Below are 72089 nucleotides of genomic sequence, written 5' to 3'. Positions count from 1 at the left end.
CTCAGCAGCGCAATTAGGTCTCCTCGTGAATTTTATATGCTGAAATAAAGGACTCAAGCCTGCCGTGAAAGGTCGAAAAAAAGTTTATTTTGGTTTCATTCATCAAAATTACGTAACAAAATGGTGTGAGCCGAATGGGCGCTTCGCCGTTCAGTTCTGAAAACAAGAAGTGTAAATGACGGCTGCTTCAACGATCAGTTCTAAAAACAAAAAAAGTAAACTAATACAGTTGCCTTCTGCCTGTGAGTTGCGCTTGACGAACGAGCTGCTTAAGAGAGGTGTTTGAGAGCCGGTTTCGCTTCGATGTCTGTCATTAAAAGAGATGCCGTGGAAAACACGCTTTCCACGTCAGCTGACGTCACATTTACAACGGAAACTGCCCTTGCGAGTCGGGAAAGCAAGGGAAAGTGGCTAGCGTTCGCTTTCCGTTAGGTCGGAACCGTTTAGGAACAAAGATTGCAGCCTGCAGGCGCAGGCGTGACCGCAGTTCCTATCACATGGGCTCTCCTGTTTCGGGTGCATTCTCGAACCAATATTTTAGGCCTTCGTAGACGCTGCTTCGGTCAAAGGCGTCCGAGTGTCTAGACAGGAGGGCCAGTATTGCAAAACGTCCTGGAGGAGGAGGGCGGAGAGCGAAGGGAGATGGGGCGTAAGCTGATATGCGGAATTTAGCAGTGAACACAAGCACCGTGCCAGCGTCCCGATGACGGCGAGGTGGGATGCGATCACCGACAGTTCCGGACTCAAAAAAACAACAGTGAAGCGTGGGGAGATAGCTCGCTGCCGGGGCGAAGGCGCCGCCAAGGTAAGAAATTGTTGTTGGGAGAGATAGGGGGGGATGCCACCGCGGTAGTTCCCCACGACGGATACCAACGGCTTAGAGCCGCGTTTATAGGCGGAGAATCGCGACGAACTTCGTAGCAGCGCTGTATTTAAGGATATAAATGTAGTAGAATCGCTGCTTATAAATATACCGTGCTTGTAATCAGCCAATAGATTTTAACAGTACTGAGTTATTGTTAAATTCAAGGCACCGGCTTACTAATGTTTGAGCTTGGGCTGGTGGGATCTTTTGCGGATTTTTGCATATTTTGACAAAACAGGGCGTGGAAGGCAAAGTGCGCTTTATTTTGGGAAAAATACATGTAATTCCATTCCCATTCCATTCCGGACAAAAGGAGCTTAATTCCATTCCCATTCCATTCCTTCAAGTATTGCAGCCATTCCATTCCCATTCCATTCCGGGGACGCGAAAATGTGGAATGACTCCGGATTCATTCCAATTCCGGAGTGGTAACTCCGCAACACTGCAGCCGAGTGCCCCGGTCCGCCAGCTGCACCGCTTTCTCCCGGATGCCCCGCACCAACAGGGAGTGCGAGTCGCCGTCCCGTAGACGCGCCAGGGCCACCCGGGAGTCGCACAGCAGGGCACAGTGCTCGGGCAAGGGCTCCACCTCCAGCAGCAGGTCCAGGCCCAGTCCGACACCCACCAGCTCAGCTGTGGCCGAAGATAGGCATATGGCAGCCGCGCCTGCCGGGTTGCCTCTCCCAGCACGGCGGCCGCTGCGGTCGACCCCTGCTGCTGCCGCACCGAGCCGTCCGTGTAAACAAGGGCGAGGCTTTCTAGGTCGCCCCAGACGACGGACGTCCCGTGTCAGCTGCAGTTGTCCGCAGGGGGGCGTCCGCCGCTTGCTGCGCAGACCTGGGATGTCCAGCCTCACGTCAGCTGTCAGAGCAGGAGCCGAGCCTCCAGGTCGCGCATCCACGGGGGCCACCACCTCTTCGTAGAGCGCGAGCATGCGCCCCATGCGTGAGCGGTGGTGGCCCTTCAGTCGCTGCAGCAGCGGGCCGCCCCCCTCGGCGCGCCGCAGCCGGTCAATTCGATTAAGCGCCCGCTGGTCAGCCGTCACCTCGAGGGTCCACGCCCCCGCCTCGGCCAGCGTCTTCTCGCACGGTGAGCTCTGAGGCAGGCCGAGGCAAGCGCGGACCCCCTTGCTGTGATCCCTTTCCAGCTTCCGCCAGGTCGGTTTCCACAAGCTCACCAGCGGCAGCGCATACATGAGGAGGCCCACAGCGGAGGCATTGTACAGCCGGAAATCCGTCCGCTGTGAGCAACCACTGTCCCGGGCCACCATCTTGTGCACTGCCGTGGTGGCCAGCTGCGCCCTGGCTCGGAGCTCTTTTCTGCCTGCTGAAAGTTCAGCCGGTGGTTCAGGGTGAGTCCCAGGTACCGCATCCTGGTCTTCCACTTACTTACTTACTTTAAACATTCCCTAAAAATAAGAAAAAACTAAATGAAAACGGGAACAAACATGCACCAGCTAAGCTATAGCAGGATAATGCCAATTAAAAAGTAAATGAACAGGAAGCCTAGGCTCCAAAGTCTTTTAGAAGTAAAGCCAATAATTTACAAAAGACAAAAACAAAAAAGGAGGCTCGTGCTTCGGTCAGCGGAGAACAGTACCACGCAAAACCGGCACACATCCCACTCCACAGCGAAAAGAAGTCCGGTGCCTCATACGACATCCTAAAAAAGCATCCCCAAAGCGCACCCCCCCCCCATCTCCCCTCCCCCCAAAAAGTTCCTACGCCCTTACGGAAGAGTCCTGTCCCTGTCCATGAAACACAATTCTAGAGCACATGATGGACAAATAAGGTTCCCTCTAACCACAGAGCGAAGTTCTAATCAGTCCTCCCCCACACGCACAAAGTCCCTTCCCCCACAAAAGGTTCGCATAGAAAGCAGAAAGTCCCGCACACACAGCCGCCCACACCAGGCACATCAGTCCCCCCGTCCAGTCCGACCCCACCGCCACACAAATGCCACTCCCACCTTTCGCAATAAACATTTTCAGAATACTTGACCCCTTTCCTCACCATCGATGGTCAGGCGCCGGGTCCATCCACGGGTGGCGGCGTCTGGATGCACCAGCATGGCATCTGTCTTTGTCGCCGACAGCTGTAGGCCGACACCCGCCAGCTTGGCCCGGACTGCATCCATGGCCGCCTGCAGTTGCCGCACAATGACTCGGCCCTGACCCTTGGGCCCCAGCACCCACAGGGCGATGTCGCCGGCGCACACCGAAATGTACACTCGGTGGCCTCCTCCTCTGGGCAGGCAGCCTGGCAGGGCGGCCATCACCAGGTTGAAGAGGAAGGGGCTGATGACGGAGCCCTGTGGGGTGCCCACGTCTACCGGCCGGGGGGCCGACAAGGCGTCCCCCACCTGCACCTGCGCCGTGCGGCCCGTCAGGAACGCCTCCACAAAGCCCCGCAGCTTGCCAGCAATGCCAGCTTCCTCCATGGCCAGGGAGATGGCTCGACGCTGCAGGTTGTCGAAGGCGCCCTTCACGTCCAGCAGTACCAGGGCCGCCACCTGCTTGGAGTCCCTGGCGTGTTCAAGGGCCGCCACGACGTCGTCGATGGAGTCGGTGGCTGCCCGGTGCCTCTGGAAACCCGTTAGCTGCTCGGGGATGGCCTCTTCCTCCGCTGCGATGGCATCCATCCTCCGCAGTGCCGCCCGTTGGAGCAGCTTGCAGCCGCAGGATGTGAGGGCCACAGGCCGGTACGCCGTGACTGCCACAAGGCCCTTGCCTGGCTTTGGGATGGGCCGCAAGATGGCTAGCAGCCACTCAGGTGGCAGCCGGCCCGTGTCCCATATGACGTTGTAGGCGGCCAGGAGCCGGCCGAACCCTACCTCATCCAGATTGCGCATCATCTGGTAGGTGAGCTAGGCCGTCCTCCCCTGGCGCCGACTTACGCTTGCAGCTGCGGAAAGCACTGCGGAGCTCAGTCTCCGTGACAGGGGCGTTGTTGAGGGGGTGATGCACCTCCCCCGTCCCAATAACAGCAGCAGCGGGCCTCGGTTCCGCCTGGTGTAGCGGCAGGAAGTGTGCAGTGAAGAGGTTGGCCAACTCCGCAAAGCTGGCCTGCTTGCGGCTGGCCATGGCAGCCAGGGGGTTGCGGTTTCTCTGGGGCTTCATGATGGCGTTGAACATGCCGCAGAAGCGGCGGCAGCGTGGGTCGGCCTCCGAGCTTACGCATAGCTCGGCCCAGCGCTGCCGGCTCAGGCGGTTGGCGTGATGGCGGCAAGCCGCATCCACTCGCCGGTACGCCATCCAGTCCGCCCGCTCCCCCGAGCGCTGGGCCTTCCTCTCCGCACTGTTGCGCACCGCCCGCAGCTGCAGCAGCTTCAGGTCCGGCATGGTGGCCCCCTCGGCTACTGTGCAGCTCTGCGTGGCTTGCCTGGCGCAGCAAACCAGGCCCTAGAACAGCTCCACTCGTCCTACTCGACAAGGCAGCACCGGAACCGGTCCCAGTGGGTGACGTGGTGCAGTGCGGCTCGCTTGGCTGTCCTGTCGGGTGGTGCGATGTGCAGCGGGTAATGGTTGGAGCCCCACGTGCTGGGCTCCCTCCTCCACGTGGCCTCAACCCCGGCTGACACTAGGGTGAGATCAATAGCTGTGGCTGCGCAATTGCCGCGCCGGAAAGTGCTCTCACCAGTGCTCAGCACAGACAGGTTGAGGCGCAGCATGGCGTCCCACAGATGCTCTCCGCGAGCGTCCATCCGGCCACCTTCCCACGCAGTGTGGTGTGCATTGAAGTCACCACAGAGGAGATGGCGGGCTGCGCACAGGGACACCAGCCGATCCAGGAGGCACGCGTCCCAAGGCCGTCCAGGGCGCACGTACACACTGCATACTGTAAAGTCTGCACCACCCGCACTGATCCGCAACGTCACTGCCGCGCACTCCTGCACCACTGTCATCACCGCACTGGTATCCAGCTCTGCGTGCTGCACATCGTTTCTCACAAACAGTGAGGCACGCGAGGCTCCTGGGGGGTGGGACGGGTCGCCACACACCACCTCCGAGCAGTGGGCACTGTCACATGCCGTGGGGCTGTGATAGCCGGTGTAGCCAGGCAGGCGGGTCCCCCCGAGCCGTCCCTTCCCACTCGCACATAGCTCTCCTGTAGAGCCACGACATGGGGCTCGTGCTTCAGCAGAAACGCACTCAGCTCCGCACGACGCGGTCGCAGCGAGTTAATATTCGTAATTTTAAGGGCGTATTCTACGAGAAAAAAAAAAAAAAACCGACGCTTTATCGGTCTCTCCAGTGCGTATATCTTATTTCTGCTCCTGCTATTTGAGAGCAGCTGTAGTACTTACTTGTTTCGCTTTAATTCCCGTCGTAATCGTGCTTTTTATTTGTGCATTTTAAGCCGCATTATCTGCTTGAAATGTGCATGGTCTGTGACCTGATCGTACCTTAGGCGGCGTCATGCATGACAACCTAATTCTGGCTGGCGCATTGATTCGTGGTCCACGTTGCAGGCTCCAGCCACCGAAATACATACCTCGCGTGAGTGAACTGTCAAACACAATTTTGTTTTACGATTAGACATCCTTCTAAAAAAAAGAATCAATCACAAAAATATAATTCAAAAATCTACCATCCCTTCCCAAAGAAAATTGATAAAAGCGCGAAAGCAACGTTTTTTTTTTTGCACTAAGAAAACGCACCTCATCTACGAGAGATCTCAATGTATACCGATACGTGATTTGGGAGATAAAGATATACAGTATTGTACTCCTGCTTCATGATCAATGCATGTATTGTCTTATCCAGAACCGTTCGTTTCTCGCGATTTTCAACTCACCTTTTTAATACAATAGAAGCCTGGCTTCATGCATGTAGAGTCGCCTTAGCGTGTAATTGCCATGCAATTTGTTTCGGGATACTTTTGATAGCACATGAGTTAGCGCCATGTTCTGTAATGATACTCCCTCTGTAGATGACCATGCTTCGCTGCAGAACAGGCCATGTGGGGAAGCCAGCTTACAAAAATCAAGCTTACACCGATATACTGAAAGTCGGCCTGGCTTCTTACAAGTGCGCTGCTTCAAAGGCATTTTTCAGGAGCAATTTAAGCCGTCTTGTATCAAAATATGGAGGTCCTAGGTTCGTTTAGGGGCGAAGCCCCTTAGGGGCTCGGGCTGTGGGCGTCTCCTGTCGTCGTCGTCGTATCTCGTATCATGTAGTCGCGGCACTGAAACAACGGGACACTCGTTTTCCAACGCCTCGTGCTGGAACGTAATGTGTGGTAAAAAAACAATCCGGGACACTCGTTATCCAACGCTTCGCGCTAGAATGTTTCATCTCCGTGGTCGAAAACGCGTACTAACAAAACACACCGGGACACTCGTTTTCCAACGCCTTGTGCTAGAACGCTTCGTGCTTCAAAGACACGAGACATACAGCAAAGTTGTATACCTCTACACCCCACCCAACGGTTTTATTTTCGTGGGAAAGAACGCCAAGGCGCCAAGAATACACTTATACACTGCATGCTTCGCCCCTCCCCAGGAAATGGCCCGGTATTTTTTTATATGTCTATATGAGAGCTTTTCGGTCGGTCAACCAGTCTATAGGGAAATTCATTAGTTTTTTTACAGGCCGCCAACGGTCCCACTATGGAAGTTTAACCTAAATTGATTAATTGCTCGGTGAATACGGCATCGTTGGCTGTTTAACAAGCGCTGGGGGCACTATAAAACACGAAATATTTCGAATGTTTTTTGTATTTTGTCTGCATGACCCTTTAAAGAAGTTTGTACGACAAGACATTTCGCGAATTTTTCAGCTATGGTCACAGCGTCTTGATATTAAATGTGATATAAACAAAAGGGCGTCAGGATTCATGCCATTTTTCTTGAAATAGATAAGATAAAACCAATTAAGTTTTGCATGCTGCCTACGTTCGCTCAGGGGTTCCCAGTGACGCTGTTATTTGAGTAATGTAATAGTGGAGCGGAAAATGTAATCACCTGAGACAAAGCGGGTGGCACGGTTTTGATCTCTAAAATTTCGCATAAGTAGGCAAGTTGCGGATCTAAAGCGGTGCAGGCGTATTCATGATGGATCTTACATGGGTGAAATAAAGAAGTTCTTTTACTTTAGAGGGGCCAACCCTGAAATTGCGCGAAAGAAAGATTAGCGTTCGAGCGACAGAAGAATAAACATGCACGTTTAGCCTGCCTTTTCCAGGTTAGGCTGGAGAAGTAAGAAAACGAGAGATTTAAAATCTTTAACTGTGTGGACGGGCACATTGTCGATGAAATAGGAGTACGGCATCAGGAAAAGGCTATGTGCTGGCATTTTGCTACATTCAACGTCATCTCCATTTTTCACACCAGCGCTGCATATAACGCAGATCGTTTTGAAGATGGCATGTATCATGCAAGCTTTGTAATTTCGTGATAAATGACACAATCTACAGCATACAGACTCACTTTGCAACATAGCTCAGTTACAATGCCGTTGACAAATACAAGGAAAAGCAGGGACCCAAGAACGGGCCCCTGCGGAGCACGGAAGAGACGCTCACAGTATCGGATTGGCACCCGTGCAACAAAACACGCTGTGAGCGGACTTTCTTTTTTCTTTTGTTTATTTTTGATAGGATGCCCGTTGGCACAAAAATACCCTATTTACAGGTAAATATGAGCACCCGTCTCTCGGAGGAAGGCAAGAAGGGAGTGGTGGTGGGGTCCCCAAAGCCACCTCTGGAGGTCGGGGGTCTTCCAGGATGGAGGCCTGTGCCTCTCAGGTGTCGCTTTCTGGCTGAGTTCAGTGAAGGAAACGCCCATATTAGATTATCCTCATCAGCTTGTTCGGCAGGAGCTGTGCAGAAGGGGCAGGTGTCATCGAACGGGGCATGGTAGCGTGGTGGCCACGCCAGGGTCACAGTAGGTGAAAGCGCCACTCCAACGCGGAGTATACGCAACAAAACCTCTTCCAAGCGAGCAAGTCTACTGGGGAGGTCCGTTCCACACGGTGCGATGAGGGCACGTGTGGCACGACGCAGATCGTCCTTCCGTTGGAGAAAGTTTTCTAATGAGCCAGCTGTTAACATTGGCAGCGGATGAGTAATAGACGTAGGGTGACTAGCCATATCCGCTGCAATGTGAGCAGGGAGCATCCGCCGAACTCACAAAAGCCGGAGAGGGTGGGGGTACGTGTCTAGTAGTGTGTGGATGTCCCTTGAAATAGTGCAATTGTTGGATACTCGGCGTAAATCCTGTATTGCTGCCGTTAAGTCCGTATAAAGATGCAGGGTGGAACCCACTGGGGCGCGCTGTAGGGCCGGCATTAGTGCCCGTAGGCCATCCCGGATGGCTGTGAGCTCCGCCAGTAGAGATGGCAGGGTGCGGATGGTTTGGTAGACGCAAGTTTGAGAGGCGTCTGGGTAGACGGGACACTGCAACACAGTAGATAAAAACGCCAACCTGGGCCCCGGCGTCCACAAAGGCCTCTACCGCCTCGTATACTGGGTCTCAGCTGTCGGTATAGTGTTCCTCTCGCACCTGCTTTCCCGGTCGATCGAGTGTGAAGTCGGATCAGTGGTCGATTGTCGGTAACCTTGTGATACAGACATGGCGGCCTGGTTCCAGGGCGGCTATCTGGTGAAACAGGTAGAGAACAACCCATGTATACCTAGCCAAGGCCGCTGCTTCCGCTACAAAAGTACGTTTGTGCATACAGGCTGAGCGACGTTGTTCAGCCAGTTCGTCAAGCGTGTTCAGCTGAGCCTCAACCCGGAGATATGCTTTCTGGGTCATTCTATGGAGGCAGGTGATGGTGCGCATTGCGGCTCTGTTAATAGCCTCAAGTCGGGTCCACTCCGTCTGAGTGATGTACTGGAATCGCGCCTGATAAACCAGTCGAGGCTGAAGCACTGACCTCACCAATATACGAGCCATCTTGGAGCAGGAGCCACCAGACTTCTGCGAGATGCGTCGAATCAGGTGAAGCATCTGGCCTGCTTCTTGTCGGGCAGATCGAAGCCACATGGCAGCCGACCCAGACGCAGAAATTTCCAACCCTAGCACGCGAAGAGATGTGGCAGTGCGTTCGGATTGGCCGGAGAGTTGGAGTATGATGGGAGAAATAGCCAGTTTGCGACGGCCCCAAGCACTTACCACAGTCAGAACGGCTGTTTTGTCCGCTGAAAATGTCCTTCCAGCGTATTGACACCATTTCTGCGTGTCTGTCAAGGCTTTTTTGAGGCACACGCTTTGTCGATGCAGGTCTGGGTTGACGGCCCGTACCGTTATGTCTTCTGCGTAGACCAGGAAATGCAGGTCCGGAATGGAGCCTAGATGCCAGGCAAGCGGCAACATCATAATATTAAAAAGGAGGGGCGATATAAGCGACCCCTGAGGCACTCCGCCAACTGGTGTGAAGTGGCCATATCTTGCCCCGCCAATTCGTATAGATAAAGATCTTTGAGTAAGAAAGGTCTGGATAAAAGAGCAGAACTTGTCTGGGAGAAAAAGGCTTCGGTGAGTTTTTAGGATAGCCCCGTGGCTGACGTTATCGTAGGCCTTGTGGATGTTCGTGACAAAGACTGTCCGCACTTCGTGTGAACGACTGCCTAGTGACACCATTGACGACAAATGGCCAAGACCAATCTTTGTACCCAGACGAGGTCCAAACCCAATCTGGGCCGGGTGCTGTTGCAACCGTGTCATCCTAGCGCTGACACCAGTTGTTGCGACCGGGTGGGCCGACCCGATCCGAGCTCTCTCGCCTCCGGCATACGTGTGGTAGCGTGGTGTAGAGCGAGCGGCCAGACGCTGTTGCAGCCGTGAACAAGTCCAGAAGCCGTAGGCTAACGTAACTGTTTACTACATAGCGAGAGATGAGCCGAAGCCAAAGAACAATGCCCCGACGGGCGAGGTAACAGTACAGGACTCGAGCAGAGTGACAGCAATGATTCACTGCTCAAACAGGAATGGGTTACAGCGCTTGGGCGGCTCTATTTATACCCAAAAGCGGTAACGGTCAAAACAACAATAAGCGGCAACACGCCACGAACGTCACAGACACACACAACGCTCTTTCCAGAGTTCGTGAGCAGTCGATAGCCTCGGCGCACGTTGAGTCCGAGAGAGGGGAGAGAGGAGGACTCCGCTGCGATCGCGGGCCCTCTGTGTCCTTGAAGAGCGTTGAGACGAGCCTTGCCGGCAGCCGCCGAAGTTTTGAAACGCGCCGAAAGCGAAGCGTCTGGCCCGGGCTTGTCGAGGCATGAAAACATGAATCACTGACAAGAGGGGAGCTGTTTCAAAGGCGCATGCAGTGGCTTCGCCGCACAGCCGAGGAGTGATGCGGGAATGTACGGCGGCGGGCCGATTCGTAACAGCTTCTCCGCCCGGGGTCCGAGATCCCGATGGATAAGGGTCTTCAACCGTTGTCCGGAGGGATGCTTTCGAAGAGAAGTGCTCGGCAGACGCTCGAATCCAGGCCTGGACTGTACGACACCGTGCTGGAGCTTCACCGGGCCGCTCACTGGACGAGTAGTGGCTCCCCAAGAACGTCTCTGGCTTGGTCAGGCAAGAAACAGAACAACACAGGAAGACACAACCGCATCGCCGGCAAGTGCGAAGACAAATCCACACTGAAGATCTACCAGGCTTTTAGTTGCGAAAAAATACGCGAATAACTAACTACTCTAGTTATATTTTAGCCCAGCAGTACTTTAGACAAGTGCACAAACTTGAAAGGTGACATTTCGCGTGATTGGAAATGTCTCACACAAAAAGAAATGTAATCGTAAGGGGCGAAACCTGATTCAGGAAGAACAATGAAATTGAGAGTCAGGCGTCTACAAGGCACTTCTCGCGATGAGAGCTGCGATTTGAGCTCTCGTCATTGCCCTGAGCTTTCCCCTTTTTGTACCGTACTTTAGGTGCCTCCGTTCTCTGAAAGCGACTGCTGCGACCGCGTTAAAGGACATCGGTCATTCGTCTCGACAAAGGCCGAGCGTGCGGAGGAGTGAGCGACATTTTCCAGCGTTCGAACGAGAGGCGCGCACTCCTTGGAGGCGGCGTTCCCTTGGCGCGATGCGAGCTCACGGCTTTGCCCCATGGCGTGCCCGCACTGAAACACGCGCCCCAAGTACGCGCGGAAGTTTTTGCTATCTCCTCGTTGCTCGCCTTTTTACGAACGCGTTCGCGAAGCAAGCGCCGGAACGCGTTTACGTTCTCTCCTCTAGGCTGGTCGGTTCCCGACTTCGGCTCAGCCACAGGCGACACCGGAATCTCAACTAGCCGAGCCGATGTTGGCCTATCATCGGGAGCATCAGCTGGGAGTGACAAGGGCACGACGAGATCTTTAGACACCTCGTAACTTCCAACAGACCCTATCTCGTCATCCCTCGCGTTTTCAGCAACAGCCTCAGCACGCGAAGACTGAAGCGTGTTCCCGTTCTTTCTCACTGTCAGGACTACACTACATTCAAGGTGCCCTGTCTCAAAAGACGGCTCAGCCACCCGCGACACCTGAATCTCTGCGAGCTCGGCTGGCTGTTGCTCGAATTCGGTTATCTGAGCTGGTGAAAGAACGGAATCGGCTGGCTCAGTGGCGAGATCGTGATTACTCCCAACTGAGCCGTGCAAACCATTCGCTGCCTCGGCAGCAGGCTTTGCCACAACGTCGGTCTCTTCTGAACTGCCGCCGTCCGAAGAAACAACCTCCGTTTCAGCGGACTCGTGTTGCCTCATGGTTTACGCACTCCAGCGAAACCTCGCTATCTCGCGAAATGTTCATGTTCAGACCGGTAGCCGCTCCCAAGGCCTCCCGCGAATTTGAACCATCTAAACACCCTGCCGAGATCTCCGAAACCAACGCAGACACATTTCCGCTCTCAGTTACTCGTTGATGATGATGATCGTTGTGGCCAGAAACCCTTTGTATCGGGCGGACACCGAAATGTCCAAGCCAGGTGAAAAAGTTAACAAAATACACATAAAACGAAAAAAAAAACCGGCTGAATGCCTAAAGTCATTGCACCGTCCCCACCAGCGAGAAAGCTAAAGGTAGCAGTTTTCCTGCAGTCTTGTGCATATGGTACACTGCATGCGTATGTACGTCCACTGCACTGTCACCATTCACTGCAGTTCACTCGTGCGTTCACTGCACCGTCACCACAGCCGCACCCAGCCGAACCGATCGCTGCCAGAGTTGCAGTCGCTCTTTCGTCGTGTGTACGTCCATGGCATTGTCGACGCCGTCCTCGAACCCTAGCGCCTGTTGTATAGTGGCGTTGACTCTGGCGGGTGGGCGCAGCTTGTGGCAGTGCAGCACCAGGTGCTCCATGCTTTCCTCGTGGTCGCCGCATGCCCTGCACTTTGCTGCTTGAACCTCTGGTGTGCTGTCGTAGTGCCGGCAGTACAGCAGCGTGCGCAGTGCCCCCGCACGGGCCTCGAAGAGGAGTGTGCTGCCGCTGCTGTTGTCGTAGACACGCATCCGGCCTATATCTTGCCTGTGGTTGCGGTACAGTTCCAGGGTAGACTTTTGGTGCATTGTGGTCTGCCAGTGAGCGCGTTCCTCTTCTTTCACCCTGGAGCGCACCTTCTCCGTGATCTTGTGCGGCGGGCCCACCTCGATCGGGCTTGTAGTGAAGCCGAATTTTCGACGGAGGTGGTAGAGGCGGTTGCACCACTGTGTGCGAACACCCTTGAATGCCATGTAGCGGAAAAGTCGCCGCGCCCAGCGTTCGTCGTTCATGACTCGGAGTCGCTCTTCGAATGCAATTTTGCTGGTGGCCTCGCGAGCCTCAAATGTTGACCATCCCAAGTCACCCTGTATGGCCTCCACAGCCACTCGGCCATGGCAGCCCAAGGCAAGGCGGCCCACCTCTCGCTGACCACGCTCGAGCCACCCCCGTGTTGGCGCCGACACACACACCACAGCGTTCGCAAAGGTGAGACATGGGACGTGCACCGACTTCCACAGGTCACGGACCAACAGGTATCGGTTGCACCCCCATAAGCACCGTCTGCGCAGGATACAGCTGGCGCGTCTCGACCTTTCTTTCAGTAAAGCCTCGTGTGTAGCATACTTGTCGCCAGTGGTGTTGAAAGTGATGCCAAGGTAACAATAGCTGTGCATCGGTGGAACTTCTTCCCCGCCAGGCAGCAGCACAATGCGAGCTTTGTCCTCTGGGTCGGAGAAGCACAGGACCGCTGACTTGCGCGTGTTGAAGGCCAGTCCCAGTGTTGACAGATGCTCAGCCGAGGCGGTGACAAGTCCCTGTAGCTCAGCCACACTTCCAGCGAGCAGGACAAGGTCATCGGCGAAGACCAGCCCCGGTAGTGTCCACATTTGCGGGAGTCCATCTTCAGAATAGGGCAGCGTGAAACCAAGTCCCGACGAAATAAGGGCTTTCTCTAGCCCCGCTACATACAGCATGTATAGCAGCGGGGAGAGCGGGCACCCCTGCTTCAGTCCCCGGTGTATTGCCACTGGCTCCGTGTGGACCTCTCCGAAGCATGCCACTGCCTTGTTGCTGGTGTATAAGCGCCGCAGAAGGTCAATCCATTTGGATGGCATAGCCAGGTCGCTCATGTGCTGCAGCATACGGCCGTGTGGGACATTGTCATATGCCTTAGTGACGTCGAGAAAGCATGTCACCAGGCCGCGGGATTCTTTCCGTGCAATGTCTATGCACTGGGAGAGTACAAACAGGTTGTCCTCCACCCGACGACCCCGTCTAAATCCATTTTGCAGCTCCGTCAGGTGACCACTTTGCTCCGCCCACGCGCTCATCCAGGCCTTAAGCACTTGGGCAAAAAGCCTATACAGTACGCTGGTGACTGTGAGTGGCCTGTGATCCCTGAGAAGGCTGCTGTCACCGCCTTTCTTTGGTATTAATGACACTTTTCCCAGTAGCCATGCCTCTGGGATGGGGTCGCCGTGGATTATGCCGGTGAGGATTGCTGCAAGGTGTGCTTGCGCCACTTCCCCCAGACACTTGACCAGTTCCGCAGGGATGCCATCGAGTCCGCTTGCCGTGTGAGCCCCAATGCGAGCAAGAGCACGTTTGAGAGCCAGCGGTGTCACTTCCCATTGGCAGTCAGCCATGTACGAGTCCTGTTCACTTGGCGGCTCTCCTACCGGGCTGGCTTTGTGCTGGACGTCACCTTGGTTGGGTGTATGGTCAAAGATTCTCTCAAGATGCGATTGGAGGTGCCGACGTATATCAAGCACTGTGTCACCCGTCATTTCATCTCGGAGCTTTGGCAGTGGCGATTTGCGGTCGAGTGAGGAAACATAGGTCCAAAACTTCCGGGTGCTGCTACGGCCTGCTGCAGTGATCTCCTCCAGTTGCCTTTGGTCGTTTTCTGCGATTTTGCATTGGACCAGCTGTTGCACTGCTCGTTTGCAGCGCAGATACTCTTCCCAGGCTAGGAGGCATTCACTGGCTGTGAGATTTTTCACTGCATGCCTGTGTGCCCGGTTCGCCGCACGCCGCTTTTCAAGGGCCTCTTTGATTTCCCTGTCCCACCACCGCTTTCGCTGAGGGCCTCCACGAGAGCCTGTGCGAACCTCGTGCTTGCGCATGATTCTCTTGAGCTCATCGACAAACTCCGAGTACGTTGCCTTCCCTGCGTGGATGGGGCTGCACTCGAATTCGCTGGCAACTGTTTTGTATGCAGGTGCCGGCAGATAGCGCTTTGCAGGTTTTCGAGGCTGTCGCACATGTTTTTGGTGGGGCGATGAGAGTGACAGCTTGATGCGATTGTGGTCACTCCCCAGGCTGAAGAGGCCGCCTTCGTCGATGTGGACCTGTCTGATGTGTGCTGCCAGTGAGGACGATATCAGTGCGTAGTCAATGCAGCTACGACTGTTGCGAGCACACCACGTAAAGTCACCTTCACAGTCTCCTCGCAGGTTGGCTATCTCGAGAGAGAGCTTCTCAGTCAGGCCAACCATAAGGTTACCATTATAGTCCTGGAACCCATCGATGGCCTGAATGTGCCCATTGAAGTCTCCCATCAGGAGCACTTGTTTGTTGGTTCCCCACCGTGCCACATCCTTTCTATGCATTGCAGTATGCTGCAGTTGCCGTCGTGTGGCCCTTGGGTGACAGCTAGGTACACAACACCGATGATCGTGGGCTTACCAAAGATGTTTCCGGTGATCCAGAGATGTTCCCGGCACGATCCTCCCAATCTCGCCCATGCATCACCGTGTCGCCACAGCACGCCCACCCCACCACCTCTGCAGTCAGCTTCCCGGTTGCAACCCGCCCAATGCCAACTTCCATGTATCGGCGGTTCCTCAGAGCCCCGAAGGTGCGTCTCAGTTACTGCATAGATTGCAATGGCCTCCCGGTCAAGAGTTGCATACAGCTCTTCCCACTTTGAAGCTTTCCTTGCCCCGCGCAGGTTTAGAAAGCCGATGTTTACCGTTCCTGCCCACTTTGTGCGGTGTCGACAGGAACGCTTCCTTTTTTGTTGGGCACTTTTCCGGGGGTCAGTAGGAGGTGCTCCCTCCCTCTGCGGGATGTATCTGGTCTGTTGGGTTGGGGGCTTCACGGTGGTGGCTGTTGCCTGCTGAAGAGATGGCGGTGGCGGTGGTGGGCTCCCTCGGCCATCGGTGTTGTTGCAGGTGTCTCCTACTGGGTGGGCCATTTCTTGGCTAGGATGCTTTCTAGGGACTGTGCGATGAGCTGAACCAGCTCCATTTGGTGCTGATTTGTCCCGCTCTTCCGTCTCTGCTGGTTTTTGTTTACCGGCCTTTTTTGGGTATGGTGCATCACCCCTGTACCTTGTTTTGGGTCTCCACGCTTGTGCCCATGCTGTACAGGCAGCTGGCCCTCCTTGGACAGCATCCTTGTCAGTGGTTTTGGTTTCCCCAGTCGGGGTGGGCCTCCCCGATCTAAAAAACGCACCAAGGACTGTCCAATGAGTCGGCTGATGAGGCGTGTGCTGTCCTCGCTGTAGTGGAAGCCATCTTTGCCATAGCCGATAGGCAGCTCTATCTTGTTCATGTCGATGAAACGTTGCCCGGTCTTCCGACACCACTTTTTGAGCTTCGCATTGGCCAGCACAATTGCAGCGCGCACCTCTCCGCCTCGGCTGGTGATCTCTGGGATGGAGCACACAGTGAGCTGTCCGCGCCGACCAGACCATTCCCGCGAAAGGATGTCTGTGATTCCCTCAGAGGTGCCTTGCAGGACGTCATGGATTCCGGCATGCAGGATGTACTGTCTCTGGGTAGATGGGGCCTTTTTCTCAAAATCAGTTGCATAGCGGACAGCATCTGCCATCGTTGTCTTTGCTCCGTATAGGAACTCAAAAGTTCCCCGCGAACCAGTCTCGGCCATCAAGGTCTCCGCCAGGAGGCTCACATTTTTGTCGCCGGCCATCACAACCTCCCTCTGCCTGCTCTGTGGTGGGCACCCCCTCGCGTTCTGGTGTCCGTGCTGGTCGTTGGCAACCTGTGGCTTATCCGGATTCTTTCCAGCAATGGTCAGAGCCTGAGCTCCACCACTGATGCGCTCTGGGGTGTTCCACTGCGAAGCCTTGTTCTTTTCATTACGCCGCAGCTTCCGGTGCGTTTTTCCTCGCGTTCCCTTTAGCTGAGCATGTCCCAGGTCACATGACTCTTCCACATCCAGGGCATTGGGCAACTTCTCTTGGCTATTTTGTCTGAGGTTGTTCTTCGATGAGGCATTTAGTTGCGTGTCACCTTGCCCAGTCCCAAAAGCCACCTCATCTGGACTTGTTCCCGATGATTCATGTGCGGCACTTTTCTGTATATCTGGCTTACGCGCAGGGGTCCTTTCCTCCAGATGTTTCCTTGGTGGTTCGTCCTCACTAGAGTTCGGTGCTGCATCCAGATTCGCATCCCGGAAGCTTGTTACTTCCGGTGCTGTAGCAAGGGGCTTGTCAGCGACGTTGCTCAGGTTGTTAATTCCAGATTCCCCTCTGTCGTGCGCCTCCGGAAATGCGCTACCTCCGCTATCTCTCTCAGCCACCTCGCCGCGCTGCTGGGCCGCAACCGTTAGAGTTCCTGTATATAGCTCCCGCAGGGAGCTAATAGTTGCGCGACCCTTTTCCACGCGCCGCCGTGATTGCGACACTCCGGTTATCCATGCCGCGCAGAGAAGCCCCCACTACGGCTGCGCCGCAGCCGCCGACGCGGGCGGCCCCAACGTTTATAACGTTGGGCGGCCCCGCAGGAATCCAGCGTAGCCGCCGTTAGGCGCCGCCGACCGAAGCGCCCCCACCGCGCGTCGGCCGCCGTCGGAAGCGTGGCGGCGAAGCTCCTTCACTCGCGACGGGCGGCTTTCCCGCAGCAATCCGGATAACAAAGATGGCGGTCGGTCGCGCAACTCTTAGCTCCCTGCGGGAGCTATATACAGGAACTCTAGCAACCGTCGCTTCCGACTCGCGCTCCCGAGCGTCTGCTACTAGCAGCGCCGGCACGGTGCTTTCCTCGACAACGAGGTCTTTTAAATGCGGAGCATTTCTTAGGCTCGCCTTGTCCTGCGTCGTTGATGGCGGCGCCGTCCACACGCTCACTGCGCATGCGCAACTCTCCTCCTTACACCCACAGCTCCGCGATACTAGACTATAAAAAAAATGAATAGTTAGCGGCGCCCGGTTTCGATCCCACGACTCTCTGGCCGCAACGGGAAGTACGCGGTGCTGTACGCGGTGCTCTTCCCACTACGCTACAAATCCGGGACAGGAGCAAGTGCTACGAACGCGCCTTATGTCCTTGACTCATTCAAACTACGTCAAGAAGCTACGTCAAGAAGCTACGAAGGCACGCGAAGCTGAACGTCAACGGAAACGACGAACTGAAAACTTTAGAGGGGGATGCCCGTGGGAAAGCTGTGGCGGGAAGCGCCACGCGCCTTGCAGCTCAGCCAGCCCCGTCCGCAGCGCCTCTGATGCTGATTGTGGCAGGATGCCCTTAGGGATTGGCCAACCAAAGAATCCATCACGAGATAGGTTCGCGTTCAACCACCGTCGTCATCTTCCCGTAGGGGAACCGCCGAAGAAGAAGAAGAACGAGAAGACAAAGCTGCGAAGAGGAGGGCGTGTACATTGCTCTCAGCCGGTGCACCAATGTCAACAACCTTTACCTCACCAAAGCTGACGGAGACTACCGATTCTACCACAGAGACAACATCGACAGAACATGATGGACGAGTTTCGGCGCCTCGAGAACCACCGCCTACTCACCGTAACACAACAGCACTTGCGTGCATTTGCCACCGGTGTGGACCCGGACGCGAAATTCCATCTGGCGCTAGTGAAAACCAGAACACTCAACATAACGGCAACACAATGGAACCACACGGAACCGCCACGATGCTTCGCATCCTCATCAGGGTTCCCCACGGGAAGATGGTGTAATTTTTTTGAAAATCTCTTCACGACCCCTTTAATAAACTGTGCATGGTGCCAATCTGGTACGGTGTCATCCGACAGCACCACCGATCCCGGTAACCGGCGCTGAAAGAGACTATCGTTGGTCTTGTACAGGCCTGGGCCGTGTATGTGTGTGCGTGTGTGCATCGGACTTTTAAAGGATCGGCGACGGGACGCTTCCGAAAAACGGTCGAGCGCGCCACACGGGGACGGGGTCACCGGGCCAGTGCCAATGACTCACAGTGCAAAGGGCACCTTGGTACCGTCTTGGAGACGCCGCTCGAACCCCGCGATAAGAACTCCTTTTGTGACAACCTAAGTGCCCCCGCGGGACACAAGGGGACGGCGGTCATTGACGGCGTGGGAGGAGGAGTGGAAGAACGACGAAAGGTATTAAAAGAGGAGGCCGACCGGAGGGCGGGATGAGTCAGATCCAGACAGTCAGATCGAGGGACAGCCAGATCCGGAGAGATCGAGGGACCCGCCGCGGTGGCTCAGTGGCTAAGGCGTTGTGCTGCTGAGCACGAGGTCGCGGGTTCGATTCCCGGCCGCGGCGGCCGCTTTTCTGATGGAGGCGAAAAGCAAAAACGCCCGTGTGTACGAGATTTCGGCGCACGTTAAAGATCCCCAGGTGGTCTAAATTAATCCGGAGCCCTCCACTACGGCGCGCCTCATCGCCTGCGTTGCGTCGGCGCGTTAAACCCTACAATCAATCGAGAGATCGAGGGACAGCGATTCAGGGGGCGGACGAGACGAGTCGCGGGATGGGTTAGGCGGGCCACTTAGACGGTCCCCGGAGTCTAGTCATCGCTCGGGTGCGACGTCTGGCGGGAGAGCGATCTGGGGAGCGGACGAGACGAGACGCAAGAAGCGGTAGGCAGAAGGCAGGGGAGCTTAGGACTCCAGAGTCTAGCCATCGCTCGTGTGCGACGTCTGACCACCCATCCCCACCCTTAGCAAACCACGTCCAGCCATCGTACGAGACATCGCTGCGTACGCCACCTCTTCGTTTGAGCCCGAGCCCCCGCGGCCAGATCATTACTAGATAGGTTCCCGCGGCGAACGTCAGGCGCTTCCTACAAGCCCGTGCTGCTATGGTCCCTAGAAATATAGTGCTGCACTCATGGAGGAAAAAAAAGCTTAGGAGAGGCCCCCAGCTATCCCCGCGCATTGGCAAAAGTGTGGAGGAAGTCACGTGTTTTCGGCGGCCATTGGAAGTCGCGTTAGCAACGGCGTCCTAGCAACAGCCCGCCCGCCGTTCGCCAGTCATGGAGGAAAGGCAGCGCCTGCCTTGTCGTCCGATTGCGAAGATTGCTGCTTCGCTTTGCTGCGCTGTGGTCTTACGGAACTCGAAAATGATGCTGCGAGTTGCGACAGCTGCGCCGATGTGAATATGTCATTTAATTTCTACTTGCAAGTGCACCTTGTACCGCGTCAAGCTATTGCTCCGGTCGCGATCACGACGATATCGTGAACGCGCCGTCCCGTCGTACGCGCGGACAGCCGTCTGGTAGATTTTCGGGAAGTGATACACGGTGTGCAGTACGTAGGCGACTTGCAACCGAACGATTCGCAACTCAATTTTTTGGTTATCGCCGCTGCAATATACAGTTTGCTAGGCCGGCAATGCGCGGCAGTGCTTTTGCAAGGTAGATTCCCAGTTGATATAATTCCATCGTCCTATTACCTTAGTAGGTGTCCGTCTGTTGACTGGAAGAGTGCTGGATCTGGAATCTGGATCTTTTTGTGGTCTCGCTCTGGATTTCGCTTTTCAACGCTTCATACTGCGAGGTTAGTGTATGAACGTTTTCAACTAATATCACCTTGAATTTATTGACACTGAGACAAGTTGAAACTTGGCGAAAAAAATGTTTATTGACGCCACCCACCCTCTCATTTTTTTTTACTCAATAAAACGTTTTGCCTCCTCCTCCTGCTCCTCCTCCTCCTCCTTCGCAAAAAATTCTATCGAAGGCACGCGAACAACGGTAAAAACATTCCACAATTTTTTAGCGTGAAATCTGCATGAAGTACTGCTTACCTATATATATAGAACGGCCGTTTAATTGACTAGTCATCTCTGGGATTGCCAGTGAAACTGCAACGCAAACTTGGGCACTTTCCAGTCCGGTAGCCGCACGGCGTTCGCCCACTGTTTGCGGCGTTCTCCATCGCTTGGGAACCTATAAACGGCGGCGATTGCAAACAAAGGATGAATGCACACCAATGTACAGCAATACTTGTCAGCGGAATGATGCCCTAACCGGTGGAAAGTGACGCCCAATTCCTTGGGTACCGATCGCGACTTGCAGCCTGGCACCGAGCATTGCGGCATTGTTAGAGCGAGCCGCTTCGCAAACCTGCTGCGGCCACACTGAAGACGTGTAACAGTGTAACCGCGCGTTTAGGTTCACGGTCACGCGCTGCAAAACGGCCTTCTATCTGCCTATCAGCTGATTTCCGCCGGCTCGGCGCTGGCAGATGCAGACGACAAGAGAGGCGATACAGGCCGGAGGAGGCGGAGAAGGTGCACCGAGAGAGAGAGGCAAAAAGAGTCCGCCAATCATAGAGTTTCTCACTAGCTTACCTAGAGTGGAATCTGGCGCTAGCGTCAACGTGATTCGGCGGAAGCGCTCTACGCCCCCATGAGTGCCGCCATAGTGTGTAGTTCGGCCGGAAGTTCGGCATGGCATGGCCGGCAATGACTTTGTGGCTACGCAAATTGAGTTTGTGTTTGAAAAATTGCTGCCGAAAGTGCCGCTGTCAACAAATTTTGTTTTGTGTGAGGCACTGTGTTCGAGGTCTTATGCTGCAAAACAAATGAGAGGGTTACTAAGAAAAGAAAAAAAGTAGAAGTCCTGCCTTTGGCTCACGCTGCCAGATACAGCGGGCCGTCTCGGATATATTTTTAAGTTATTACATCCTTCAAACTGGGTGAGGTTTTCTTTGATTTTTTGTAATATTTAGCTGAAAAAAATTGTTTATATTGTCTAAAGCTGTGTTCTTGCTCCATCTCATTATATAGTCTCATTATCGTATGCTACGCGCCTTGGCAGGCGATGCAGTATTATAGATGCAAGAATGATGTAATCGCGTTGTATTTATTTGTTTTGACTAAGCAGGTATAAGTTATCGTGGAAGCGAAACCTGTTACCGCAAGTAAGTCTTCAAGTACGCGCGCAAAGCATTATGAAATTGCGTGAATGCTTCAAATGGCAAATAAATACTGGCTTGTCGAGTCGATATGTGTGTTGCCCCATTGCGCCTGTCCAAGGCAGCGCATGCTTCAAGGGGTAAGTAAACGCAGCGACGGCGACGAGCGACACGAAAATTGTAACAGAATGGGTGCAGAAAACGCATAGTGTGTGCTAGCGAAGCTTATTTAGTGGCGACAGCAGCACGCGGGAAGCGGTATAGAGCAGCAAGCGGACGCCGGGGCCCTCGCTCGCTTTTTTACGGCCAGAAGCAGCCCACAAGCGAGCGGCAGCGGCGATACAGTGAACTGTAGCGACGAGCGACGACGACAGAGGACATAGGCGGCAGTGTATTAATTTTATTCGCTTGTCGCTTTGGCCAAGTACACTCTGTTGTTGCACCTTTTGGGTTGCGTTTTTCGCGTCGCTTGTCGCCGTCGCTGCATGTGGTCGCCCCTTCATCTGAAGAAACTCCCCGCTAACGCGAGCACATGCGTTAAGAGCTAATCACGCTGCTGTTTAGACATGTCTGTGATAGCCATTGAATGCCAAACAGGGCATCCCGAAAACAGAACTAACAAACGCTTCAGAGCCGAGAAGCCTAATCCATAGCTCTTTGCACTAGCCACTTGCTACCAATCCGATTCGCACACTACCCACAATTCCCATGTCGGCGTGCGATCGCAGCGACACTTTCCGCTCTAGGTAATATTGAGAAACTCTATGCCGCCAATGGCATGCAGGGCCAATGGTCCGCCATTCGACTTACAGAAATGGCGTTTCCGGCTGCGCTGGGTGTGACGTCAGGGCCTCTCCTAAGCTTTTCTTTCCTCCATGGCTGCACTGCTCTCACACCCAAGGTTTCTAGATTTTGCTCGCACGATCTGTTAAGACGGCGTGCAGCATTTATTCTATCTTTTTTTTTTTTTTGTAATTTCAGAACTGCCATTGTGGCCGTGCCAGGGCTGCTGTACCCTGCGGCTTTGACTGAGCAGTCTAACAACCATGAATCAGTCGCTCTCTTGTGGTTGGCTGAGAATTCTTACACAAGTTTTCAAATACAATTGAAAGGGCACATTTTTGATGTACAACGTGGTACAACTGGTAAAACCTGGTAAAACGCAAACTTGATCTCGCGGCATTAGTTCTGGTTTGCTGTATGGCGCGGCGGTCGGCCGGCTAATCTTATCTTATGACGGCCTGACGGCCCCGTGCGGTGCCCGTCCGCCCGTCCTCCCTGTTCTGTGACTCAGTCATTCAGTCCCATTCGTAAGTGACTCAATCAGCAGGCATTTCCGTCCGGCCGCGGGAACCGCCCGCGTTTTCGTGTGGGGAGATGGTGCAAGTTACCAACGTAAGCATGGCTGCTTTATATTCCGGCAGTACTTATGGCGAAGCTGTCCAACTTTTCGGTCGTGTTTACCCGCCGCTACGCGTTTGGTAGAACCAGTAGAACTCCGTCTCGTAAGGAACAGCCTGGAGTTGCTCCACAATGCGAGCCCGCTTTTTTTTTTTTTTATCTTTTGGTAAACTTTAAAGACTTGAATAATTTTTGTAGCTTTTACAACATGTGATAGAAACATTTTTCATCCAGCTATTAGTTTAAGAACCGAATACACGGCGTTGAAGTGCAGCGATCAAATAGCTGAGGCACCGCACTGATAAGGATTTCGGGTCATGTACTGGACACGTGCCTTGAATGTAGCCCTGCAAAGACTGACGAGTGGTTCGCAGAACGTTTTGTTAGCTTCGCAAGAAACAAAAAAAATATCCACCATATCACTTAATATTCTAAAACTGGCCTATAACCTGCACGCTACCTGAAAAGCGAAACTTTTAGGGCAAATCAGGTTTTCACACAGACAGAAGCGCCACCATTGCTGCGCATTATGAGTTGAGCCTAAATGGCTTACAACGGCGGCACAACAAAAAACACTTTTGCCGTTTTAGGCTCAAGTTCTGCATAGTGATTTAATATTAGAACAGAACTGAACACGTTCTTTGAAATTTCTGAATCAAATAAATTACAAACGCATAGACAAAGTAATTCCAACCTGGTGAGTTTCATGTCATTTCGTGGTCGACTTCATTGTTGAAATTTGTTTTTCTGAGGCGTGATGATCAATGTATGACAATTCCTGGACCTGTAAAAGTTAACATGGTGTACATGATCCCGCCACACCCGAGTAAAAAAAGTGGAGTGAAAGCGTCAGAAGAACAGTCCCTTGCGGGGCGTGCGGATGCACTGTACTCTTATCTCGTGCTGTGCGCTTATCACGTCCTGTACTCTATTAGCTTTGCGCCTACAAAATAGGCTGAATGAGGCTTATTTGTGGCTAAATGACAGCATTAGAAGCCTGTCTGTGTGTCGGCCACCTTGGAAGGCTCCAGTTATTTGTTGACTATATGCACTGTAAATGTTGAAAATTGCAATTTCCGGCTTGCTTATTAGGGATTAAGTACTTACATATACTTTAAGCAATCTTTTCAGAATTTGACCGCAAATTGAAAAAGTCCTGCTGTTTTCATTGGTGACTGACACTAGCAAGAGCAATGAAGTATAAACTCGGGAACAAGTTAAGAACTGCAGTAGTTCATCTGCGGTATCACTCCGCCTAAGCAACGGACCCGGATGTCAATGAGCGTGCTCATGTTTTGAAAAGAGATTGCTATGAATCCCTAATTTCATCTGATTTTCGGCGTAGTCGCATGTCTCCACTGCTATCTATGGTGTCGGTTCGTTTGTGATGAGTTCTGCTCTCAGAAAGCGAAAAGTTTTGTCTTTTTAACACAAGCTCGCAATTTTAAATGCCCTCCCCGTCGGCGAGAGATGAACGTCACTGCCTGATACAGTATCCCAGCTAGGACCCCCTCAAAAATTTTGAGTGCGGAGAACTTCAAGTACGCAGAAAGGTGCCCTCGCAGCATAAGTTTGGTTCTTGAAATGGGTTGAGGCACCAAAGAGTGTCAAAACGCAAAAGTGATAGTTAAGTTACGTGTGTGAATATGGGGGTACATGACCTTGCTTCTTTGAAGTGCCGTGTAGTGACTTAATTAAGTTCATGGAAAAGCAGCCGGCGCAAATCGCAGTTTTTCACTCTGAAATAAATCCTTTAACGGTGAGTTCATCACCGATGTATAGCATTTCGTTTCTGCTTCATTCACGCGAGCGTTAACTCGAAACCGGCATATTACGAAAACCTGCAGATAGTGAAAAATTGCGAAGTTTTGTTAACTTCGTCATATCCAAGTTTAACTGTATTGCGTTCAAAAGCGTAATATTTGGCAAAAAAGATAATAAAGCAGTGCAATTGGATGACGACGTACTAAAGGGAGCAGCCCCAAAGCGCTGTGGTGTTATTCCTCTCTCTTGCCCTTGTCTAGTTGCACTGTTTTATAAATTTTTCTTGTGCATCTCCAACTTGCGTAGTTGCACTAGGGCTTGATGTTGGGTAGACATTACCGCTTGAAAAACATTGTGCCAAACTTCGAGAAAAGATTAGTTGCGTTCTACTTCATTCCAGTTTTCCTTGCTGTCTTTCAAGCGATAATTGCATATTTGGTTGCGGCACGAATATTCGGGGGTACATGGTTTGTTTGGTTCATAATCGGGGTCAAAAAGTCCAGACGGTCAGAAGCAATGCGAAAAACTTTTTTTTTTAATTTTTCCAGTTACATTGTGCGTAATTCAGCTACTAACCGAGGACGCAAAAGCAGCTTTTTTTTACGCCTGAGCTGTGTTTCATTTTACACAAGATATGTATAATGTTTAATCTGTAAGTTAAATTCGCGTATGGAATACTCGGGATCAAATCATGCACCGGTTGGAAATACCTCTAAGTGTTCCAAGGAAAATATATGGTGTGGAAACTGGTACATTATTTGTTTTAAGCACTGTTCTAGCAAAATGCAGGGCATAGTTGGCTTACATTTGTTGGGCCGGGGTCTACGACATTTTGGTGCGCCAGCATTCAGTGCATGGTTCTTTGACATTTGCTGTCTGTCAGTTGTCATACAACTTTCAGTGAGCATTTAGTACCCATATTTTTACCCCAGTTCTGTCAAATACACATGGTAGTCCACCAGTGCATTTCTTGCAAGGTTTGAATGAACTCTGTAGAGATGGTGTGCTATAGCTGTCTGCTCAAGGTTGGATTAGCGAGCGCTTGTGGTATCTGGAAGCTATTTATTAGGCTTATTTTGCATGGAACTTTTGAGCAGGAGTAGATATGAAAAGAGCCCAGGACAGAAATGGCAGGTTACTCTCTATTGCTATGGCTCATGGGTAATCAAGTACTGGTTATCGCGAATGACTGTATGTGCAGTGGCCAACAGTGATAATGCACCTGCCCATACCTACCCCTAGCTCTTACACAAACACCCTCTAACGTACCCCACAAAAGATGCTCTGCACCACCTCCAATACAATACTCCCCCCTTGCAAAATATATATGTACCATTACATTTACAATATTTTTTGGGGGGGGTCAGAGGAACTAGCTATGGGACCATTTTTCTGTAATTGTTGCAAACTGGTATTGTGGAAATCACTCATTTAAAGCACAATATGGTTATTAGTCAATCCCAAAAGGGTGCTCTGGTTTATTAAAATAACCTCAGCTAATAATACCCCCTCCCCAGATAAAAACAAAACACGTACTTAACACCTCTCCAAAATATTCCTCGTTGAAGAAAATGTGGTCCTATTTGCATAAACAGTTGCAAAAGGTTTTATGGAAGTTTTTTATCATGTAATGGATGATTTCAACCAAGTCAGAAAATTACAGCCACGTTTCTTTTAGATATTTATCGATGAATATCAATACTTTGTGTGCTCAAGTCATTTGCCAGCACTGTTGTATTTTTGTTGCATTTGAGGCTAAAATAATTGACTTTTTTAATTGAACAGGACCAAGTTCGGCGCATGGCTCTAATGATTAAGGTGAGCACTTTCTTTGGCAATTTTACTGAATTACTGCATTGTGTGCAACAGGTAACCATGAGGGAAGGAAAGTACGAAGTTTTTTTTTTTCCAGGCTGATGCAAAGAAGTTGGCCGAAGATCGGAATTTTACTGACCCATATCAAAGCATTATGGCGGCGCTGCTTATCCGAATGGGTTTTGACGAAGTTGGAGCTGTGTATGCGGCCAAAAGGGACAAATCACTTCACGGCGCCTTAGCTTTTCTGAAGTTTGCGTTGTTCAGCGATTGTGAGGTGTGCTGTGTGCAGGTTCCAAAGGAGGTAAGCTTTCATTTTTGCTAGTGTTCAGGGTCGTTCCTGGACATTTTCAAGCAGAGGGCGTATAAAAATTGAGTTGCATCTGGCTTCTTGACAAGATTTAGTGTGTGTGGGGCAGTTGCTTTGTAGTCATTATATGAGTGGGGCAAAAAAATTTCTCCCCACGCATTAAACTCGCACAGTGTATGCAGAGTGTGCCGAAGAATCGATTAGCTTGAGTAACATAAGAGGTTGCATTTGGGTTGCACACTTTGGCAATATGGCTGACATGACGGAGAGTGCAAGCAAGTTGATGATTCTTTTGGAAGGGGGTATGCATTTTTCAGCTATTTGTATGTGATCTTCCCTCATCGTATGCAAAGTAAGAGGTTTTGCTGAGGAAAAACAGTATGAGGCTGTTACGAAGGAATGATGGGCAAGATCGCGCAAAGTCATGAGCTCAAAGTTGTGGTTCCAGCAGACACACTCAATATATATTCAAAAGACCGGGTGGAGCTTAGCGATGGCATGATAAATAATTACGCAAACGACTATGTACATAAATGCGCTGGGAATAATGAAGAAGTTGGGATAGAAAGGAAAATGCGGTCCTACATTAGTCTGAGGCAGGCATTGGGAACAGTCTAGCAGAGCAGAGGTGAGCTCTTAGCTTCTGTTGGTCGAGGGGTGGTGGCAGTCTGTCTGCAGGGCTGATAAGCTCTGTAGGCAGGGAAACTCCACACTGGGATGACGGTCCCATGGCGAGGGATGGGGTGGTGACCGATGGCTAGTGGTGGGAGAAGAGCTTAGGCCTATGCCACAATGAGATCTCGCTGCCCGTGCTTTGCGCCACCAACACATCGCTCACTCGTCAAGCAGACATTTGGCTTGCCCGGCAGTGTTCGGGACGGTCATCGTGCCTATGCCTCGACGAGTGGCCATCCTTTCGTGGCTAGGGTTCGCGCAAGGCACCTGCGAGTTAGTGCTGGCCCTGGAGGACAGCACTGATGGCATACTCACAGGTCCACAGGATGGCATTTAACATGTGTGGAGCATGTTTATCTAACGTAACTTATGCTGAACAAAGCCAAATTTTAATTATTAGATAGGTGAAAAATAAAATTCCAAAGACTTAGGTAGCACCAGATCATGCTGGAATTCAGTGCAGCATTATCGTAGTAGTGCATGGCACAACCGAGATGGAAACCTTGTGTTTTTCCCCGTTCCGAGCTTGAGATAGTTGTTACAAGGTTCGCTGAGGTCCTTGAAAACCTTGAGAACCCTTGAATTGAGAAGTGTAAATTTCAAGGCCTGGAAAGTCCGGGAATTTTTAAAGGGTCCTTGAAAACCATTGATTTTTCTGGAGATAACCAATGGCCCTATCTTTTCACAGGTATTTAAAGTGTTTGTCATGAATTTTAGGTGTTAAAAATGTAAAGAAACATTGTAACAATCAAGTGTCAGTGTATTGCGTGAAATTACGAGTTGTGGATTCTCATTATTACCAGGCAACGTTAGGAGCAGCACTCCTCAATAGAATTCATGTCACGATACAATCCCGTGAAAGCGGGCTTCTGTTCTCTATCTTGCATGTTCCATCTAGTCTGTGAACGGCCTTTCATTGCATGTTTGCTGTGCCTCATACGCTCCATCTGCGTTTGTTTTTTCGTGCAAATGGTGGACGTGTACATAGTTTATCCTGCCTTGCAGCAACACTTGCTGAGTTGATTTCAGCTGATACTCTTGCTGATAAAGCAGGAGATGCAAGCAACATTAACTAAGTTTTGAAATCAAACAGCCTCTGCAAACCACCAAGAAAAAAGAAAAACCTATAAATATAAACTATGAAAAAAAAAAGCTGGGGGAGCATTCATGAACCCATAGTGCCTATGTATATGTGCATTAATGTTCTTAGGTATTAAGGCAATATCAAAATTTTGCATTTTGTTGAAAAAGTTATAAATAATCCCAGATAAAACATAAGATGGGGACCTTGAAAATGTGTTTTCTGGTCTTTGAAAGTCCTTGAAAACCCTTGAATTTTTGCTTTTGAAGCCCGTACGAACCCTGTGTTAGAAAGCGCTTGTCCTGTGTAGTTCTTCTCTTTGTCCCACGTTTTTCTGTGCTTTTAGTCACCTTGTCTCCATACCAACTTGCCCACTTGTCGGTTCTCCTAAAGTAGAAACAAACACCCGAGACTTCGGTTGTACACGGAAATAAACGTTTGCGACTGTTAAAACTACTCACTGGAGCTGCAAGTGGGCTGAATGCAGTGCTTCTGTATAGTGCATTATAGCTGGCGAATTTATTGTCATCTACAGAAGTCCACAAATTTATGTCAGTGTATAATCTTGAAGAATTGAAGTAATGAATGTGAGTGGTCCAGCTATTCTATAACTTTCCTAATTTCTGGGGATTAAAGGGAATGAGGCTATACCTGTTTCTTATTCCCCACAATGGAATATAGGGGTGCTCATTTGGCTCCACTGTTATGATTAGCAGGGATTACAGCTGTTTGTCCCTACCCAACAATATGAAAACTAGCAATGAAGTGGCGCTTTGTTAAACTGGTTGTTCTAAATCTGCTTTTAACTGAACCGTGACTCTAATGAAACAAGTTTTGATGAACCGTTTCAATGCAATGAAGAATGACTATTTCCATATTGCTACCCACCCCCATCCCTGTCCAATGGGTTTCACATTTAGTTGCCGTGCACCAGTGTTCGTGTGTCATGACACACATGGTGCCATCACCACCGGTGGGTTATGTTCGATGTGGTACGATGCCATGCACGACTCAATTGAGTTGCAAAAAAAAAAAATTAAACAGCCATGCTTCCCTTTGTGAGAGGGCAACTGGGTATTCCACTATTTTTGTGAACAGGGGTTTGCAGCACTGTTTGAACCATAATATAACCTGTGGTAACTGCTTGAGCAATCACCCGGAATACCCAGTTCAAGCATGCTGCCTATATAGGCTGAGCACATTTCTGATCAACTGGTGCCATTGTGTTTTTAGGGCTTGCTATACTTTTTGGCCATCGTAGCCGCACACTGCCTCAACCAGTCGCAAGGCAATCAATTGTCTAAGCATCAACCGAACTAGTTGTATGAAAATATATCTTCTCTACATTGCTGCAGAAAAGATGAACATGTATACACATTGTTCAGCTTCCAGCACCACATTGAACAAGAGTGCTGTCACGCAAGTCGCCTCCGAGGCGAATCTTGTGGATGTCTACCGCTGCCTGTCTGGTCACACTTCAAAACAGTTGGGAGGGAGATCGGCTTACAACTCCCAATATCTCGTAGCTTTCTCTTCTTGTCTCATTCGCACGTATTTTGGACGAGGCTTACACATGTACGCACAACTACGTATGCTCATTGTTAACCAGCTTTGCCCTAATTTCCAATAATTGTCGTTGGGGCTTGTTGAGGTCTCGGCTAGACGAAGCAGGCTCCACAGTAAGGCCATCTCATTCTTGCTTCGCCGGTATGCATTAGTGGGATAGGGGCCATTCGCAGTTACAAGGTGTCCCCAACTAAATAAGCATGCAGCACCTGTGCCTTGCTCCTGCCTGCATGTGCACGTCGGAGGTCGCCTTGAGGTTGGCTTATTTTCAGGGCTGGTCAGAGATACTTCAAAATGTGTTCTTGAATACAAATATCACAATACATGCTTTGGGTGCCTAATTCAGATGCATTAGCATAGGTACATTTAAGTTTGGTGTAACTGGATATTTCGGAGATACTTTTGCAGGCACAGAATAAAAGTATTTCGGAATACAGATAAAAGATGGATACAGATACTGAGATGCTCTTTTTTGTTTTGGCGACTTCATGTTCTACAATTTATTTTTACGAAGCATTAGGTTTCAAAACCAATACATGCTTGAAGAGAATTACATAACTTCTCCCCAATAAATTGCAGCAGCAGCATTGACTTTGTAATCAAGTTTTACAGGAACTCATTAAACTTCTTTTGTTCTGTATTGTTTTTAGTCGCACTGAAATAATTGTCGAGCCTTGGGTGTTGGTGTAACTTGTTTGAACAGCTACAGCACTGAGAGTGTATAGGAAAGCAGGCGGTTTGGCTCCAACTGAACAAACGAAAAAAAAAGAAAAAAAAGAAGCTCACACTAATGCGTAAGACTTGTACGCAACCTTCACGACCATCACGAAGGTTGAAGTCCACGATTGGAGCCAATTTGCTTCTTCTTCGCTGCCACAATGACCTTCATTTCTTAATTATTGCTATATAGGGAAGCTCACAGTAACGTGGACGTTATAATCATTGGACATTGAACGTTGTGTACGCAGTAGCACTTTTCACCTCACTGACACCATTTAGTTAGAAATGCTTTTATTAATCATCGTCGAGGTTAGGTGAGTTCTCTTCATCTCCATTGAGGACTTCAACCGACTCTTCTTCTCCCTCGATGACCACTTCCATTGCCTGTGGTGGCGGGGGTGGAAGTGATGCTGGAAGTACAGTGTACTATTACACGCAGGCGTTCTCTTCATCTTCAGCCGTTGTGCCTTATGATTGCTATGGTAGACGGGCAGTGGCTGACACAGTCGATCGATTTGAGAAATGCCGAAGTTTGCAAAGACAAGATCATGGGCAGAGCCATAACGGGTGAGGGTCATGGGCTGTGTGATTACCATAGCAAGGTAGCAAGATGTTGCCATGATTGCGGCAAACGCTGGAGTTTTTTGTTTGCCTGTCTTGGCCAATCTCCCTAAGGGGGTATGCTTTGCTTGACAAACGTGCGCCAGGGTCGCTCGGCGGTCGCCGCGAGGCACACGCACGAGTGCTAGGCATTTTCTTGTTTTTTTTTTTTTAATCTGCCAGGCTGTCGCTGCGAGGCCCGCACTCACGTACGCACGCTGGGAAATTTCTTGGTATGTATAACTGCGGGCACGAAAAATTACAATTTGCCAAACAGCTTCACTATTAAAAAAAAAAAAAGTGGGTGTCTTCTGCGCCACGAAAATAAATGTAATGAGATACTCATATGTGCCAGAGTATCGTGATATATTTGAGATACAAGTACATTTTTCAAAAGTGTTTTGATACTGAAATACAGGTACTCAAAAGTATCTCCGAGATGCTATCGTGATATCCTAATACCGCGATACCGCCCAGCCCTGATTATTTTGGTCACCCTATTGGTGACCTGCTGCTAATGCAGAGAATTTAATAAAACCAAGGTTGATTGGTACTTAATTTCAATAGTAGAGCTGTTAAAGCATTTAGTTCCACCGTGGAACGTTACCAAAAGACTCAGCCCAGTAGAGTGCACGTGAGCGTGTGCCTCGTGAGGGGCGCCCGGCGTCATCAGGGCTTGCGTGTGCGCTTGTGCCACTTGAGGAGCCCAGCGTTCGTGGTGTTGTGATCTCGCGCTTCCACTTCTCCGTGCCAGTTCACATGTGTTCTTGCCTAAAGTGGGGAGCACAGACGCCAAGTTTACGCTCCAGACGCCGCTTTCGCAAAGCCAGTTGTGAAAGGTTCTAGCGCGCGCGGTCCACTTTGGGAAAGATGTGAAAGGCGGCAGACAAAACGATCTGGGCCTGCCAGTCATGGAGAACTTTCAGCGGCAAGTTCAGAAATCCATGCGAGGTGCAACAGCTGGGTCTCCGACGAAACGAGAGGGTCCATCAGCTCTGCGTTTCTCCAGCCTTGCGCCACTAGTGCAGGGTGCGCCAATTCTTTTTGTAGTGACTGCGAGTTCATTTCATCTTTGCTGTTTTCGCTGTGCATAAGGGCTGCAGTATACAATTACGGTTGTATTTTATTTACCTGTCGTTCCCCTCTATGTGGGACTTAATCATGTCTGATGGTAGTACGTACTTATTTTCAGGAGCTGGATCGAAATGCCTTGCTGCCATGCAAACACACTGCCTGTGCGAGTTGCCTGAAGGCACACTTTCAGGAGCAGGCCAGGCACGGAAAGCTGTCTTGCATGAACTGCCCGAGCGATATTCCTCAGGCAGAAAATCTCCACTTGGTATGTACAGGACGCACTTGCTTCTTTACAGAAGTTTTGGGCCACGTTTTAAACCCGTTTTTCTTTCACAAATTCATGACCCCTCATCTAGTGGATCAAAATGCATTCTAAGGTGGCCTGAAATAATCATTATAAATAAAAAAACGTAAGAGCAAAATCCACAGAAAAGTTAGTCTGTGACATAAGCAGCTGAAAAATGACCAAAGCCTTTCAACAAAAAAAAAAAGAAAAAAAAAGGAAAATCACAAGGGTCCGTTTTTGCTATTTGGCACACTTGAGACCTCGGGCACATGGGTACTCCTGCACTGTATTTATTGCCTCTTGTAGAGCTTGTTATTCTCCAATGGAGCCTGTGGCTGTCCACAGCCTTTCAAGTACAGTGCATAAAAGAGGCGCTGTGAGTTGGGGATGTTTAGAAGCCGGGGGTGGGTAGGGATAGCATCAAGATTACAGAGCCTACCTTTTGGGCATACCAGGAATGTATTATAGCATAGGTGTTCAATGCCTATGGTGGTGGTGCAGTTAGTGAGGAAGGCTTTGGCGTAGCTGTATAGTCCTTATCCACAATTTACGGGGCTCAAGCCTTGCATTTAGGCATGATGCGAGATGTGATCAAATGCTCCTTTAATGTCATTTGCCAATATGAAGTATTTGTGCTGATTTGAAAGCCTTTGAATTGGCTTCTTTTGTAGTCACAACAGCATGTCCTGTATGGGTGTAATGGGAATCTGTGCATTGTGTTGGGGGAGTAATCATTGTCCTCTATATACGGTGAAAGCCAATGTGTACCAAGCGCTCTAGCAATTTGCCCGTGCACGATGTCAGTTAAAAGGGTCGGAGATTCTTATGTGCTAGGGGTTTGCCTGAATAAGGTTTGAGGTCTCCATGTGTCCACTGCGGTGGTAAGATGCCGGTTGTCCACTAGAGTTGATCCAGTGTGGGAGGGCCGAGGTTGCATAGTAATTTTTTTGGTACCTCATCACGACCGAGGGCAGTGTTTTTGGTGTCTAATTGTTATTACCGATTCTATTTCTTGGATGGTTATGGGGCCAACCAGTTCTTGGATGATGTTTGCACGGGTATGTTGTGTGTCGTCATAGCTTCTAGGGGTATCTCGAGTTCAAGTACGTCCTGTTCAGTACCGGCGTACGCATGCACAAGTTTTCGTATCTGCTGGCTGGTGGCAGTTTTGCCATCGTGAGTATTCATGAGAGTCTGCAGGATGCTGTGTTTTACACCCCCGCACGGGGCACCTTGAGTAATCTTGGTGACGGTGAGTGGCGACACCGCGTACCCCGAGCCCCCCATACTTAAGCTGTTACCTACCGTGGCGAGAAGTTGAAAGGTGAAGGGTTAGAAGCCGTGAACGGTGGCCGTCGGAGCCCTGGTCAAGCTCCGGCCGATGGGCTCCCTGTCTGTCTATCAGGCTGGGAGCTCCGGGACCTCTTTGACCATCAGGGTAACGTCAAAGAAGAAAGTACCCCAGTTCCCTGCTTTATACTATGCCGCATGGTACTTTCGAAATCCTCTCTTCCAAATGATCGGGCCCCAAAAAGGGCCCGCACCGATGTAATTTTCAAACCTCTGCCCAACATGAAATTTAACACCCCGGACAACTTTCCTCGCTTCTTAGTGATACAATCTAAGAACAAGGAATCTCCAGTTACCTGCAAGTCTGTCTTCTTAATTGCCAAGTTCATTGAGAGTGTAGTTGGCGCGAACTACAAGGCAAAGAAGCTGACATCGGGGGACGTGCTTGTAGAACTATCTACTAAAAAACAATCTGATAGTCTCTTGAACCAGACCGACCTACTTGGCCTTGAAGTAGCTGTAACGCCACACCGGAGCCTTAACAGCTCGCAGGGCGTCATATCTGAGATGGACCTGCTCAATGAAAGTGAGTCTGACCTCCTCGAGGGCGTGTGTGACCAGGGCGTTACTGCGGTAAGAAGAATAATGATCAGACGCGATGGCAAAGAAGTAAAAACGAAACATGTGATCCTAACTTTTGACCGAAGTGTCCTACCGGAGTTTGTCACTGCAGGCTTCCTTCATTGCAACGTACGACCTTACATACCCAACCCACGCCGCTGCTTCAAGTGCCAGCGGTATGGGCACAGTACTACCACCTGCCGCGGAAAACTGACATGTGCCAAGCGCGCAGGACATCATGACCCTTCAGAGAACTGTGCTTCTAACGTATTGAAATGTGCCAACTGTGAACAACCCCACGCTGCATACTCTCGGTCATGTGCTAAATTCAAAGCCGAGAAAGAAATCATAAACATGAAGGTCACCCAGAACATTACCTATCAAGAAGCACGACAGAAACACTCAATGTTTTCGCAAAGGTATGCCGATGCAGCTCGCCGGGGGGCGGAGTGGCATCTAGTCACGGCGGCCACCCAGTACTGCGAAGCAGACTTGGTGCCGTCCCAGCCCCCCCAGGTGCTGCCCAAGGCAGCCCAACCATCCGACACGACACCTGTGGCGCCCGCAAGTGTTGTGTTAGCTGCGAGTGTGAGGAGTGACGGCTCTGCCGTCAATCCTCCTCTTCCGGCTACCAGACTGCAGGCGGCCATGGACGTAGATGTGGTCGGTCCCACGACCACTTCTGTGTCCAACAAACAATCGGGGACGGCAGGGGCTCCTGCCTCCACTTCGAACATATCCCGAGGCGGAGCCCGCAAGGACTCCATCTCGTCACTGTCACACCACTCAGATGATGACATGGAGGTAACACCGTCTCTGCCAGTGCCAAAGGCGGAAAGAGAACAGCGCACCATGGCGGGGCGAGGCAAAAAGCCACCAGCCACCCGTGTCACAGGCCCAAGTCAGAACTGATAGATAGTATACATCCAGCCCGAGTCCTCATCTACACCAGGTAAAATCTCCTCCCTAAACATTTATGGTAGCACAAATAATTACACAGTGGAACTGCCGGGGCCTTATTAAAAACCTAGATGATATATATGAAATCCTACACAAAACGCAATCAGCCATCCTATGTTTACAGGAGACACACTTGAAACCTAAGCACACCAATTTCCTGAACCAATACTCAGTATTTAGGAGAGACAGAGATAGCTGCACGCACTGCTCTGGTGGCGTAGCTATAGTTACGCAAAAATCTATCCCTTGCCAATCTCTTCAATTGCGTACCGCCCTAGAAGCGGTTGCAATCCGGGCAATTATTTTCAACAGATTAACAACAATTTGCTCACTATACATTCCCCCTGAATATCGTTTATCTAGCTCTGAATTTGAGTCTCTCATAGATGAGCTGCCGGAACCGTTCCTACTCGTAGGTGACCTGAATGCACACAGCCCACTATGGGGATCTCAACGCACAGATTCCCGGGGCCGCTTGATAGAAAAATTCCTCTTCTCATCCGGAGCTTGTCTCTTTAACAAAAAAGAGCCGACATACTACAACACTACACACAATACATACTCACACATAGACTTGGCGATCGGCTCTTCTGTCCTCTTTCCGGCTGTTGAATGGGAAGTGGACGACAACCCCTATGGGAGCGACCACTTCCCTGTCATCTTGAAAGGCATTGATAAAGCCCGTAACAGTTCCATCTGCCATAAAAAGTTTAAGGAATCTGGTGCTGATTGGTTAAAATTTAAACAATTATCTCAGCTTTCATACACGTCCTTAAGCTATTTGGGCATTGACGAAGCCTGTGAACTGGTGACTGCACACATTCTTCATGCTGCCGAGGGCTCAATTCCGCAAATATCTGGTGCCACACCTAACACTAGGAGGCCGTGGTGGAATGAAGAGTGTAGGCTTGCACGGCAGGCTCAAAATAAGGCGTGGGGTGTCCTTCGCAGGTACCCCACTACGCAAAACTTGATTTCCTTCAAACGTGCAAAAGCACAAGGAAGACGCATTCGCCAGCAAGCAAAAAGAGATAGCTGGCGCTCTTTCGTGACTTCTATCTACTCGTACACAGCAGGCAAAGTATGGAACAGAATTAAAAAGTTTAATGGACGGAAAACACGCACCCTACCTTTGGTCAACAGTACAGGCGATACCCTAGAGGACCAGGCAAACACACTTGCGAAATACTTTTCATATGTATCGAGTTCTGCTCATTACACAAATGCTTTCTTACGACACAAAACATCTATGGAGAAGAAACCGATTCGTGATAACAAAAGATCTGACGAACCATACAACACGGAATTTTCCATAACAGAGCTTTTGGTCGCCTTGGGAACATGTAAGGCTTCAGCGCCTGGGGCAGATAGTATATCATACACAATGATACAACATCTGCACCCAGAAACTCTCCGAACACTCTTGCACTTGTTCAACAAAATATGGGCGGCGGGATACTTTCCGAGAGCTTGGAGAGAAGCAGTTGTAGTTGCCGTATTAAAACAGGGGAAAGATGCCTCACTACCTGCCAGTTACCAACCAATAGCTCTGACAAGTTGCTTAGGAAAGGTTTTTGAAAAAATGGTAAATAAGAGGCTAATCCATTTTCTTGAATATAACGGCATCCTAGACAGTTGTCAGGCTGGTTTCCGATCAGGTCGAAGCACAACTGACCAGCTAGTTGCCTTTGAGTCGTATGTCAAAGATGCTTTTATCCACAAACAGCACTGTCTTTCTGTTTTCTTTGACTTAGAAAAAGCATACGATACAACTTGGCGTTACGGCATACTGCTTGATCTCAAGGCATTCGGTGTGTCTGGACATATGCTAAACACTATTGAAAGTTATTTGTCGGAGCGGACATTCAGGGTAAGAGTAGGGACAGGGGTATCAAGAACATACATACAAGAAAATGGGGTTCCCCAGGGGGGAGTATTAAGCTGTACTCTGTTTATAATTAAAATGAATTCACTTGGGAAATCGTTGCCACCCTCAATCTCCTACTCAATGTATGTTGACGACGTCCAAATAAGCTTTAGGTCATGCAATCAGTCCATATGTGAAAGGCAGATACAGTTAGGTGTGAACAGGCTTGCAAAATGGACGGAAGAAAATGGTTTTAAATTGAATCCTCACAAAAGTACATGTGTGTTATTCACAAGACAGCGTGGAACTCGTCGAGAACCCGATGTCACACTGAACGGAGAACGGATTGCTGTCAAGAAAGAACACAAGTTTTTAGGTGTTGTACTTGACGGAAAACTAACGTACGTACAGCACTTAAAGAAACTCAAACAAAAATGCCTAAAAGCCATTAACATTTTAAAAGTGTTGTCACATCAGTCTTATGGTGCTGATAAAGACTGCCTTCTACGTCTCTTTGTGAGTTTAGTTAGGTCACGTATAGACTATGGAAGTGTAACATACGGGTTCGCGTCTAAAACTGCCTTAAAAATGTTAGACCCAGTCCTACATTTGGGCCTTCGCCTTGCCTCTGGAGCCTTCAGGACAAGTCCAATCCAGAGTCTTTATGTAGAATGCGACCACTGGTGCCTAGAGCACCAGCGTGCTTATACAGCACTCCTCTATGCTATTAGGACAATGTCTATGACGAATCACCCATGCAATTCTATTGTGAATGACATCTCATCCGCCCATTTATATTTAGCGCGCCCGTCGATCCCTGCCCCTGTAGCCTTGCATGTCAAAGGCCTTGCAGAGGAGATAGGGGTGTCTTTAGATGATGGCATAAAAACCTGTATCGCCGATACAGTCCCACCTTGGGACATGTCAACTATTCATTGTGACACATCCTTTAAACAAATTGACAAGCGTCGTGCACCCCGCGAATTGATTTTACAGCATTTCTTAAGTTTACAACACAGATATCCATGCGCCTCTTTTTACACAGATGCTTCCAAGTCTTCTTCTTCTGTGTCCTGTGCTGCACATGGCCCGGACTTTGCCAGCACAAGGACATTGAACAGAAATTGTAGCATCTTTACAGCAGAAGCCTATGGTATTCTAATCACAGTGGAACACATTACACAGAACAAAATACAACAATCAGTCATCTACACAGACTCCCTAAGCGTAGTAACTGCATTGGATTCCTTTAAGCCCACAAAAAACGTCATTCTAAACCGCCTTTTTAAAGCTCTTATAACTGCCTATAAGTCAAAGCTAAAAATACTTGTTTGCTGGATCCCTGGACACAGTGGCATTCTGGGCAATGAAATTGCTGACCAGAACGCCACTTTGGCGGCCCTACGTAGTGGTGTTGATGTAGCGCAGGTCCCTCACCTCGATCTGAAACCAGTAATCCGGAGGGGAATCCGTAAATGCTGGCAGCACATGTGGGACACACACACAGACAACAAGCTCCACTCAGTAAAACCAAACCTAGGAAGATACACAACAGAAAAACAAAAGATTCCTTGAGGTATCCATTTGCAGACTGCGAATAGGCCACACTTACGCTACACACGCATATCTTTTGAATGGAACACTCCCACCTGTTTGTAACAAGTGTGGGGAACGACTCACCGTCCTCCATGTATTAATTGAGTGCACATTCTGCAATGAAGCCAGAAAACGGCATTTCCCGAAAATATATACCTACAACATTCCACTACATCCTTCACTGTTTTTAGGAGATGAACCTATGTTTACAAACAAAAGTCTTTTAAGTTATCTTGCAGACATCAAGTTTTTAAAACTCATCTCGTACAATGCGTGACCTCAGAGCCTACGAGCAGTGAGTGAGGCCCTCGTGCTCCCTTTGTCCGCACAGGAGGCCCACTCTCGTCGCATGCTCTTTGGCTCGAGGTGCATCACGTTGCACCCATAATCCATTTCAGCCACCATTATGAACATCTTCATGCTTTAGTGGACGGGCCCTCTACACCCATATATACAGTATTTTAAGATGTATCATACTCATTTCATACATATTTTAAGCACAAACATGACTATTGAAAGACCACATAACATAGTTCTGGCGCTCTTTGGTCTTAGAAACCCTTGCGCCAATAAACCACAAACATACATACATGCTGTGTTTTACACGTACCCAGTGTCCCCTGTAGACTGTCGCAAAATTGCGTCCAGTTTTGTCGGCTTATTTGGCTTGTGTATTCTGCTTCTTTTGTTAGTTTGGCAGTGCGGAATTTAAGCTTGCGGTTAGTTCTTTTTTCAGTGTTTGACCAGGCCGTTACGGGTATTCCAAAGGCTGGTGCAGGTGGGTTTCAATAGTGGGGTGTTCTTGTGTTAGTGGAAGCTCTGGGTGTGCTTTTGAGGAGACCGCAGCAACTCCTTGGTCCACGTTTCAAGATTTAAGACTGGGTTGTCCAGTGTTTTCTCTCGGTATTTCATCTAATCTGTTATATAAGCAATCCCCAGTCATATGCAACAGATTTATAATCTGGAGGTCTATAATGTAGTGATCGCTGCCAAGACTTTCTTGCCATGTAAAATCTGTTATATTGCGCATGAGCGTCAAGTAGAGAGAGAGAGAGAGAGAGAGAGAGAGAGAGAGAGAGAGAGAGAGAGAGGGAGAGGGAGAGGGAGAGGGAGAGGGGGAGAGAGAGAGAGAGAGAGAGAGAGAGAGAGAGAGAGAGAGAGAGAGAGAGAGAGAGAGGGGGGGGGGGGGTTTGTAGTGCCACAATCGCTTCATTAGGAGATGGCTGAGGTGTCTTAGAGGATGCGATTGCCAATTCTTGTCGGTGTATGTGGTGAGCTGCAGAATCGGGCAATTTTTCCAGATTGCTTCGGGTTCCTTTGCAGGTATTACGGGAATAGCCCCATGCCATATGAGGCACATTAAAGTCTAGGCTTGTGCGAATATTCGAGCGCTTCGAACATTTGAACGGATATTACAGTATTCGAATTTGCTTCGACCCGAATTTAAAAATTCCTGAAATTTAGAAGTATTCGGGGGTGGGGAACAAATATCAAAACTGCATTCAAGTACTATGAGGAGTTTCGGTTCTGTTAGGCAAGCCGCAGTACCATTGACATCAGGCCTACATCTTGACTACATGTGGAGTCAAGACAAGATAGCCACATTCAGAGCGTTGTCGTAGCCATCTTATGCATACGTTCATCAAGGTAATCAAGGGTCCCGTTTCATTGTTTCAAGCAATAAAACGGTAACGGAACAATTTGTTTGGTTACCGTGTGGCACGCGTGCAGTGAGCAGGTGTTGATCGCACTTGTAACTAACTAGGGAAGGGAGTGCATTCTTCACTGCATAGGGAGCTGCTAATCTTTATGCCATTATTTTTTACTTGAAATATGTTACCAAATTATTTTTTGTGATGTTTTATGTGTGTATGTGTTGTAGGTTGCTATCTGTGTTAAAGGGAGCACTTTTTACACCTAGTCTATACAGAATTTTTTTTACTGGTTAAGCTATGTTATCACAGGTATCTTGGTGATGCCTTTGTATGTTGTAACCTTAGAAATAAAGAATTTTGGCATAGAACAACTTTATACTATTCAGTTTTGTTCTTCGGACACCTGAAAACTATTCGAATTCGCTTCGAAAGTATTCGACCCAGAGGAATATTCGCTTCGAATTCGCTTCCAACTCGCTTCAAACTAAAATATTACTATTCGCACAAGCCTAATAAAGTCCCCTGGTATTGCCAGTTGGTTTACTTTGGCCTGTCTTGTGGATTGTTTTATTTAGGAGTCAATTCCTGATAGCAGCCTGGAGTGTGGACCAGGTATTAAGGCGATAGAGACTTGAATGTTACTTATGGAAAAGAAAGAAGCTCCATGAATGCATAGTCTGTGATTGTTAAGAGCTTGTGTAGCTGGGCAGTCTGGGTATTTCATACCAGTATTCGGTGGCGTAAATCCAGAAAAATCACAAGGGGGGACACACATGTTGCCAAGGCGGCCATTTTGTTTTGTGCTTTATTTTCATTTATAGATAAATTACTATCGTGATTTGAATTAAAATAAGAAAAACGAGCATGCTTTCATACCTCCCGTAATTGCACTGTGCTATTGCAGACGTTAAAAAAAAGATCAATAAGAAATACTCTGTACAATATGAGTACTGATCACCTATGACATGTTTCCTAGCTTTCGACACTTCTAGAGGGTCCAAAAACGAGAGCGCGGTTTTTGCACGCACTGACAAAGTTTTTCAACAACCCTGGCAACGTTATGAGGTCTATAATGTCTTGATGAGCGTGTGCCAAAGCCATGCAGTTGAGGCGTTCCTCCCCCATCGTACTACGCAGCCATGTTTTCAGTCTTCTCAAGGCACTGAACGATCTCTCTGCTTCACAGGAAGAGACCGGCATCACTAAGATAATCCTCAGAACACTCTCCACTTCCTTGAAATACTGGCGGGAACGGGATGGTTATTCCAGCTCGTGCAGTACTTATTAGTGACAAAAACAACAGTTGTTTTAGCTTTCAAAGGTAAATGAAAGATGAATCTCAAGGGGGGGACACTTGCAAGGGGTGTCCCCCCAGCCCGAACACAAGGGGGGTCAGGACCCCCCTGACCCCCCCATGATTTACGCCACTGCCAGTATTGCTCCACGGGCTTGTCGTGTTTTGTTAAAGGCACTGGAGTTAAAAAGGTCGACGTGTTTGATGTCGGTTTCCTGCAGGGCTATGATGTCCGGGAAACATTATTATGCAAAGGAGAGTAATGATGTCATCTTATTTCGGAATAAACAATTCCACTGTCAAACAACCGGGATGTTTTTGGTGGAGATAGAACCTGTGTTAGGTGGAGAGGACGGAGGAATCGCCATCGTCCCGGGTACGTTCGGCCGCTCTTCTGTGCTCTGCAGTAGAGGGCTTTGTTTAGGTTTCCTGTGCTGCTTGTGCTTGTTTGCCTTTGTGGCCGTGAGCCGCTCATCCAGTTGTTGGAATCGGGTTTGGGAGTTTTTGACTCCATGGTGTATGAAGCATTTGAGATCTTCAAATGCGGATAGTATATATAGTCGTGTTTGTGGGAGGGGGTGGCAGTTGAACCACGGTTGTTTTCAGAAATGGAAACTATGGCGATTATATTATTATCAATAGTCCTGGTTGTTTGTGGGGGTGTGATGTGATGTGACCCCAGCCAAGTTGTGACCCCGGATCCCAACCATGAGGCAGAGATATTTAGAAGGATAAGAATGGGGTGGAGTGCATTCGGCAGGCATCCTCAGATAATGAATGGCAGCCTACCATTGTGCTTGGAGAAGAAAGTGTATGACAGCTGCATCTTACTGGTACTCACCTACGGGGCAGAAACTTGGAGGCTCACTAAGAGGGTTCAACTTAAATTGAGGGCTGCTCAGCAAGCAATGGAACAGAAGATGATAGGTGTAACATTAAGGGACAAGAAGAGAGCGGACTGGGTCAGGGAACAAACGCGTGTTAAGGACATACTGGTGGAAATTAAGAAGAAGAAATGGACGTGGGCAGGGCATGTAATGCGAAGACAAGATAACCGTTGGTCATTAAGGGTAACAGAGTGGATCCCTAGAGAAGGCAAGTGTGGCAGGGGCGGCAGAAAGTGAGATGGGCAGATGAGATCAAGAAGTTTGCGGGGATAAATTGGTCACAGTTTGCACAGGACCGGGATAATTGGGAGATTAATGGGAGAGGCCTTTTCCCTGCAGTGGGCGTAGATAGGATGGATGGATGTGATGTGACATTGCATTTAGGTGCAGAGTTCAGCTAATATTTGTTGTTGCAGAGTGTTGAATTATTTTGATTTGTCTTCCAGTGAGGCTTTTAGCTGCACGTTTTCTCACTAGTGCTTGATTTTGTGCATTGTAATAAAGGAGGAGGGGGTTGCATTGTGGGAAAGGGGGGAAATATATTTTAGCAGTGGGTGGCCAAGCGGCCACTGCCAACCAGCTCACCTGGGTTAGTTTGTGGCAGGTTTTCAGAATGGGAGGATGCAGGTAGTGCTGCACAGGTTGGTATTGGTGGTGTGGGTTGTCTGTCAGTTTCACTTCATGTTCATGCATTCTGATGGGTAGTGGTGGAGGTCGAAGTTTGCATCTATGGTCCTTGCTTGCTGTTAGATGCTCCAGTTTACAATGTTGACACTTTTGTGGCATTCTTTGCATATATATGTAGTATTGACTTGAGGGTTGGGGCAGACGTCCTGTCGGTGCCCCGGAGCACCACAGAGGGAGTCGCCTATAATGTTTGCAATGTGTGAGTACGTCGTACACCCTTGCGTAAAAGGGCACATGTGCGCCTTCAAATGTAATCACTGCTGTGGTTGCAGTGCCAAGCATTCTTGCATTGGGGATGGTCGGTCCAGTCATGATGATGACTTTGCATAGTTGGCCTCGGGCGATGCCAATGCAGGTAAAAGCTAACATACCTCTATTTTTTTGTTTGAACAGCTGAAACGTGTATTTGGCAATAAGTATGAAGAATTTAACGAAAAGTTGCTGACCTGTAAATTGGAAGTTGCAAGTGATATCAAGTACTGCGTCAACGAAAAGGTTTGTCTTCATTTGCTAGTTTGTTATATATAAAAGTAATACCTTGAATTGACTGTATTTAGCGCAGCTTTTGCATTGGGCAAGCACTGCACACTCTCGTCCGTATCTCAGGTGATTGTACATGTAGGCTTGTAGCGCTCCTCTACTGGGTGGTTGGCAATCTTCGGCTGTCTTGAAGGCAGCAAATTTAAAGGGGCCACGAAGACAAAATGCTGCATTGTTCAATCTGAAAGAACTAGCTTTTGGTAGCTCACTCAGCTCCACTCTAGCCATGGAAGGCGTTTTTCCTAAATGAAAAAAGAGAAAAAAATATTATAAAACGTTCAAATTTTGCTAAACAGTTTCACTAAACTGTTATCGTTGTATGAACTGCACATTAGCATTGATCTGCAAACTGCACATTAGCACAGATCAAATGGATTTAGAGGCTCCACTACAATCACGGGGGGCACCACTGCTTTGTATGTTTTAATATCATCTCTGTTACTTGTTTGAAGTTTGTGACAGAATTTGTATCATTGTTGTGGGGACCAAGTAGTCTTGAATGAACAGAACTTGTAGTTTGTCTTCATGGCCTCTTTAACTTATTTGTAGATCATGCCTGCCCTTTTGTATTTTCTTGGTAACCATTGTAGAACGCCGGCTCGTCTCAGAGGAAAGCCCCCATCTAAATGAGCAGCTTTAAAAGGATTGTGTGCAGGCGTTTGCGGGGAGGCTATGTACAAAAATGGCTATAAGAGCTCTGTACAAGAAAAATAAAGAGCATCTAAGACAGCTATGCGTGCACAGCCAGCCAAATCATTAGCTGCCTTGTTTGAGCACTTTTTTCTGTACACCATGGAGTGACTCTGCAAAATGGTTAAGGCAGTTCGCTGTAGTGGATTATGTGTATGGCACGTATGCTTCTTAGCACAAGGTCACCGGTTCTACTCCCCACCACGGTGACAATTACTCTCATGGAGGTGAAAAATTAAAAAACCTGGGGTTGAGATTTCGGCACACATAAAGATGTCCCAAGTGGTCTCTTGTCGCCGAGATCAAACACAGTCGGCCCTGACAAACCATTGCTAGTGTGGATGCTACCTTTGCACCAACTGCTCGTCCACGTTGTGTACAGTCATCCACAGGCTTAGCTGGAGCAATGCTTTACCCACTTATCGTCTCCTCCTCCTTTGGTGTGAGGTAATTTAGTCACAACTTCTGAATTTCTTTCAAGTTTAAGGGGGTTCTTAAGTCATCTACATTCGTTTTAACTGTTTATTTTCATGAAATTTTGAGATATTCCATGCTAAAATCAAGTGTGATGCTCCAGCTGAGCCTGTGGATGACTGTACAACATAAGTCACTTGCTGACCACGATAAAAAAAATGGAAATTACTGCGTGTCGTGCAGTAATTCCTTTAATTTAGAAAAATAATCGGGGGTAGCTGTGGGATAACACGTCTTATGCAGGGAAACTCTTGTTGTGGTAGTCATGGCTTTTCATGTGGAATGTGTTAACTCGTTTGTTTTTACAATTAGCAGTTGTCTTGCCGATCAGTGCAATCATCTCCCACCTTGAGAATAGCACAAGGTGCTTTGTTGATGGTGGGGTGGTGGTTGTGGAAGGACAGAAGTAGGCTAGACAAAAATGCCCGAGAGACAAGTCTGGTGCACACTCGTACGCTTGCCATATCATTGTAAAAACATAGGTTTTACCGGTTTGAAATCAAGAAATAAAAACAGATGTTTTGCTCGTACACTTGCCATAATTGTAAAAACTGCTGTTCTTGTTTCTTGATTTCCAGCCGGTAAAAACGAAGTTTTTACAATGATATGGCAAGTGTACGAGCAAAACATGTTCTTGTTTCTTGATTTCAAACCGGTAAAAGCAGTGCTTTGCTCAGGAGTCATGGCGCTATTGCGTGACTGTAAATTCCCAGAGGTGTATTTTCCACAAACAAAGACCCGCCGCTGTGGCTCAGTGGCTGAGGCGTTGCGCTGCTGAGCACGAGGTCGTGGCTTCGATTCCTGGCCGCGGCGGCTGCTTTTCTAATGGAGGCGAAAAGCAAAAGCGCCGGTGTGTACGAGATTTCGGCGCATGTTAAAGATCCCCAGGTGGCCAAAATTAATCCGGAGCCCTCCACTACGGCGCGCCTCATCGCCTACGTTGCATCGGCGCGTTAAACCCTGCAATATACTATATCCACAAGTAAAGGGGTCTTTGTTAGTGAACTCTCCAGGTGCCTTTTTCAAATATGAATACCTTTTTTGGACAGTCGCCACTAATAACTACGTGAAATTGCGTCAATTTTTTTAATTACTTTGCAATTTTTTTACGGATGTGCGAGCATATTTCACACACATGGTTTGCTGGAGTTAAGCAGTTGTGAGTATGCGCCCGTCTTATCGTACTTCTGGTCTTGTTTTCAGGTAGCCAATTTTTAAAGCATTGCACGAATCAACTTGCCCAGCATGCTTAGCTACACATTGCATACTTGAAAATCGGGGCTATAACAGTTGCCGCCTAAAATGGACCATAAACTTAAAGATGCAAGATCATCGGTTGAACTTTGCCAGTCGAGCCAGGCTCGACATAAACATTTTTCTACAGCATGCGTTTGTTATGTGGATGTGAGCAGAGTGCATCGCGTGACCCTTTGGTTTTTCTTGTTTTCTCACACGCACCGTCAAATTTAAATACGAAGTTGGAAAACACAAGTAATAATCCCTAAACTATCAGTTATTAAAAAGGCATGGATTAGTTCTTCAAAATACTATTCATCACCATTTATTGGGTTCCAATGTGGTACTACTTCACATGAGGCGTTTTTTTCCAAATGAGCCAGACCCACCTAATACGAATTTGACAAACAAGTGGAATTTTGTTACCGGACCTAAATGCAACGCCCGCAAAGCTATTATATGATATATTTTACATCTCAGCTAGGGGAAGTTTATGGCCACAAGTAATTAAAAATTATGCCGTGAATATGAGCAACATTGGGGCGATAAGTTTGGATTTGACTCATATTGAATTGAAACACTCAAGTTGATGCGGCATTCTTATAGAAACTTTATTAAACTGACTTTAAAGCATGGTGCGGTAGCGTTTTGGTGGATAAGGCATTAAAAATATGCAACAGGGCTTAAAGAAGAAATTATACATGAAGAGCAGGTGAGTCCTCTTGGCACCATTAGCAGCTCTTTTCGAATTCTCCCCAGGAAAATTTTCTAGGGCACGCCTGAAGACCCTCACAAAGTAAGCAACCTCTTCATTGCTTTGAAATGAATTTCCAACACGCTTCACAAGAAGGCTGCTCATATCTTCTTCTTCACCTTAATGAAGTAATTTGTACTCTCGGGGGGGAAGGGGGCGATTTGCCAGGACTTGTAAGCGGTGGCTATTTACTTAAGTACTAAAATGGTAAATATGGGAGTAAAAAATAAATTTAACCAGAGTTATTTCCTAGGAACGGGTCAGACCAAATGAAATCATTGTTTCACATCTTTCCGCTTCATTTCCTTCATTTCTTCCGTTCACTTCGTCGTCGACACCTGGGGGCGGATCTTTCGCCGATCTCCTGATATTGCCGTCTGATTCATAATAAGTCAGCTTCGAAAAAAAAAAAATCTGAAAACATTCACGAAACCGTCCGAACAGTCAAGCCAAAAGCAAACTCCGATTGGGCAAATGGGCAAATGGATTTGGCTCATTTTGATCCGTGAAACACCAGGATCTGGCTCAATTTCGATACGAACTATGCTTTGAGTACACGTTTTCAGAGCGTTATCTCAACTATTATCTTGCCACCCTTTTTTTTTTAGGGTGAAGTTGCCGAGTTTTTCTTGTCACTGCAGTTTTATCTGACCTGTTACGGTTTGTGGATCTGGCTCAATTTGAAAAATAAATAAATAAATAAATAAAACTCCTCATATGTTGCATTGCTACAATTGATTAATAATGTGTATTGGTAATGTATTGTACCTGCCTCACTTTTCGGGCCAGCTCTTTTCATCATTATGCCACACGATGCCGAGAGTGCCTCTAATAGCATTGAATTGAATGTAGGGTTTAACGCGCCGACACAACGCAGGCGATGAGGTGCGCCGTAGTGGAGGGCTCCGGATTAATTTAGACCACCTGGGGATCTTTAACGTGCGCCGAAATCTCGTACACAAGGGCGTTTTTGCTTTTCGCCTCCATCAGAAAAGCGGCCGCCGCGGCCGGGAATTGAACCCGCGACCTTGTGCTCAGCAGGCCTCTAATAGCATTTAAAACTTCTTGCCAAACTTTGGCTCATTGTGTTGCACACATTGTCTTGATGCTGCACCAGAAACGTTGGCCATGCCAACACCAAAACTACATTGTACTATATAAAAAAAAACTTCAATTCAAAATAGATAAAAAACTTCATGTGCACCTTTTGTAAACATGTCAATATTACAATGAGATTTAGTCAACAATAAAAAAAAATTTGCTCAGTTTTTTGGGAACATCTGGCACTGTTATTTTATGAAAAGTTAGAGACAAATTTTACCACCACTGTAACTGGGAAGTTTATTGCCATCTTTCCATCCGCCAGTCTCACTTCTAGGCAACTGTAATAATTGAAAAGAAAAAAAAAAAGCCAAGAGTAGTGCAGCTTTAGCGGAAAATTTGTGTTCACTGTAAGGTAAGCATCTAAGCAGCTTGGTGTTGCTAGCTGTATATTAACGCTGGTCACATTGCATAAATACTATAATAGGCGTGGAATGCTCCGCGTACTAGGTGCATTAATTGCATCTGCTCTCTGTGTCACTACATGCATCTAGGCTGGTTAGCAGCTTACCAAGCTTACACCCACGTACAATTTGCCATCTTTATTCCTGAATGCATTTGCCACAAAGTAATGGGATCACTATTTCACGCCTCATGAAGACTGCACGCATCACGGTATCCCCCAAAACGAGAACGAGAAAAAAATGCCCCACCAGGCTGGAAGGGCGTTTTTGAAGTAATGAACGTTTGTTGTCGAGTGGTCTGGTTGAAAGGGAATTTGTTGAGTTCATCACTCAAACTCTGCGTGCACTCAAAACAAAAGAAATGCAAAAACTGTTCGCCCAGGTTCAGGCATGGAAAAGGTTGGTGTGCAGCGCCAATGACGGTGGATCATCACAAAAAGTGCGAGAAATAATCCATGAAGTTGACCAGCAACAGTCAACAGGACACACTGCTATAGTCATGTAATTACAGTGGTGCAGAATGCAGGATATTGAAGAGAGCGCGGTTGGTTTTTCAGTGTCTCGCAGCGATTTTCAAGCTTACCACTTCACGTGCACGTGTAATATTTGGCTCAGGTATTCCTGGCATTGTAATCTAAATGACGCTCAGGTTTATTTGCGCCGTTCAAAGCGTTTTGCAGGGTCCCTTTAGGTATACGGCAGGATGAAGGCCTCTCTCGTTGACCTCCAACCATTTCTGCACGTTAACGACATTTGCAGCGTACTTTTAGCTAAAAATCTGTCGGATTGATTTTTGCAAAATTAAATTGGGAAGGCCCGGTTAAAAAACTGCACCAGAAATAAGGGAAATAGAGCAACAAAAATACAAGATAAAGACAGACTCTTCCTTATGCCATCACGAACGGCACCAAGCTTTACTAAAATAAAACATACAACTGCGTTCAGCTGGTTTAACCTCATGAATCTTGTCAACTCCATGTGGTCACCTGAAAAGAAAGTGCGACAAAGACTATTCAACTATGAATACTATGCCCTGCATGGCAGTTTCTTTCTTTTCTATTTTTTGTTCCCTGGTGTCATTTATGTGCGATATTTTTTTTTTTTTTCCAGTTATGTACCAACTACCAGTGATAAAATTGAATTAGCGGTGACTTGTTGGTTTAAGGGAGTCTCTGGCTTACTGGAACCTGTTCATGTTGACCACTGCTTTTGAAGTAGTGGAAAAACGCAAAATATGAGTTCACATTTTATAACCCCTCTGACTGCTTGCCTTTTAATTCACTTGGGCCTGCACATTAGACATACATCATGTGCTTGTTTTCATTGCAGTGTCAAAGCCCATTGAGTGTGCCTGAAAACCTGACAAAGATATACTGTCCCAGTTGCAAGGCCGTTGGTTGTGCACGCTGTGGACACAAAGTGAGTGTTTTTTTTTTTTTTATTGGTTGAAATCAGTGTGGCTGGCTTAATTTGTTTTTTTTTTTTCAATGTCTGCATTTTCAAAGCATTCAGTGCTGGTCAAAATGACCCTTTTTGATGCCTTTTTTGGCTTTTGGAGATCAGCGATTGAAGTAAAAGACGAAGAATTCTATTTATCCTAAAGGAGCTGTGCAATGTGCAGACGTAGAATAAATGCACGTCTAAGTGGATTAGTAGCGAAAAATGTTTACATTTTACTTGTGTGCATTTCCAAGACGTTTTATTTGAAGGTGCCATCGTGCTATTCCTCGTGGTGGCTGGAGACAAGGAAACGACTAATAGTAGAGACAACATAGCCTGAACATCTTGGCCATGAGCTAACAACTTGCCAAAACGCTGGCTTAACACCATCATTAGCAAAGAATTACAAACCAGCCCAAATGCAAGATTCATTATTACGTTAGTGTACTTAGAGCATGATAGTACCACAAAATAAATGCTCCATGTTGTAATCATTTCAAAGAAATGCGCAAAAGCTGTACCAAAGAAGCATCGGTATCATTAGGTCAAAATATAGATATTCAAACAGCGGCAACTCAATCAGTTATTTGGTGCTTTCAGCCAGCTATTATTCTCAGTACTATGAACAGTGCATATGTATGCTTCAACTGATCTTTCTGAATTTATTGACAGCATTGGAAAATTTTACAACTAATGCTGAGTCTGTAATCTTGTTCTTCATGTCAGTTTTTTTTTTTCAATAAACTTATTTGCTTTGTGTATGTGTGGTGATGTCCTGTTATTTTCAGTGGCGGAAGGAGCATGAGGGCAAAACGTGTGATGAGTTCAAGAAGTGGAAAAGTGAAAATGATCCCGATGATCCGGAATTTAAATCCCAGGCTTTAATTAGGAAAGATGCCCTCGGTAAATATTGGCTTTATTCTAGTTTTTCATTTCAGGTTTGATCAACACGATGAAAATAATCCTTTAAGTGCAATTGTAGTGGGCCGTTCATGAGAAATAAAGCTCCTCTACACCACAGTCGAAACCATTATAAACAATTGGTGGTGCACATGGCCTCGTTTTTAGAGGGAAGCATCCTAAGCCTCTTCCCAAAGATTTGGCTGCAAGGACAGGCACTGGCTGTGTAGGTGTGACCTAAAGATAGCTTTGTGTGACCTTCTCCAACGAAATTGCGCCATCAGTGTTGCAGCGCTCTTACAGGCTTTCTGCCTGCACCACACCGTGATCACTTTCTGGGACCCTTATGCTTCCTTGCATTTTTTTTTTTGGCCTATTTTACACTTTTCTCTCTCACAGCTTTTTCCTTCACCTTTTCTCCAGGCACCAAAATCTGTCAGTGTGCAACATGGGGGTCTCTAAACGATCAATAAAAATTGGTACAGAAATTCTGTTAATTGGCTACAAATGTGTCAGCCTTCTCTCTAGCTGCAGTGATATACGCAGAGACCCTCTAAAGTCGAGTTCACTGATATACGCAAGTGAATTGCTGGGAAAACACTTTATCGGAGGCAATGTAAGCAGCCTTGTATCAACATTGAAGGCAACGTGTATCGCTGTGGTGCGCTATACAATCTCAAGTCTTATCATAAGTTGGCTTCGCTACTGTACTCAAATGGATTGCCAGAGCATTGTGTGGTGCGATTTTTTTTTTTTTCCAATTCTTTCTTATTGATTCTGAAAGTTCCAACATTTGAACTATATTATACCAATTATATGTACTAACTTGATCAATTATGCATTTATTTTGCAAATATAATGCGTCATGTTTTTTTCGGTGGGATGCTCGCCAAAGAACACTCATTAAGATGCACTTCGCCACTATTGTGCTCTGGCTGCTAGTGGTAAGAGCTTCACATACACTATATTGTTTGTGTACCAGATTCGAGCTGGCACTTGCACATGCTGAGGTGAGCGTTTTCTATGATCTAACTCATGATGAGCATGTCTGCTTGTTCTGGTGTATCAAAGAATAAAAGCACTGTACTCTGCACATTGAAGAAAATGCCAAAATATCATCTGTCCTCCATATGAAACGAGGCTATTAAAGGAATACTTGCTAATTTTTGTGGTTAATATTATTATAGAGTTTGTTTCCTTAACTTGCCAGATACCCAGGCTAAGGTATGAATAGCCCCTGCTTCGCGTGAAAGACGTTTTAATTTTGATTGTATTTATTGCATTGACTGAAACGGCACACAGCTAATGGATGTCGGCACAATGTCTCCTTGTATAAAAGAAAACAAGGTGACATGGCAGAGTGTGTCCAGCATATGGTTGAAATTCGCAACATCACTTGACCTGCGCAGCTCAACGAGCAGCGACATGGCACTGGCAGCAATCACGAGATCATGAGCTGATGCAGGTTACCAGTGCTAAAGGTGTCGCCACTTGCCCGAATGGCACTATTGGCAAAGGCAGTTTTACATGTAAGAAGAGGTGGAATGAGCATTTATTGCTCCCGTAGAATAGGAATAAAGGAATGGGGGATGGTTGTTGGTCATCCATGGTGGGTGGCGGCCCTAGTCCGGGATGCTATGGCTAGCTGCATCTCGAATGGTCCTGGTCACCAGGCCTTGCTCATTTTCCACGGCATTGCTGGTCAGCAGGACCTCCCACTGCTCCGGTGTCAGTGCGATGACTTTTGGTAGAAATGAGCTAATAATATGAGCAAGAATCGTAATAAAAGTTGTCATCCGCACTGCTAGTGGCAGCGGTCGTCAAATGTTCACCGTGGTGGTAGGCTTAAATTCTTTAGGCAGCCAAGCCAGGGAGTGTTGGCTATCTGTATGCTTTGAAACTGCCACCATTGGCGTGCTCCTCATTAGTAACATAAGTCGGGCTCCACCCAAGGAGTGTGATAATTGGCCTGCTGAGGCAGAGACTGTCATCAGCCGGGACGCATGCTGGAGCAAGCTTTGGCAGTGGAGCTGTCAGAAAACAAGCTGCACACAGTGTTTTGATGTCCGAGCTAAAACAGTGATGTGGTGGTGTGCTTCTGTCGTACCCACTCTCCTTTTGGGCTCGAAGTAATGGAAGCCGAAGTTGGCAAGTTTTATTGCATTATATCTATATTTATCACACACTTAAATTTCATAATGGTTCCATTTCCATCTCATGTTATGCGATTGCTGGGCCAGTAAGCATGAACAAACTCAATAAAAAAAGGAAGCATAAAAATTTGGTACACACGTACGTGCGAATCACCAGTTATGTTTGCAAACCGTATAGACGACATAGACGGCTGCACGCAAGAGCTGATATAGTATAACTGTGAACTTTCCTCACCACGAAAGTTCATGAGTCATTTTTGTGGTTCGTCTGGTTTGGCGTTGCTTGTCTACCAAAGTGGATTTTAATCAACATGTTCAAGTTTCCCGTTTAACCAACAGGAAATCTATTGCCTGTATCTATGACACACGTAGCGCTGACCCGACCCAGATATTCACCGACACATGGAGGTAGCACTTGATATTTTCCCGCTTTCCTGGTGTTTTTTTTTTTTCCTGGTGCAGTGTATGTTTAAGAAAAAATTGTCCCAGTTGGTCCCACTTAAAGTGCACGCTTGCTCTTTCCCGGTTGAAGAAAATATTGCCATATTCAGAGAAAAAAAAAAAAAAAAAAAAAGCACACTCTATGCCAGTTTGCAGGATGTCCTAAGCAAAGCTCACTCTCCTGGTGTGTTCCCAGCACACTGCAATGAGTGTGGACGTAACGCAAAGCATGTACAAGCCAGTGAAAGTAGTATCGTGCTGGTGAAGCCCTGAAGCCCTGGTGAAACCCAAGTGGCAGTGGTGTGGTGGTGGAGATGAAAGACTTCAAGGGCTGCTATAGCACCAGCGGTACCAGAGGCTCTGAGCAAAGCAAGTGGTTAATCAAGGTCACGGTGTAGTTTTTTATACTATGCCTGTGCACTTGGCACCTGTCAACAAAAGCGAATCGCTTCCTACTGCCATAGAGTTGCAGTATTGTTTCCAGAGTACTTTATCATTTACTCTGACACTTCTGTCCGTCCTACTTCCTGAGCTGATACGTGCTTGTAGTCCTAAAAATGCACGTGAAACTTCTGCCATAGGCTGACCAAGTGATGGTAAGGCAAGGGGCCTGTTCTGTTGTATTTCAGTGTGCCCCACTTGCAAGACGCCGTATTTCAAAGCAAAGGGTGGCTGCGCCCATTTCACTTGTCCGAAGTGCAAAGACCAGTTTTGTGAGTGCTGCAAGACAAAATTTCTGAGAGGACTGGTAAGTGGTATGGTTTTTTTTATGCCGGTTTTTCATTAAATTCACCATACTCTCCTGTAGAAAAGCTAGAATGGAAGGGAAAACATTTGTCCTCTTGCTACAAGTTTATCTGAAGCAGAATTTTATTCAAGTGTTGGCTTTCCAAGTATATCTGCAAACACTCCTTAAGAGTTCATTTTAAGGGGTCTGACTGAGTCTGGGTCACATGGCTGTTGACTGAATTATCTATGGTGTCATCTGGTGGCTTAGTGTCTCAGATTGGTTAGGGCCTGATATTTTCACTCTTCAAATATTTTGCTTACAAACACGCTAGTCATGCCTAACTTTCAGATGACGATGTTATTTTTGGTAGCAACATCTCTGCGATTGACTTTTGACCCCAACAGTATAAATACAATGTTGTCATGCAGAAATATTCAATGAGCTCCGGAAGACTGCACCTGCTGTTCGTTAGGACATCGGTTTCTGGCGGATAAGCCCGGTTATTACAGTCAAACCTCAGTGTAACGAACTTCAATGTAACGAAACCCCCGATGTAACGAACCACGTAATTTTTTTAACTTCAAGTGTATGCACACGATGTATTTTTACCCTCTGTGTAACAAAGTCCCGTTTGCCGAAATTTCAATGTAACAAAGTTTCATGAACAACTAGGCACAAAATTTTGCTTGTAGAAGTAGATTTTGGGAGATGCAAGGGCCGAAACGGGGTCTCAATAAAACTCGAACGGCGACTCGGGCCACCCAATGCCACAGATGCAGCGAGCCATAGAGTACATGAGCGAGCTCCTTGGCTACAAGCTCCTTGCCTACAAATGCGTATGGTGCCGCCGTCGTATGCCGCCGCTCTGCCCTTCGTTAGGGCACGGCCGGGCTAGAGCAGTGGCGTGCGCTGTGTTGATATGGCCTTCACATCGGCGGCGAGAACAATGCAGACCAGTCTCGACGTACAGTTCGGCCGCTCTCCGCGTGAAGTCTGAATGAGCCTACCCTTGCCTCGCCCTTGCGCGCTTGCATTTGCAGGCTGTTTTACGCACGCGGGGGCTATTTTTGCAGCAGAGGGAAGAAAGAGACGCAAACATGGTGTAGTAGAGAAGAAGCCACTCAAAGTAATTCGCGCCACAAGACGAAGAAATGAATGCGAAGATACGCAAATACGATGTAGCAGTAAAGGAGTTGCTAATAAGTAACGCCAGGCTTTTGCTTTCATCAAAGGACGTAAGCAGGCTTAATTAAGGGGGGACATGGCTCTTAAAACAATTTCTTTTAATTGGTAAAGGAGTACTGACACCAATTTTCGGCGTGAATATTATTGCACAGTTCACTTACTTTACTCAACAGAATACCCTGGCTGAAATATGAGCGGCCTGCGACGCGAAGCACATACTTCAATTTGATCTCATTCATCGCGCCGACGGAACAGCGCGCAGAGTGGCACTCAGCAAATAGACATCAGCGTGGCATCATCCCGTGGTAGCCAAAAGAAGTGACGTGACAGCTCTCGTCAAAAACTCGTGACGTCACTTCAAGCGCGCGGCCCCGCGAGCGGGCGCCGGCGCATTCACAAACGGGTGCACGTAGCCAGAGCTACAAGCATAACCGCTGCCCAGAAAGGCACTGTTGGCAAAAATAAAGTTCCACACACGGGAAAGGAATCGCAATATAGCCCGGAATCGCAATAGAAGTCGCCATCAGCACTTTTATTGAAAGCAGTCATCGAATTTCCGCCGCAATGGTAGGCCTAGCACCTTCAGGCAGCTCAGCCATTCAGCTCCGGCGGCGGCGCGGTCGAAACATCGCCCCCACCGGCCTCCGCAGTGTTTTGGTGTCCGCACAAAGCAGTGAGGTCATGCCTGGATTCTGTCATATGCGCCTTTCGGGATGAAAGCGCGGGAATTTGAAACATGATTTTCAGGCCATTCAATGTAATTAATTATCGCGCGCTGAAGTATTTAAAGTGCTGTTTCAGATTTTCCAGACCATTAAGCATTAATAAAAGCAATAAAAGTGGAACATAAAATTTTTGTGTCAGTACTCCTTTAAGTAAACTCTGTGAAACTTGTCCATCTAGCTGTTTTGTTTTTGACTGATTTTAAATAATTCAATATTTTTTGAGTAAGTCAATTAGTTGCCAAGATAATTAGTCATTTTTGGAGGAACAATAGACACAGTGGTATTATTCATAAAACTGTGATCTTTATATTTTCCAATAATATGAACCCTGGTGAGTGCAATAAGAGAATTGGTTTTTTGATACACCGCTTGGAACTAATTTTACAGCTCATTAAACTTTGGTGTTCGACATGGCCATTCGAAATGGTTGCTTGCCAAAGAGAAACAGTGCGCCAGCCATGCATGTGCGCCACGTTTTCGTTTGCAGGAGCTGCTTCACGCAGATAACACTTCATTTTAGCCGCAAATTTCGATGTAGCGAAATTTCAATGTAGCGAAGTAAATTACGAGTTTTATCGACTTTGTTACATTGAGGCTCAACTGTATTAAATTGTCTCGAGTCGTTCAATAATTGTTGGACTGGTTCTGTAGGCTGTTTTATGCAGCTTCCTCAAGCAGCCAATAAAATCATCAGAGTTCAGAGGAACTCTTAGCGGGACTGGCCACAGGTGTCGTCTGAAAAAGTGCGATTCTTCTTCTCCCCCCCCCGCTCCTGAGTGCTCTATACTCGGTTACAACTCAAGAACGGCACCACCTCATGTAGTGTGTATCACTCCGCCAAAGCGCCGGATCCGTGACGTCAGTGCGCGGGCGTTTTGAAAGGGGTTTGCTATGAATGCGTGATATTGTCTGCCTTGTCTCACGCAGTTTGTTTGTCGTCACTGGAGTCGTTTATAAGCATATTAAGTCCAAAAAATCACGGGAACGGCTCACGCCATGTTCAAAATATTCCCAGTAACGCCCTACTTGTGCTGCGCGGAGAAACATCTGGCTACGGTGATAAGGCACACCGCAACTTCCGGTGCCATTCTTAAGTTGTCACCGAGTATACTTTCTGATGTGAATGTTATGTCAGCTCACAACGGGGAACTCGTGAATTCACTTGGAAAGTTGTCACCCTAACCATTCACCTTTTTGAAACTGCCACACTGTAGTTTGACTAAATGGTGAATTCGAGATTAGAAGCCCCTGTGCTGGGAATAATGAGCACGGTGTGGGGAAATATCGGGGCTTCCCAACAAAAGAGGGAGTATGGCGTACAGCTGTTTTCACCGTGGTAGTAATACGAGAGGATGGGTAGTGTGGAGGCTATTTTATATCTATATATAATCCAGGCTATTACGAACATCCAAAAAGAATTCTCTCTGGAGGCAATCTATTAAATGATGTTCTTTCATAACAAAGATACTTCAAAAAAAAAAAAAAGTCCACCACCTTCCCACGAGGGGAACCCTGGGGTGATGCAAGGCATCTCACGGGGTTCAATTCGCGTTTCCGTTATGTTGGTTACCCAAATGTGGTTGAAGTGTAGTGAACCTTAAATGATGCTCAATCACACGTAGAGTTCCAAGTGTGTAAAGACCGTCTTCATCGGAAGATTCAACGGAGTCGTCGTCGTCCAAGCGAAGCACGAGCAAAGTCAAGCGGAGTCGAGCAACTGTGTCAAGCGAAAGCGCGCGCTTAACTGAACGGGCACCGAGCGCTCACCGCTTTATATGCGCGCTTGAAGGAGAGGAGACAGCGGAGGAAAGTTGCGCATGCGCACACATGCGCTCACAAGCTGTCGGAGCACATGCGAACGTAGGCGAAGCGTGCCAGCTGTTGTTATGATAATGAGCCGGAGAGAGCATAACACACAGCTGTCGGAGAGAAGAACGGAGGAGAGTTTGCGCATGCGTAATGAGGAGTGCGGACTACACCGGTCAACGCGGGACAGGCCGAGTGTAAGAGATGCCTTGCATCTAAAAAATTGGTCGCCATCCCACCTTGCGAAAGTGGATGTCCAGCAAAGCTGTTGTAAACCGCTACAAATGGTGGAGGAGGAGGGTATGAAATGTTTTTTGCCTCGGCGGGCTTGTCGCTTGCGCTCGGCTAGTGTCACTAGATAAGGGTGCAGAGTATCGGCACTCTTTTCTCCTATTGTTCCGTGCCGCCGCCATGATCATTGGTCAGTTCGCACTTTGTGACATTTGTTTACACTGCGGTGGTTCATGGGTGCTGCCATTTTGTTGTTTATGCGTTTTAGTCAGTCAACTCTGGTAGGCCTAGCTTGTCCTCCCTGCTCTGCGGCTGCACGCGACTGACGTTGTTCCGAATGCGAATCAAAGATAGCGCGTGTAACAGCATTTCAGCATGAGAAGTGTGTCCAGAGATGCAGAAAATGCTGGATCCTGCCTAGCCTTCAAAGATAGTCTGCAAACATAATCTTCACCAGGAACACATGGCGGGGGTCTCATTGTTCACAGGCACGTTATAATTAATAATGTGGTTTCGATGCTTGTTTGGTGGTTTTCTTAAATGAATTCTGAGCTCTATGCCTGATTATCCTGACGCATGCGCTTGGCATCTTAGGTTTTGGCACCTTGGCGTTTTTGCCCACGGCGATGAAGGCGGTAGAGGTGTACAGCTTTGCTGTAAAATTTTGCTGACAGCTGTTTCAGGATATTTTTAAGTGCTAATTGAGTATCTCGTTTATGCAAGCAAAGCAGTTAGCTGGTCTGACGGTGTCACCAGATTGGCAATCATTTGAATGATTGTGGGGTCTCAATTGTGGTAATGCATAAGCATTCTCTGGCAAATACCCCAGCACAATCTGTCCTTACAGGGGCCATGAAGACGAAATGCAAGTTAGGTTCATTTGAAAGGTTGCCTAAAAGTCACCACTTTTAATAGACCTGTACAGGGTCCACCCTTTCTAAGCAAATCTGCGACTCAGCGCAGAGAAGTCTGAGATGCATCATTAGCGGCGCATTAGCACATACCTCTGCTACACGAGCCCAAGCTTCTGTTCAAGTGCAGGACATAGTGTGCTAACATTGTCCTGAAAAGAGCATGCTAGAGGACGGGTACCAGAGCTTGCAACACCAGCACGTAATCGATATTCACCACCAGCAGAAGGTTTTAAATGGCCAGAAGGTTCTGCATGTGGTTCATGCTGGCACTTGTTAATGGCAGACACGCATATTGTGGCAGCGGAAGTATGTTGTATACCCTCCTAGGGTATGTGCCATCACCATCATCATAACCACGCTAGCACTGCTAATAAAGCCATCAACCCTGTACCGGTCATCCATGACCTCCGAACGCTTCTGCCGGTCTCCTGCTGTAAACGTCTCTATCGGGGGATTTTCTGTGGGGAAGCGCTTGATGTTGATGCCTCTATCAAATGTTTAAAAGACCCAACGAGAAACTAGGTTGTTAAGCGCATAATTACATGGTTAAACACATGGATCTAGTCACTTGCAGTATGTTGAGCTGTCGTCTGTCAGCAAGTTTCATGTAAAAATGACTATTGGGATGAATAGACTGGTAATCCTCGCACCTCGTGCAGAATGAAATGAAGCAGGGTATACTGAGAACTGCAGGTTGAGCGAGGCTCGAAGTTTGTTTCATCCAGATGTTTCGAGGTTTGTTGTCAGAGGCTCCAGAAATAACCCTGCAAAGTGTTGAGATACATTTTCACCAAGGTCGAGGTGAATGGGGGGGCGGAGGGTCATCTGAGGGATGAATATTTTTTTTGGTGAAAACTTGTGTTAATCCTTTGAAAGAAGGAAATTTTCTTCCATAACAGATCCGCTTCTTGAAATGTCAGTGTGAGGCTACTAGACCTTCGAGAATTCAGTAAATATGGCATGTTTACTTTTTAGCGTGACAAAGTTTGTCCTCCTTAATATGTTTTTACGAGCCGTGTCATTTTTATGATCAGTGCTTATGGGTGTGTGATGCAGTTTTTCTTTACCTGTAGGAGTGTGGCAATCCAGGCTGTGCGAAAATGGGCATGCACGGTCACCATCCGAGGAACTGCTTTTTCTACACCAGGGATATGCCCATTGACAAGCTTATTGGACTTCTGAAGGTGCCGCCTTGCTAAATGCTTTTTTTGTATTTTCTTCGGTAGCTCAGAGAACCTCAGAGTGGGAATCCCGGATACCGTGCGCTAGATGTCAATGTGGATTGTATAAAGCGTGCTGTGACATGTGATGAAAAGGAGGTACAGTCTACGCCCATTACAACGGACCCTCTTAATCCAGAAAAAAACGTCCGCTGTAGCCGAAGTATGCAGTATCCGACCGGGGGGGTGGGGGCAGATGTATGTGCGCAGAAGTGGGTACTTTAACCGGTATCGCATATACATACTATAGGCACTTTGTTCTTTCTATACGCCTGCAGCACTTCTGCACAGTGTTCGCACGAGGGAAAAGAATAGCCTAGAGACTGTTTCCAAAGCTTAGCACTGGCACTTGGAAAAGGCCTATCACATGTGGTCAAGTGTGTAAAGACGCATGATAAGCTGAGCAAATAAAGCAGGAATATAAGTAGGTGCAATGATTAAGCAACTACAAATATCAGTCATAGCCATCAGAACTAGCTAGGCTCTTAAATCCCTTCGTGACGAGGCAGAAGTCCCCGAAACCGTTCGCCAAACAAATCGGATCGCTGCCTGACGGTCGCACAAGGCAGCTGCCACATGTTTTTATGATTTTTGTCTGGTCATGGAAACAGCTGATACGAAATAATCTGATGGACAGCTGTGAAATCAAAAGTTGTACCATTTGGACTGCGCACAGACACCAGCAGATTGCACACAATGTATGGGAAGCAACCCCCCTACCTGAGGCATTTCTTACCTTTTTCACCGAACGGAACGGGAACGGTGCATGCGTGGGAATAATAAAGACCGAACTTCACTGAACCCGAGTTCTTTATTACAAAAAAAAAACTGTGATGAGGGCAGACTCGACTCTGGGTGCACCACTTTGCGTATTCTATGGCGCTGTTGTTCAATCTCACCGGAGTCGCGTTTATCGGCGGCGGCCTTGTTCTAGACGTTCGAGCGGACTGTCAGCTTAGACAGGCCTGTACTTCTGGCGATGGCGGCCTGTTTTTAGCCATGTTCGACAGCCTGAATTATGCTTAATTTACCTGACAGTGAAATCAGCTACACTGCCACTCATGGTGCTGGTTGCACAAAAAAAAAAAAAAAAAAACGGCTTGGCTTGGCTGCGCTGACGACCCGGCTGCCAACAATGTTGCTAGACATAAAAGTTTTCTTGCCAAACTAAGCAAAGAAAAAGTATATCGGGGAAGTCCGGGGAAGTCCGGGGAAGTCCCTGCAGAAGTCCGCTATAAACATTCAGTCGAAACAATTTTCGCCTAAAATTTAGGCTGTTGAAGCCGATAGTCTGCTCTAGCCAGGTTCGTTATTAGCGGAGTGGTTTCCATTTAAAATGCATCGGGACCAAACAAACCGACTGAAATGGTCTGTTGTCACCAGAAGTTTGTTGCCGGATCTGCTGTAACGAGCGTAGACTGTATACAGCATTGATTGATTCTTAAGGATGAAATTGATTTATTCCTAAGAATGCAGGGTATTCGAAAACATACGGGAAATGATGTACACAAGCAGATATGCTCAACATCTGACTAGCTCAAGATACTTGCATGCAGGAATTGACTCGTAAATAGAATTATTATAGTGGAGCAATGAATAAGACATGTGAAAGACTTCAGTAAGTCTGTCTCTGACTGATGAAACTCTGATAGAATGTGTTTTGGTCTATTAGGTAATTTAGTTTTTTAAACATTATTTCATGAACGGTATGTGATTTAAAGCAATGAACACTACCTGTGGACATCAAGAAAGACTGAGCCAAACACCTGCCTTGGTGTCTGCTGAGCACCATAGCATGGGTTCAGTTCAACGCCTTTGCACATCTTGCTGAGCAAGGTGAAAAACAATGAATGCTTGTGCATTGAGATTTCAGTGCAATACACCCAGGGGGTCTAACTCATCCCAGTATATCTTCTGCCTGTAGGACCCTTGTTTGAACCTGTTTCATTTTTAAACAAAAAGCTGTGGAGAGGTTGGTGAGACCCCTTCAGAAGGCATTTGGCTTTGAGGTACTTTTATTCGTGCTAAGTACCGCACCACCGATGCTGATGCCATTGTATACGGGGCTGGAGCCTCTGTCAAGCTGGATTCACAGCTTTTAGCTCCAGCCCCCTCCTCCCAAAGGAAAATAACAAATTGAATTGAATTGAATTAGCTAACGTGTTTTAATTTTCCCGAAGCTGGGCGCTGAGCCAGAGCTAGAGTTACTTAACTTCATCTGAAATCGTGACCACTTTGAAAACAGACCTAGGCTTGGTTTGTTCTCGCTGGCTGCTAGTGAGCTTTTGAAAATATAAATGAGTTGCATTACGCTGTGAACTAAACTTTGTCCGTCGCGTAAAATTACCGGATGTTTTTTCCCATATTCCTTTAAGGTTAGGTCAGCTGAGTTTGAAATGCAGTTAAACCTAGATTGCATCATGGTGTTGGTGACTCTGAAGTATATATATATTTTTTGCTAATTATAATTAGCTCCTGGTTAATTTTATTCAGCTGGATTGTATATGTGTGAATGAAGTACCACAACGAAAACAAAAGGATTTGCTTGGTACCTTCTAGATGGTGCATGGTTTTTCGTGGGGACAGAAACATTGCCAAGGAAGCCTTTTGTTCCTTATTGAGGTGCTGAAGCAGCTGTTCACCTAGGCTGATCTTGTCTTCTGCAGGAGAAGGCTATAGCCATTGACGAACAAGGCCCGACAGGACCTGGATCCACAAAGTGCTCTGTCAACATTACCAACGATGATTTCCAAGATTCGGAGTGCGGCGTGGCAGTGCATAAGGCAGGGAAGTGCGAGTGCGTATGGGTACCCATCTTTTGTTATCTGTATCAGAGATTGGACCATAAACAAAAAGTGAAGCTTTTATCTTTGCGATGATGCAATGAGCAGACTGAATTATATTCACCAACCATGAAAAATGAAATATATCCGCACTGACCGGGGGAGCAGGAACTAAAAAGTAGTCAATGCTGAGAAGGTATGTAGTAGTAAAACAAGTCTCCTAATGTGCAGGGGTGTGAATGCTGATAATTTGAAATTAATTAAAATAAGAGCGGTATTCAGTAAATTTGGGTCTCTAAAAAATAACAAACATCTGCTCATTAAAAAAATAACTGGGAAAAAAGTCCTAGCAGAGAGTGGTTCCAAGGGATTTAGACTTTCAGAATAGGGCTTTTTATGTCCCATAACTGGTGGTCTAATAGTAGCATTTGTGAATAGTGCTGTGAGTGAGGGCTTTTAAATTTTCACGGATGTTGGGCAGAAAAATTGTGGTCTACCTCTGCCTTTCTGTGTGCCCAAACTGCCTGAATGGCAGATAAGACCAGACCACCCGGGGAAAAAAAAAAAAGTGATCCAGGTTTATTAGTGGGGGTCATAACCATGTTTCACGCATGACAAAAGGAATTGCTTCCTATTTTTCCGCACACTGTGGTTTTAATGCGGAAGGGCAGGGGTTTGGTGCAAAGTTGAAAGGGGCAGTGTGAGCTGGAGAGTGCCTAGAGCAGCATGATGACATCAGCCAGAGATCTGGAGCATGGATGAAGATAACAGGTGCTGTCGGTTGCGTCACGTAGCGACATATGAGCGGCGGTGACCAAGTGGAATGGATAGTTGCTGCCCGTCCATTTGGCAAATGGCCTTGAAAGAAAGCATCACTTCTTTCTTGTCTGGAAATAATTGGCATGTTTTGTGGTAATTGAGACTATAGGTGTTACCCAGCTAGCAAGCTAGAACACAGTTCCCAAAGCCGCAATTCGCTTTGTGGCATCCCGAGGACTCTTCTGAGCGTCCGATTGACGTACTGGGAGGAGCCAATAATGCACTCGGAGGCAGGGGAAGTCAACAGGCCACACTTCAAAACTAGCTCAAAACGTGAAACACTGACTGGAGTGGCTGTCCCAAGCTTGGGTGGGAGATGAGGTCTCTATGAGTTCGCTAAATTGTCCATGGCTGCAGACTCTGTCCATCCCATAGTGGGGATTTGCCTCGTCTCAGGGCCAGGGAACGTAGTGTTCCTAGTTCAACCGCAGGGTTTCATACCATGGCAGAAAAGTGCGAGAGAGTCCTCATGTCGGTTGGGAGAGAAGTCTCTCGAAGGGAGGAGGGTGCGGGTGGGAGCAGCAGGCTACTGAGGAAAGCCAGCACTCCATGAGTCATGTCCACTGGTGGGGGAGGGTGCGCCTCACGCAGGTGAGGGCCTGCACGCTTGCGCCACTGTGCAGTCAACATGGTGACCACGTTGAAGACATTGGGCAAGTAGCCCTGATGGTGCCGCATACCATGGCATGGGAAGACACGGGATCCCCACAGTTTTTAGCTTGCTTTATATCATTTAACCGCGCACATATATGGCTGTTTAATGGAAATGCGCAGGGTGCTACTTGCTGTGTCGCTTGTAAGTAGCAATAGCCACCTAGTTATACTTTCAGCCGCACCACGGTGTTAAAACTCTTGCTCGCGAGTCGTAACCAGTGGTGCATGGTGGGAACAAAGACAACACTATGCACACTAGGCGACGTTCTCAGCACCACCTCATCAGCACCGGCAACATGGTAAACTGCACCCGGTAACTTGCCCTCTGCTGCCACCGCGCACCTGCCCTTCTCATCCAGCAGCCGTGCCTAGGGGCCATGAAGGCAAAATGGAGCCTTAGTGTTTGGTTAAAAAGAACTAGTTTTTGGTAACCCATTCACCTTCATTTCAGACCCAGATGTTTTTTTTTTTAATTGAAGAAAGATAAGAAATATTGAGAAACTTTCCAATTTCGCTCTATGTAATGTCATCGGTGGCGTAGTAGGGGAATATTAAAAACAGTAATCACTGTATAAACTGTACGTCAGCATTCAAGTGGCATGATCAGACAGAACTAAACACCACTGCAATCGCACAGTCATGTTTCTTGGTGGTGGCACTTTGGTTGGCAGCCACCAGTCGCATGAACAAGTTGCTGTTGCATCATTAGTACCAGGCAAGAAAGTGACTGGTGAGTTGCCACTGCTTCATCTTTCGTCATCTTTACTTTTTGCATAGCCCAGGTGTTGCAAAATTGCGTTAAAATTGGAGTATTGTGATTGGGTGTCATTGGTGTCTTCTGAATAAACCAGACGCTATTTTGCCTTCATGGCCCTTTGAGAACTGTTAAAAGTTTTTTGTTTATCTGACTGATTTACTGCTTCCTGCCGGTTAAAAGGGGTTGGTTTGGCATAAGCCGTTTGCAGGCCTTCGGACAAATGCATACACCATTCTTCGTCCTCATTGTAAGCAGGGAATCCCCAACTTTCTTCTGCTTGTGGCTATACCATATGATACACCAAATCTGCCTTATTAAATGGTTTAACAGAATTGACTGCAACAATTATAGCCAAAGAGAAGTTCCTCTGAATCTTATCGGAGTTTTCTGCAATCCTTAAACGTGGCTTATGCTGCGATGCATGGACCAGCAAAACCTGATACAGACACCTGCCCACTCCAACCTAGCTGCAAACAAGTGCACACACAATAATTCACTGATCGAGTAGGCATTGTCCCTAATTTCTCACTCGCCCAATCGATCTGATGCTTGGGTAGAGACCGGCTTGTGACATACAGGGACACTGCAAATCATTACTGTCCGGTACAGACCCACTTTCGTTTCGCTCACCCACCACTTAATAAGAGGCAGTCTGTTTTACGGAAACTCCAAACGAATTTGTATCCAAACCTGCTTATGTACAGCTACTGTTATCCAGGCTAATATTCTGGCAAATGTCACAAATGTAAAGACAAGGTGGATCTAGCACATATGCTATAAGCTCGCTTACAGGCAGCTACACCAAGTTGCAAAATCACTCAGGTGGAGCGATGGGAGGCCATATTGCTCAGCTTCGACCCAGCTTTTCGAATCTGGATCATCCAGCTGGCCAAGGATGCTGCTAGAGCCCAAGGGCATTTGGGTGGGGCTTAGGATCACCAGCTTCTCTAAATAAAATATTTCTTTCTCTCTTTGAAAGGCGCTACTTAAACAACTGTGCAAGTTGTAGACCAGAAAATGTGATAACTTGGAGGTCAGCATAAAAATAAATTGACTACATAGCAATTTACTACACAAATACGAATTAGTTAATTTTGTGTTCAGTCCAATTTTGGGCATGATACAGTAGCAGTGCATTGTGGGTTATTTTTGAAGCTTTCTATTTGGTTTTTCAATTGCACTGTAACCTTGTTTTTTTTTTTTATACATCTTATCGATTTATACTCAGTTTATGCACTCATACAGTAGCCTGATACACAACCGTTCACTCTATTTCTCTGAGCAGAAAGCACTACAAGGAAATGGTGTGCGACTTGATTGCTCATAACAACGTGGACACCGTGAGCATTATGAATGAGAGACAGCTTGTACAAGAGCTGGAGAAAAATGGGAAACCTCTTCCAAGTTTTACGAGCGAGACACCTGAAGGAGTGGCATGCCTCCAAAAGGTAAGGCCACTGTGAGGCTGTCACCATGAGAACATAAAAATAATTAGCGTTGATGATTGTTGTGTTTAGATTTTTCACCCGCAAAAAGACATTATTTTTCATTGCATATTAATCTTCTTTACCTGAAAAAAATAAAAATAAAAATTGTTGCATAATTCTGTAAATATTATTTGTACGAAATCAGGAACCAGAGTGTCGGTTCACTTTTTAACTAGTATCAGCCTTTACGTTGACTTATGCTCATGGCATCAGAACAGCATGTACTCGCGCTATGTATCTATGTACCCCAATGTTATGCACTGCCTCAGTCAAGGCAAAAGAAGATAGACTTGCGTTAAACAAGGGCATGCTTTGGTTTACCTAGCTTTTAAGGCATATCATTCTTTGTCTAGTAACGCGAGTGTTTTGGGGGCTTTGAATTTTTATTTGTGCTTATCATGCTGTAATGGTTCTCCTTGCTTCAAGAAACCACTAGTGCGTTCTGTGTGCCATGAGCCAAAAGATGATGCATATAGACGCAAAACCTTTCCAAACTACTACCACTGGTGGCGTGGCTCATTCATGTTAACATTGCTTAGCACGCAGGTAGCCGTGAGAATATTTAAAGCAAAGTGCAAGTACATAAACATGCAATACAGTGTTCCTTAAATTAAAAATTTATGTTGGATGGGTTTTTACGAAAATAAATAAACGGGGTTTTAGAAAGCGGGTTCAAAAGAGGCAAGATAAAAGCAAAACAAAAACAAAAGAAATAACACTCTGCTTTGCGCTGATGCGTAGCTTCAAATACAACAAAAACAAAATACCAAGCAAAACGTGTTGGAATAGCATGGCATGCAAGAAACTGTGTTCGGCTAGTTCAAACTGTCCAGATCCGGCCAATTCTGTCCAGTTACCTTCAGCTGGAGTACTGCTATGCAGCAGCAAAGATCATACTGAAAAGAAAGCTGACGACTACAATTCAGCTAGGGGTGCTATGCACTTTATGACAGTGCTCCAGTAGGGGGTTTCAGCCCCAATTTTCTAGACGCCAGGTGGGAGCCAGTGCAAAATGCATAATGCTGTTCACATAGTCATGTGGGCTGAGGAACTACTCTTCATTGAACTGATGTTGGAGGAAAACAAAGAGGGTTGTCTTGATTGTGAGTGGGGTATTTCTATATATTACAGCTAATATTCTATTTATACATTCCCCTATCAGCATACATGTAGGGGCCTTTCATTCTTTCTGCTGCATATGTCAACTTGAATAACGTTAGTGCATCTTTTTCGTGATTTTTTATTCTCAGGCGGTGGTGGATGCTGTGCCCCTTCAGGGAGCCAGAAACTGACCAATACGCATGCTGACACGTTGCTGAAGTTGATTTTGATGCCACATTGAAATTCAGTGAACGTTTTGTCATTGCCCATAATCTATAGGGCTCATTGCGCCTACCGGCATTGTGTGCTGATTTTCTTTTGAGTCTTGAAATAAACAAGCACCCAAACACAAGGATGGTTTTGCGTCACATGATAATGACAGTGGACATGCAAAGCAGGCAACACAATTAATTCACAGGAAGTCATCTAGTTTGTTCAGGTTAGAGGATGCAGATCGCACCTCATGCGGTTATTGTTCGAGTAAGTGTAGGTTCTTTGCTTCCTTAGGATGCATCGTATCTCTGTATCATAGTTGCCGTGAATGATGAGATTGAATCTACTTGCAACTATGTGTGCAGTTTATGTGCAGGAAAATGTGCAGTAAAACAGAACGACTATATAGTTGCCTGCGAAATGAGGCAACCTTAATGTGCTTATCTCCCAAGCTTAGAACCGCGCTTTGCCTTTTTGCCCACTGCATCGCCTGTAAACTTCTGCAGTTGGGAATCCACAATGACTGGGAGGAACTTAGCTAATTCAATTCAATGCCTTCAACTTCTGTATATGGATGCTGCACTCTTGAATGCTTGGGTTATGCCACTCCCCCACCAAGCAACTGCACGGTCGGCCTATTGCCTTGCATCTGGCATCGCATCACAGTGTCTCCTATCTCCCGAAATTTGCATCCACGATATGTTTCCTGCCTGGCCACTCGTGCGGCTGTGTTGCATAGACTAGATGCCACTGATTACACTACTAAATGCATGGATGCTGCCTATTACTATATCAACCAAACCTATGCCATCACAGTAGTCAACCACCACTTGCAGCAGAGATCTCCACTGCCACTATCCACACTGCCACCGCCATAATGGCCAAAGAACCATCCATTGTGCTCACATCACTGCTCACAAAGACTCTCAAGAAGCCTGCCACTAATATATTCCGGGCCACATTACTCCCACAGTCCTCCTTGTGCTTCAAGCTCATCGTAACCTTGGCACCCGGCATGCTGACACACGTGTGAACGATGCGGTCAACTAACTGCCTGCAAGTCAATGTTCCAGGCTGGCTCCAACTGGCAGCTTCGTCGCCCAGACACTTCTGTACTACCCAGTCTCTTCGCCAACTACTGCCTTAGCTGCCACAAATGTCCTCGCCCTCTCCTCACTCAGCACGAAGCCACTACCTTCCAGAGCTGACAAACTTGTATTCCCCCATACCCATGTTAACGAACATCTACCCTACTCGATATGTGCCTACTGCCCATCCTGTGGCACCTTATTACCACCTGGTATGGGAGTTCTAGCAATACCAGTCTTTATGACCCATCCCCTAACCTAACTACATGCAATGAGTGGGCTGACTGTCCAGCTCAGATTTTGCGGTGCATGCAAAGTCGTCACTAGAGCTCGGGCAGCCACTCAGAACCACAGAACCAGGGAATCTGGTACAAATTTCATGCCCCCCACCGGGCTGGTGCTCCTGCCATCTATCACCAAATGCCCTATTCGGTAAAATGTTCACTCACTTGCAACGTTAATGCCCTCAGTGGGGGCTTGCAATACTTGCTGTTGTTAAACGGGCCGCTCGCGACCCAGTGATACGAGAAAACGCCCATTCGCTTTCGCAACAGGGAATAAACACCATCAGCGTGGAAGGTGGATCTCGGGACGAGGACGGTTTCTCGCGCCAGGATTGCGCTGCCGGTCAGAGTTCATTTCAACAAATAATGCAAGTGTCATGCCTTGCGTTCACAAGGGCTAAGGGTAGAGGGAAGGGGAGGAGGCCGAGGCAGAGAAAAAGGATAAAACACGGGGGCTGCAGCCTTTGAAAATCCGGAAGGAAGAAATGCACGCGCACACGCGAAGAAAAGCTGTTCGGCTTCAAACCTTAACTCTTTCCATGAGGTTCGTTTAATCTCACTAGATTAACTTGAAACAACCATGGAAATCGGCCGGTTTGCGACCAGGCCGGCGAAGTCAAGGAAAAAAAATGGGGCCGATTCACTCTGTGGTCGTTAAGGTGCCTATCCAAACCTGCGGCGGCTGGCGGGATGGGTGGCCGTGCACGTGGTCATGGCGTGGCCTTGAAGCTTTCCGGAGCCTGCAGCACCGCCGCCGGACTACTGCTCTCGTGCCTGGTCACCTCTGCGCTGCAACGCCACCCCATTACCCTTTCCCTCAAACCACGAGCAGCGAGCAGTGGACGGAGGCAGTGAGTTGGGTAGCTGTGGCCGAACTCCCTGGTCAGAATTCAGTCACCGAAGTCGCCTCTAGCTTCGGTCGATGACCACTACGCTCATCTAACCATTTGCTTGAATAAAGTTGTTTTCTCTCGACGCAACCACGAGAAGAGTGGCGAATTTTTCAGCAACTCCATAAGAACGGCATTTAGGATGCACATAGTGTAGTGTTATATCCTGTCTGATACTCATAGTTTTGTGTAGTGTTGCCTAGACGGGACCATCGTTTTTCATTCCCTGGAGGTCGGTTAACGTCGCGGAAGTGCACATTAAAGGTACTTGTGTTTTACCTCGACTATAGCTCCATGCTGGTTTTATTTTGTCTAATATCGTTCCATACAGATTGTTGCTAGTTTAGTGCTCTGAAGATCTTTTCACTGCTGCCGGCGAAGGCTGGGCATCAAAGACCAAACCTTCTCTCCGGGGTTATCCTGCATATATAAATCTGACACCATTAGATACCTAGTCGCAGCTAGCCACATGCACGCGCGCGCGCGTGTGCGTGCGTGTGTGCGTGAGAGAGAGAGCGAGGGGGTCTGGCTAACCCTTTTTTATTGCTTAAACTCTGCCCCAATGCACCTCTGTAATATTCCAGATTACGTACACGTCGCTCCATTGCATAACACTTGCTGGACCTAGTTAAACTCACATTGTCTTCCCGTTTCGTTTGCTTCTAGTCAGTCATTTTATTGTCCAGAATTGCAGTCCTTCTCAATTGTTATTCTCTCAAGTGGACCCAGAAGCAATTCTTATCTTTTCACAGGAAGTAAAGTGTTAGGTCTGAGATCTCCGTCTGGTTGGCGTTTAGTTAGTTTTTTTTTTTTTTTTTTTTTTTCCTGCAGGTTACGTATACCCGCGCCACTAGTTCTGCTTGTCCATCCTTTCAACCTATCGACGATTTCGGGCCCCTATTTCGTAGTAGGCCTCGATGTCATGCATGGTTGTCGTACAGGCAAAGCACGCTTTACAGGAGACTGCAATTATTGATGCCATTGGGCAGGCGCCAATCAGTGGCGTCGCTAAGGGGGGCCCCTGGGCCCCGGGTACCAGCCCCTCGGTAAGAGGAGGGGGTGCCACTTGTGCCCTTACAGTGTGTAATGCGGACGTTGAAAACTGGAAGACGACTTTAACGCGACCGCAGCTTTGGCCTGTTCAGTTTGTCCCCACCAGCCTATTCAAATTTGCTTCCTGCTATAACGGAAGAAAGCGACGAGAATTCTGGCATCGAAGCATGTCGCGGGAGTCGAGGATAGGAGCGGCTTGGAAAGGGGGTGCTGTCGGTATGACTGCGACGCCCGGAGGGGTGTAGCGAACGCGCTTGTTTTTCAATGGGACGACCCCATCATCGCGCCCAGGACCACTTTTAAGACGACTGACGAGAGCAGTACGGTGTGGGGAGGCATCAGGGCCAACGAGACTGTTCATCTGTGCTCGGCGGCTTTCCACGTTGCTTTTTTTTTTTTTTTTTGCGCACGTGAGATGTCATGTACGCGGTCATGGTGAATGTTTAGCTTTTTCTGATATATCTGCGATGACACGACGG

At 47.7% G+C, this 72089-nt stretch overlaps 1 protein-coding gene across 1 annotated transcript; it reads left to right on the top strand.

Annotated features, from left to right (window-relative positions):
* Positions 1–22630: 22630 nt before the first annotated feature.
* On the top strand, positions 22631–68434 carry LOC144155299 (E3 ubiquitin-protein ligase RNF31-like). The gene is made up of 12 exons (XM_077686643.1): positions 22631–22783; positions 26339–26371; positions 26466–26672; positions 32513–32659; positions 43931–44032; positions 50066–50155; positions 50965–51079; positions 54300–54418; positions 60335–60445; positions 63148–63278; positions 66780–66942; positions 68232–68434. Exons 1-12 carry the CDS (start codon positions 22766–22768, stop codon positions 68271–68273), a joined length of 1278 nt encoding a protein of 425 aa, XP_077542769.1. The 5' UTR covers positions 22631–22765; the 3' UTR covers positions 68274–68434.
* Positions 68435–72089: the final 3655 nt, after the last annotated feature.

This window comes from Haemaphysalis longicornis, unplaced genomic scaffold (genome assembly GCF_048455015.1).
Source record: "Haemaphysalis longicornis isolate Haplotype H1 unplaced genomic scaffold, Haemaphysalis longicornis Haplotype H1 scaffold_1, whole genome shotgun sequence".
In the NCBI taxonomy this organism is placed as follows: Eukaryota; Metazoa; Arthropoda; class Arachnida; order Ixodida; family Ixodidae; genus Haemaphysalis; species Haemaphysalis longicornis.
Note: the sequence above shows the minus strand (reverse complement) of the source record. Positions and strands in the feature narration are given on the sequence as shown.

What these genes read in the sequence shown, in the direction of transcription:
- LOC144155299 (XM_077686643.1), top strand. An exon ending in AGGCAGAAAATCTCCACTTG is followed by an intron (nt 32,660 to 43,930) that starts GTATGTACAGGA and finishes TTGTTTGAACAG; the next exon opens with CTGAAACGTGTATTTGGCAA. An exon ending in GTGCACGCTGTGGACACAAA is followed by an intron (nt 50,156 to 50,964) that starts GTGAGTGTTTTT and finishes TGTTATTTTCAG; the next exon opens with TGGCGGAAGGAGCATGAGGG.